The 56,640-nt window shown below is 47.9% G+C and overlaps 3 protein-coding genes across 3 annotated transcripts; 2 read left to right on the forward strand and 1 right to left on the reverse strand.

Annotated features, from left to right (window-relative positions):
• Positions 1-2,208: 2,208 nt before the first annotated feature.
• On the reverse strand, positions 2,209-3,646 carry PDE6H (phosphodiesterase 6H). Its single transcript, XM_009813803.2, has 3 exons — positions 3,507-3,646; positions 3,207-3,247; positions 2,209-2,285 (listed from the first exon to the last, which is right to left on the reverse strand). Exons 1-3 carry the CDS (start codon positions 3,644-3,646, stop codon positions 2,209-2,211), a joined length of 258 nt encoding a protein of 85 aa, XP_009812105.1.
• A 16,166-nt stretch (positions 3,647-19,812) lies between these two features.
• Positions 19,813-28,525, forward strand: ARHGDIB (Rho GDP dissociation inhibitor beta). Its single transcript, XM_059816659.1, has 6 exons — positions 19,813-19,909; positions 23,538-23,732; positions 24,315-24,398; positions 25,245-25,321; positions 26,732-26,795; positions 27,730-28,525. Exons 2-6 carry the CDS (start codon positions 23,555-23,557, stop codon positions 27,927-27,929), a joined length of 603 nt encoding a protein of 200 aa, XP_059672642.1. The 5' UTR covers positions 19,813-19,909; positions 23,538-23,554; the 3' UTR covers positions 27,930-28,525.
• A 709-nt stretch (positions 28,526-29,234) lies between these two features.
• ERP27 (endoplasmic reticulum protein 27) lies at positions 29,235-47,451 on the forward strand. Its single transcript, XM_059816692.1, has 7 exons — positions 29,235-29,355; positions 29,569-29,669; positions 32,589-32,726; positions 36,363-36,476; positions 39,459-39,584; positions 46,497-46,694; positions 47,407-47,451. Exons 1-7 carry the CDS (start codon positions 29,235-29,237, stop codon positions 47,449-47,451), a joined length of 843 nt encoding a protein of 280 aa, XP_059672675.1.
• Positions 47,452-56,640: the final 9,189 nt, after the last annotated feature.

Here is a 56,640-nt window from a genome sequence, read left to right on the forward strand (position 1 = left end):
AGGGAAATCTCAATGATAATAGAGGCAGCCAGCTTGCAGGATCCAAAACTGGATCCAATGGGTCTTTTCCCAGATAGAAGAGGACAGACTGAGAAGGTAGAATAAGGATCACATGCTACAGAATGGTATAACATGAGGGAAAGGACAAGAGCATTGACATAGGAACATTCACATTTAACCACAGAAGGAGAGGGCTAGCACATGAACTTGAAAAAAAAATGAAATCAGTCCCCTACAGTAAAAGCTAAATAAAATGCAATTTACATAAAGAACACTTAGGGAAAGAAGAAAAGCCTTAAAAGGTGAGAAAGGCAGGAGAAATTAGGAGTAAGTAGGAGGGACAGACTGCCTCTGCCCAAGGAAATAGCTGTGTGCTGCAATTAGCTAAATGGTATATGACTCCTGTGCTGTGATTGTGTTGCGGTTCTGAACTGCTCATTGGTTTACTGCTGTTTCTAATGGCAGGAGTGCTGAATAATAAAAACTGTACTCCGGACTGCCAACAGGAATTTCCTTTAGCTTTTGGTGCTGAAGAAGTATTTTAAATGAAAACTGATAGCTTTGATTTCTGGAATAACAGTAGCAAATAACTATAGCACAGCCATATTTTTACAGCAATGCTTTATGTGTGGGGATCGATCTTTTAGGCAGGATTTGCTTTCCCCTCCACAACTACTCCTTGCTCCCATGAACATGTTCAGCATAGGAAATATAAGCGGGGCGGGGGGGGGGCAGCTATTATGCAATGAGGCTCGTCAAGCTGAAGGCAATGATTAAAAATGCCATGTCCTCTTACGAATATTATGTAGCTACAGCAAAGCTTGCTTCTTGCCTCCAAACAAAACAAAAGCCCTTCCTTAATGCCAGGGCAGCAGGGAATCTCGGTGCCTTCCCTGAGCATTTAAGTGGTTATGAGTGCCTCACCACTCACCAGCACTCAGGCTGCCAGAAAGCAGGAGACACAAATTGACAAGGTTAAGTGGATTTGCTCTGTGCTTGCCTGCATATACACATCCTAACTTTCCCCTGTCTCCCCACCTGTTCTGCTGATATCTCTCCCTGGGGAACCACCATTTGCCTGCTTGTCCAGAGAAGCTCCAGAGCTTGAAGTTGCCAGGGGGTGAAGAGAAAAGCCTTCCTGCTGGTGGCCGAGAGTGTAAAGGGAGACTTGCCCCATGCTAAATACAGGGAAGAGGGAGCAACTAATGTAGTACCATCTTCTGCTAGATGAGGCAGGACTACTGGCACTGTCTGGTGACAGATTGTAATGATTATCTGTCTTCTTAACTGGCAGCAAACATGTCCTGGGGAGCGAATGCCTCATGTAAATATGTACGGGCCTGGGGACAGTGCGAGTGTCTCACAGGGACCTCCCATCAAAGGAGAGGAAACAATGTCATTTGGAGTGCTGCTTTTTTAGAATTGCAACCACTCAGGAGCACAAAATTAATGAATAGTAGGATTAATTCACTTAGCTATTGATCTCAGACACACACATTTTCATTTAACATAATTAGAACAGCCAGAGTCTCATGGCTCATAGTGGGCGGGCAGTACAGCAGAGACAACATTTGCAAGCCTTTTTCCCCCCTTGCTGATGAGGTAAATCTTACCAGCAGATTCCTTATGGTGAACCCCTGGGGAAAGGTCTCCTACATAAAAATAGCCTCATGTCTGGACTGGTGACTCTGATCCTGTCCTCTACAGATATATTCTCAGCAACTAATTGGTGGCCCAGATAACATGGTGACATACCCATGGAAATCCTATATAGAAAGCTGTCAGGGAGGGAAGGAAGAAAAAAGAATGGGCTTGATATAATTAGGTCCGGACGTACATGCATAGCCATGCACACAGTATCTCAGCTAACCCAGGGAAAAGTTAACCAGGGGAAAAGTTCAAATACAGTCTCCCCTTATCTCCATACACATGAAGATCTATGACAGTGGGAGAAGACAAGATATGGTGCAGGGAGGCATTAAGACATTTTTCAGTAGTTTCATCACATGGAGCATGAGGTCTGTTCAGGGTCCTGAATAACTTCTTTGCCAAATTAATCTGCAAAGGACTTTCTCATAACTAGCTCTTACAAAACCACCCTGCCCATCAGCAGGTGGATGTAAGGGCCAAAAATAAGTGTCAAAGGTGATGAAGACCATGCTGGGATCTGCGGAGTCAGCAGGTGACACCAGTAGAGATGCTGGCACCTTAGATGATCCCAAACTGGGCCAGCTCGTGCAGTTCCAGATGGCTGAAAGCTTCCCATGGGCAAATCACTGTGATATCTGCGAAAGAGAAAGAATGCAAAATGGGTTCTGGTCACTGCACTTCTTGGATTTGTTTTGTATTAATAGAAAGGCTGATTTACTCAGGAAGCATTAAAGATGGGAAGAGCAAGAAGAATGAGACTCCACTTGAATGTTAAATGAGCAGATGAGCTCTTCAAATCTGGTACTACCTACCAGACTAAACAAGATTGGTGTATTTTCTCCTCTGCCATCTTTCTCTGTAAGCAAAAGCAAACCAGCACCTCCTATAGTCTCGTCAGTGACTGTGTAGACTGGTGTGAAAATTCATTCTGGTTATGTCGTTTCTCCTGTTCTTATAAACTGCCGGTAGGCAAACTGATCTCCTTGAAGACATGTGCAATCTTAAATCAGATGCTGAATAATTTGGTCTACAACATTCAGGATCCGTAACTCATTGATAGGTGCAGTTGTTATTTATACCTAAGATTTTCTGACGGGCTACAGCTCATCCAGTGCATGTTTCTCAATTCCAGATGGGTGCATAAAATTATTAAAATTAGGATTTTGGTGATAACACAAATACTTAACCAGCTGGGAATTAGTTCCTGTGATATTTGTTATTAATAGCTTAGCATTTGGCATTTGAGAACCTCATTCTGCTGAAATTCTTAGCCACTGTATTAGCAGAAAACAAAGACAAACAAGCACATCTGCAGCCAAATGAAAGTATTCAGAAACTGAAGCATGCCTAAACAGCCTTTCTGTCTTGTAGTGTGTGTAAGCATAAGCATGACCATGGCAGCTTGCGGAGGGAGCACTAGCCTTCTCTGGCGACCCTGAGAGCTGCAGAGAAGCCCGGGAGACAAAGAGGCCACCCCAGGCAGTCCTCTCCCATGCTGAAGCATGACTGCACTTGTGTTAAAGCAAGGCATGACAACAACATCCTGCAGCGCTTACCTGTGCCCAGTCCCTCCATGCCTGGGATGTCATCTCCAAACCTAGGGAAGACAAGAACAGGCGAGGGCTGAGTTTGGGCCAGCAGCACCCAGGGAAGGGGAGCTGCCCCGCAGCCCAGCCAGGGAAGGAGAGGTGTGGGCGGGCAGCAGACGAAGGAGGAGCTCCAGGCGGGAGAGCAGACCGCAGCAGGGGGACGCCTCCTGGCTCCTTGCCCAAGGAGGATGGTATCGCAGGAGCCCAGCTTAGCAGTGGGGAGCCACCCAGCTAGCATGGTTTCTTTTCTTTCCAAAATGCCCTTACCCTTTTACTCCTTTTTTAGGAGGCTTGCTCTTGAACTGCCTTGTCTGTCTCTGCTTGAACTTGGGAGGCCCCTTGCGTGGTGTAGTGGGACCGGACGGAGCCTCTCCGGTGTTGAGGTTGGTGGTTGGGTTCTCACTCATAGCTGGGCTGCTGTGTGTGGCCGGCGCAGCGCTCTCTCAGGTCCCTCTCTCTGCAAGATAACAACAGGACTGACGCAACACTCTGCTTATAATTTCTCGGTATCAGTAATCAGGTGACAGAATTCCAGAAAGTATAATTGTGACAGGATTAAAGATAAAGATATTAAACATAAAGAAAGATTGTAATGCATACAAAATAAGCAGGATAGCACTGCCTTTCATCTGACATGCTTGAATTAAGATGCCAAACAAAGGACACTCGAGCTAAGGACTGGTTCAGGATATGACTACTAGGAGCCACAAAGTCGCACTTAGGTCTTAGAGAAATACCCTGTCGTTGGGAATCATCATGATATACTTCACCTGTTCTTATACTTATGCCTAAGCAGTACCTTTTGGACACTGATGGAGATGGGATGCTGTGCTAGATGGGCCCTTAGTTTGGGTGCAGCTGCAATTAGGGCCTCGTGTTTGTCAGTACCAACCTTAACGGAAATAGCACGAGATCTTTAAAAGATTGTGAAGAAGGTTAAGGCAAAGCTTTGGGGACTGTCTTTTAGACAGAAGTTAATTTCTCAGGATTCAGGAGAGCAAAGCCCGTAACTGTCCCAAGGATATGGCCATTTTGGTATTTTTGAGCATTATGTTACATGCATTGATCTCCTCTGCACCACACTGCATACGAGCCAAGCTCCACTTCACAGGGGCTAAATAGTTACCAGGGAGCAATTCTTGTGTGGGAGACATCTCTCCTGCCTTGGAGAGCAGAACTGCTGTACTCCGAGCCCTTTTCTTCCTTCACAGAGAGAACAGCAATAACTGTCACCAGTGCTCAAGGAGGAGCTTCCAGCCCTTCATAAAATTTTGTGCTAATTAGTATGCTAGAATGATCTGACCAAGTGCATTTATGGAACAAGAATAATTGCCAACTTTTTCTTCCCTCCTTGAAGTCACATTCTTCCCCATGACCATTACGTAACTCCCAAGTCCAGGTGTTCATCCCTGTTCAGCCAGGCTGATGGAATCGCTGATGGAATTAACTTCAGGATTTGGTACTAAAGGCTAATCCCATTATATCACCATAGTGCTTTGGCCTAATCCGCTACATCACCTGCAGTGACACTCTGGACTTTTAATCTCGGAACTATAAATGCCATCAAAGATGGGTATTTTTTTTCTTAGTCTGAAGACAGATCATGTCTTTGACAGTCCTGAAATAGCCAAAGTGCTGGAAAGCAAAGCCTGAGATGCAAGGAGAAAGACCATCCAAGCAATCCTCCTGTGTCACTTCCACATCAGTGCAAGGTGAAGAGCTGTGTTTCTGTATCTGTGACAGTCTGGGAATACTTCACCCCTGACATCTTTCCATCTGTGCTGGCAGTAGGATGGATCCTAGTGATAGCACCTAGAGGCATGCTAGTTCTTCTGTCGCTTGCGGTCAGGCTCCTGTCTCAGCTGTAATATCCTGAGCAGGAGACTGGATGGGTTCCAGCAGCCCCAAATGGAGCAGCAGATGGTTGTGTCTGCAGCTGAAGTATGCACAGATGCTATTCCCCCGCCTGTAACACAACGCTTCCTAAGCACACACTGTGCCCACAAACACAGGGATCAACTCAAATAATAGAAGTTACTTATTTGGCTGCCATCTCTGAAGGACCTGAACAATCACCCGGTATTTACAGCTTTATCCTCTCAGCGCGGTGGCAGGACAGGCAAACACTGTCACCTTCATCTTTTACAGAATGGGAATGGAAGTGCCATAATTGGTATGATCTGGACTGCACAGCTGCAAGGAATGACAAAATCTTTTGACCCACAGTTTTTTAGGGCCAAACTGAGAGGTGAAGGCAGTTTGGCTCCAAACCAAAGAGAGAATTTGGTGCCTCACTGTTACTCAGGACCAGTTAGGAATTCAGATGGTACTGCCCTCCAGCAAAATGCTTTGCATTGGAAAATGGCTCCATGGCATGTCTGCTAATGCTCCAAAGTATAGTATTATCCTCCTCCACCTCAGGAGCAGTTCTCATCAGCAAGGTGTCTGTCTCAGTGCTAGGTACCCCTCCTGAACTATGAGAGACACACATCTGCTTCAGTTCATCTGACAGCACCTTCAGTTCATCTGACATGCAGAGATACTCGGCACCCCTCTCAAGAGCTACTCCTGAAAGTATAACAGAAGAAACCAACCAGCTAACAGATTTCCAACCCTTTGGCCTGACGTCCAAAACTTGTAAGAGGCAGCTGAGCTCAGTCTCCATGTGACTTCCCAACATGGTACCTTAACCACAAAAACATCTTTGAGGGTCAGCTCCTCTAGTTCCTTGAGTCCATGTCTTGCCCCTGGCCTTCACTCAATAGAGAAATAGCTAATGGGAAGACTCAGGCCTTGGAGTTTCCCTTTCTCCCAATCTGAAGTAGTCATATCCACCTGCCAGCTACTTGATACCTGGGATTTGGTAGGAAAAAGAATCTTCCCAAATCAATTCATCCTCTCTCTCACCTGCATTAATTCAAGAAAGGGCACTCAGTGAAACTAAAAGGGACAATTCCAACCTCTTCCTTACCAACCTGCCTCTACCTATTCTCCCACACATCACTAAAAGAAAAGGCAGAGGATGGAAAGCAACCCTAATGCCACGGAACAGCCTCCATCTCACAGCAGGAATCAAGCTGCCCTCCCACCAGTGAGTTGGTGGGACTCACCTGCCATCACACACAAGCAAAGATGCCTCCATTCATGCTGGAGAGGGCCTTGCCCCACAGCAAGGGAGCTGCTCCAAATCCCACACCTCAGGAACCAGTTGCCCCTGCACACAGCCAGACATGGGTGGGCAGGTAGCCCCAGGATCACAGATGCAAAAGAAACACCCATGGCAGCTTCCCAGGGGAATTTCCCAGCCTTTTGCTTCTCCGTACCTGGGTACTTGGGTAGTCCTTGGTACCACACCAAACAGATGGCTTGACAAACGTTCAGTGAGACTGTGTCTCCTTCTCTAGCTCTCTGCAAGTGCTATGCTGCCTCTTTGCAGTGCTTCCCAGGCTGCCAGACCTCTTCTGCTGCCACTGGCACTGGGATGCAACTTCTGGGTAAGAGCTGATGCCTGTGGCTTCAAAGGCTGTTGAGGGACAAGATGTTCTTCCATGCACTTCCTCTGCCCGCTCCTCTGACAAGGTGTTATCTAATTGCCCCTGACAGCATTTCTGCTCAGTCCAGGTTTAATCCTCTGGGTAAGACCTTTGCTTGCGTCCGAATGCTAATTATACCTAATACATGGTAATGAGCTTAGCGCAGTTGCGTCAGATATTGCACCTCTGGGTTGCTGGCCAGGTTAATCATCCTCCTTTTAGTTTTCATTGAACTTAAAGAGGTTTGAATACTACTGACTCTTTAATCTGCTCCCTCCTTAATCTATGATTCTCTATGGAAAATTTCCCTGACAGATAATGCAGATGCCTCACTTGACCTTCTTCAGACAGATTCAATGTAGGATCTCATCTTCCCCTGTCTGAAACCTTCAAAAATTTAGACTTCTCCATGTGCCCTTGTCTTCATGGTGCCTCAGGGCTGTCAGACACAGAAGCCCCATGGGCCATGGCCCTCCATGCAGTGATATGCTGGGAGAAGACGGCATCCAGGAGGAAATACCCTCGTTTTTACATTCTTTTTGATGGGGTTCTTGCATGCTCAGCTCTTGACCTCATGAAAGTCACTAGCATCATCCTTCCAGACAGGCTTTTGTCAGGGAATATTGTATCCAGTGTAAGACACCTGTGAGGAGTGAGGAGTCTCACAGCTCCAGTCTCAGTTGCTTATGCTGGCTAATTATAGTAATGGAAAAAGTCCACACAGGTCCAGCCCTTTCTGATCCTATGTTTTATACAGGATCTCAGACCCTTCATTCTAGCAGCAGTTTTAAGACCAAGAACAAATGAAAGAGGATGCACTCTAAAAGACAGAAACTCATTTCAAGTAGAACTATATTCCCATAACAGCCTCCTGGATGGGGATCATCGGAAAGATTATCCCAGTTGAAAGAAGGGATTCAGTAACACTGGAGGTACAGCATCACATGGTATAAACTCCCCACTGATGTGCCCTGCAGGTACAGCTGGGCACTGGAGCAGGAAACACTAGCTGCCTGTCCCGACGGCTCCTCAGGAGCCCCCCCGGTGCTGCTCACACACAGGCCTAGCCAGCCGAGGACACAAGCCAAGGGGGTGCCAGGGACCCCTGACCGAGGGGTGTCCGGCATGAGAAACCGAGCGGTCCCGCGGAGGGCAGAGCAGAGCTCACACAGCCAAGGAGCTTTGAGACAAACAACTGCTGCAGCACTTGCCCTAATGTTAGAGGAAACAGAAAATAACCACCCAAGAACCACAGCTCCCTCTCTTAGCTACTGGGTCTGTTCAAGCTCTCCAGGCACAAACATCCAAATTTGTCCCCCATGATATTTTACCAGGACTTTTTTCTTCTCTGGGTTTTGCAGCCAGTTCCTCTTTCATCCCCCTGCCACCCTCATTATTGCTTTGAGCTCCTGTGAAATACTTACAGTGCCAAGGGCTCCTCTTGCAAATCATTCAACTCCCGTCCTCCAGCCTGCATAGAAAGGATCTCGAGGCGTCCTTTCTCCTCCAGATATACCCTGCCACCAGGTGACATCAGGGCGCCAATCGTGGGCGGGCCCCCACGCGGCGGGGGGGATTTGTGGGGAGTGCTGTGACCCTGGCGCTCTGCAGGCACAGCTCCAGTGAGGTCTGGGGGAGCAGCAGAGCCTCGACATGCTCCTGAGGGGTGATGTGCCCCTTTCTGCAAAAAGAGGTTGTGGCTTCTCTGGAGCTCCTGTGGGGTGATCTCTGGAGAAGCAAATAGGAATAAGGAAATTACCTGTCCTTTGAGCAATGCTGATGCTTGTGAACACATACACACACAAATGCCTGCACATGCAGGGAAGGGACGAGTTGGTGCTAATCACCCCAGGCCCCTCCCCCGTGCTGGTAAATGCATAGAGAAGCTTCCAGCAAACTTCTCAGCTGTGCCTCAGGGGTCAAGACGCACCTGACAGAGCAGTTCATGCTGCCAGCCTGGTGCCAAGAGGGCTAAGTCTGCTCAAGGGAGTCATAGGGAACGCGGCTGAGATGCTGCGCAAGGCCCCGGCAAATATTTAACTGCATCCAGCAGATGGGATGGTAGGGGAAGAAGGGGGAACCTTGGTGTTGCATGCAGGTGGCCAGCCAGCGGGGTGGCCTGTCACCTCTGAGACCCAAGGTGTTGGGCTAATGGTAACAGCTAGGTCACATCTGGGTACCGGTAGCATTGCTACTGTGAGGGGCTGTCGGAGAAAGGGAAGGGCTGGTGCCTCAGCCCAAACTCCAACCCAGCAAAACTCCATGGATGGTAATGAACACTATTTTATTAGGTGCTTTGTATCTCTGTTGCATTTTGATAGCCTGTTGTGACTGCCTGGGAGATCGGTGTCAGATGTGTGCAAAAAGTGGGAGGAGTCTCAGGATGAAAAGAGAAGTTCCAGGGGCCTGCTAGAAGGTGCTGGAAGATCATCCTCAGCTGCAGCAGCACCTCAGTCATGGACTGTAGCTGTCTGGCTTGAGGCATAGCCAAAGAGTTAACAATCCTTTTGGGTCCGTTGGCTCTGGTGAAGCACTGCTCACTTACCCTTGTTGAGCATCCAAAAATGGTACTAGAGAAAGGAGCTGCGCTAGGAGCATCAGAGCAGTGCAGGGGCAGAAGGAAACCAAGGTGTGGGTTTGTGTAGTGATGGATGGGCTTCGTCTTTGGGTGAGGCTGGAGGAGGGAATTTTGGAGCAGCCGTGCCAGCTAGGGGTGTGACTGCGTGTGACCAGAAAAGGACAGGCTCCCTCTGACATGACAGACCCCAGCAGCAGGGACCAGTCCAGCACTGCTCTGGTGCTGAGCAAGAGCCCCACAGCTGAGGCATCTGGCCTTTCAGATGGCTGAAGTTAGATGAGATAAATCCCTCAGTGAGACTCTTAGCTTACATTTAAAAAATCAGTAAGCTCCTAGCCCTTGAGTGGGCACAGAGAAGCTGGGAAATAAATCCTAGATGCAGCCGAGGGGCTTTCAATCTAGCACAGAAGCAGCAAACACACTTAGTGTTCCCACGTGTTTGAGGATGATCACACAGCTTTTGGAGGCTTGTGCAATAATTTCTGGACACAGGAAAGAGGACGGGGGCAGCATCGTGTTGGCATCGTCTCTTCCCTGTCACGACTACAACTTGTACACAAATGCGTGGAGATTGATTGCGCTCAGCAGATCCTGACAGCAGAAGTGATTACTGTGGGCAGGGACCTGCTTGTGTAGATATAAAGAGGTGCAGCCTGCTGGCAGCAGACTCCACTCCCATCCCTGCTGCTCATTCCCATGCCTCCATCTGCTGCAGACAGGTTTCCGGGGGCTCCCCCTCTCCTTCTGCCTTCTTCTATGTAGGTAGAGCTGCTGAGGAAATTGGCTCTACAGCCCCGTACTTCTCTTTTCTGAACCTTAAAAATTTCCATTTTTTCAGGCTGTTTGTTTTCAAAACACCCCCTTTGTTTTCCTATTTTCCCAATGAAATATGGCTCATTTCTCTTTAACAAAAGTGGACGTGTGGGAAAAAAATTTCTGTGGTGTCACATGAAGCTTTTTTTTGGCCACTGAGAACCTGTGGCAGAAACTCTCTAAACGGCCCTGCTTATCAGGTTCTTTCTTATCTCCCATGATTATGAGGCTATTTCCCCTCTCCTCCTCTCTCTCTGTCCAGCCTCTCTCTCTCCCTTCCTCTCACAAAGAGGGTGGTGTTTGCTGTGAGGGGATGCAGGTGTGTGGCTCCTTTGCAGAGCAACAGGCACCAGCCTTGTGTTGGTGCCCAGCTGCCACCCCGGATGGATGACATATTCTGCCCAGGGACCGAGTACCTGATCCCTGTCCAGGCTTTTCCTCCCCTGGCACCAGGAAAACCTTTCGGGCCGCATCAGTTGCCACCCGATCCACACCAGAGCTGCACCAGAAGCCATGGGGTCCAAGTGGTAGCAGAAGTGCAGTTCCTGTGGCCCCAAAGGAAAACCCACGAGCTTTGTTACCTCTGGCCGGATTATACCCTATTCCAAGGAATCACTTAAAAAACATCTCCAAGGTTTCTTGACCCTATTTATGAGCTGGTGTAGCCATGGTAACTGTCGTTATACCAGAAATAGCAGCTCACTTGAATGACAAAGAAAACACAAGTTTACAAGACAGTGACTTTTCCAGGGGCTGGCTGAGCTCATGGGACTGTGGGATGAAATCCCAGCCGAGTCACAGACTCAGGGATGCAGCGGATGAGAGTTGTGGCTGTCATGGGCCACAATAACTCTTTTGAAACATATGTCTACAAGCTCGTGCCAGGTGCTTGGGAGACTTTGTGCCTCATTGATAGAGCTTTATCACTTGCCACACAGGTATACCTGACTGGAAATGAGCAGGGAATTTCCCAGGCATCTGCAGTTAAACCTCAGTTTCCCTCCTGCAGCCAGGCAGCCTACTGAGTGCCTCTGAATTCCTGGTGAAAGAAGGACAGTGGTAGGACCTGAATTTGGAATGAGATTCTCTACTTGTCTTGTAGAAGTTCAGTGAGGTTGTCATGTCAACAGCATTTTGGTGTGAAACTCAGTGTACCAAGAAGATTTGCATGCTGTAACCCTCCTTCTCCAATGCCCATCATGTTTCTAAGCTGTCTGTTGTTTGTGCTAGTGAAAAAAGAGAAACAGATATAGAGGATTGGGCTTTGCCTGGTGCAGATATTTAGCTGTTTGAATACATGCAAATCAGCCCATCAAAGATGCAGAGAAGAAGGCATCGTTGTGGAGAGTTTTATCACTCTTCCTTCAGGAAATCAAGCACCACTATTCTGGTGTCAGGATTAAGCATCTATAACGGCCTGCAATAAACCAGGTGTGCTGGCTTTGGGAATCTGTGCCTGCTGCCAGATACAACAGTTATGTTGAGTGTCTCCGAGCTCAGCTTGCAAAAGAACCTGGTCTCGATTCTCATTTCCACTCATGCCCTGGAGGCTGCTTTGGCAATGGGGCAGAGATTAAAGAGGCTGAGGTCTGTTTTTCCACTGCCAGGGATCTAGAGAGAGATTTCCTTGGTCAGTCTGGAGAAAAGGGTCCTTTAAGGAAACATAATTCAAGCCGTAAGGTTTCGCTGAACTATCAGCAATGGCCCCGTCTGTGTTAGAAACTAGGTGGCAGTGGGGACATGACTAAGTCCACAATGCAAATGGCCATTGCCAAGGCTTCTTCAGGAAAAATGAAGTCCCTGCTTTTCTCATTCAGTCAAGGGTGCTCAATTTGTGCATGTCAGAACATCATTATAGGCCCCAGGCTTCCAGGCACCAATGCTTTAGGACGTGCTGGGGCTTTTTATAGCAGATGATATAAAACCCATGTAGCCTGTCATACACTTCATTAGTTACCAGAGAGCTACGTTTTCTTCTGAGCAGTGAGTCTGGCCTTTCTTGGAACAGATAACCAAGTCTTACCATCTAATACCACAAGACTGCTACATTGGTATGATTTTATTAACTTACACAAACTTTTCCCTGATTGGCATAAATAAAAGGAAAACCAGAATGAATCCTCTCTTTTTTAGATAGCACTTTTCATCCACAGATCTCAAAAGCTCAGAGCTAAATTTTCATCATCCCTATTTGTAAATATGAAAACTGATGTACAGAAAGTTCATAGGCCTGCAGATGAGACCCAACCATCCAGAAATTTGCTGTGGGGACCGATGTGCTTGGCCATGCAGCACGAAAAGCTCAGTACTTTATAACTGCTTTGTGATTCATTGCTTAAGAGCATCCCCCTGCTCATTGCAGAGTTGTCCCATGAGAAAGCAGTAACATTAGTGAGCATCCTTTCCCTGCACTAACTTTGCTTAATGTCTGCATCCTGGCTGTTGGTAGTGCTGCAATGGGATTGAGTTTGTTAGATCATTTTAAAAAGCTACCTCTCTTTCCTGTTTTCATACTGCCCACAATTAAAATACCTGTTTTTTCTTTCATAAGATTATTTTTCTCCTGAATGCCATTTACAGAACTTGCTCAACATTAATACAGTGAACCATGACCTAACACTTTTTCCCTTGTTTTGATCAAACCCAGGTAGTTAATCTTGTAATCTATGTGACTGCCAGAAAGCAGAGCATGTGGTTGCTTTTAAAAATGTACCTGAATAACACAGTTTTCACAGTATTGTCTCAAGGGTCTTCCTTAAATTTTTCTACTTCCATAATTGATTCCTTCTCTATGAATTACATGCCATATACCTGTGAACAGTGATTAAATGATCCACTAGCACTCACTAAAATGATCACACATTGAACTCAATAGAGAAGTAATACTGCCTTGTTTAAAAAAAAAGAGACTGCAAGAGGGTGTTTTTATTTAAATGGAAATCAGATAATTCCAGAGCTTTATTCGGTTTAAAACAGGGAAGCAAATGATTCAGTGTCACTGGGCTAAGAAGAAACCGTATACAAGTCAGCTGCAGATGTCTTCTTTCCTGACAGCTCCTTTTCTCATCTTTTTTCTGAACGATCAATTCTTTCTCCTTGGCAACCAGCAGCCCAGTAAAGAAAGGCTCTTCTAAAACATTTTGGTAAAATGTTTCGTCTTCTTAAGGGGACACACCTCTTCCCATGGCTTTTACACCATGCTATAGACATACTCTTCTTTCCTCCTCCTAGCACATAAAAGCACCTCTGTACAATCTCATTCAGTTCAGCTCTTTGCCACCATTATTATGATTTTTTTCATGTAACAGCTGAGGCTTTCAAACAGAAATGATTGCTTCTGGGGAGCATCTTGCACTCTCCTTGGGAACATTCAACTAATAGGCAGAGGGGGTAGCTCTTCCTGCTCCATTATCTTGTCTCTTGGGTGGCTGCTTACCTCCCAGACACATGGATGCTAAATGCTCTAACTGCCATGTGATAGCAGATCCCTGGTGGAAATAAATGTGGAAGAGGAAAAGCCAGGGGGTGAAAATGTGAACCAAATATTTTTTTTTTAATTTTCTCCTTTTATTGCTCAGGTATATTGCCAGGTACTAAGCTTTCTGTTCTTCCCTCAGGATCTTGCAAATGCGTAGGGTTTAATGGTTTAATGAGGTTTTTTTATGGCCTTTCACTGGCAGATTCCAACCTTTCTTTTAATTTAGAGCCTCTACACTCCTGCTTTTCAGTGGAGGTACACACGTTTATAAAGTGAATTAGAGCTTCTTACTGGGAGGCCCCTAAGGATATTTCTGTGCTAAGAATCTGAAACTGCAGCCCACTTCTGGGGTCCAGTCAAGCATCATAAACGCATCATAGACTAAGTGAACTGTTTAGGAGCCATTGTTGCATGCTGGGTGAATGCATGTTGCACAAAGGATGTTCTGACGGTTTCATATACCCAAAGATTTATTTGTGGAGTCTACAGCTGTAGACATACTTTGACTGTAATGGTGAAAGTTATTTCTAGAGAAAAATGAAAATAAAGGAAGAGGGGAGAGAGACAGAAAAAGGGGAGATTTTCCCCAGCGGCCAGCTGGGAAGGACAATGATGGGTTCCCATAGGAGCATCCTCCTCTGAGGGCTGTCTCCGGTGCAGCAGGTGATGACAATGAAAATGACAAGGAGGATTATTTTTTGTCGTGCTTTACCTTAGCATTATATACTTTCCATCAGGACTCACTTAAACTCCCCGTTGGTTATTCCTGGTTGTGATTCCATTAGCTCTGGGAGGAGAATGCTCATCACATGCAAATGTTGCACCTTCATTTCTTGTTAAGCTTCTGTGAGTATATATTATTGTACAATATTTATTGAGAATTTAAATAGCTGTTACCTGCTTTGTTGAGCACCACATTTATTTTTCTCTTCTATATACTAAAGTCTACAAAACAAGAGCTAAAGAAAGAGAGGGAGAAGGGACAATTCTCACATTGGTGCTTTCCACAAGAACCTGCCACAATAACGCTGTGGGGGTTTGCAGAGGCAGGGCCGTGAGAGTGATAATATGGGAACAGCACAAGTTCAATAAAGGAAAAATGTTGCCACAGAGACACTGGTAAGTACTGCCTCATAGCTTCAGAGAGAAGCAGCATGCCCTGAGCACTGCTAAGGCTAAAGCACCAAGGCACATAAGGCACTTAAGAGCTAGTGGGAGCCTGGACACAGCCTGACATGAATTCCAGTATGAAATCAAGCTCTCTGTTGAGAGGAGTGTTTAGCACAGGCAAGGCAGGGTGCAGCTGGCAAGGGAGATTTTCTAAGGCCAGCAGAGGAGGAGAGGATGCCACAGCGCTCCTCCTAATTTAGTCCCAGCTTCAGCTCTGGCTGTTTTGAAGGAAAGTCACAATGCAAGGATGAGCGCTTGGATAAATACCTCCTAACGCCCTGCCTGGTGATCAGCTTAGGGCTGAGATTTGATTACACTTGCTGAGATTTGACCTTACATAACCACCTGTTTTCTGAGAGGTCCTAAAATAATCCAGTCCTCTTTCAAATCCAGCTCCAGTGGGTAACTTCTCTAGGACACCACCCCCTGCAAGACACTGGCTCCTGCCACAGCATCCTGAGGGATGGAGAGCAAAAGCTGCTTTCCTCCATGCTGGGCTCTGGGGTGCAGGGGGTGCAGAGAAGACACCACTGCTCCCCGGTGGCAGAGACCTTCTTCCCCTCACCCAGCCCTGTCCTCTCACTCTCCCCCTTCCACCCGTGTGGCTCTCCCTCTTCTTTACTGGGCTGCTCTGCCCATCCTCAGCCTTTCTCAGGCTAGCCTCTGGAAGAAACTGGCTCTGTTTTGCCCCTACTCTCTCATCCCCAACCAAATCCTTTTCCTTTCTCTGTTTTGCTGTTCCCCTGGCTCCCCCAGGGGAGTTGAGTCATCCAGAAGTGACATGTGAAGTCTTTGCGCACCTTCAGGCTGGAGATGGGGGTTATGGGATTAGCACTTTAACAGGCCTGAAAGCTCCTTAGGCAAGCATTAAATCTGCAATCTTCCCTCCATCTTTCAAAGAAATCTCTTTTGGAGGAGCTGGAGCGACGGAGCACCCAGTCACGTTTTCTGAGGGTCAGCTCCTCGCCCAGCTGAAAGACCTCAACTCCTGTGGCCAGGTGGTTTGAAGGGATTGCCACGGGATCAGGGTGTGGGAAACCCAGCTAAACCCTTACCAGGGGCTCTGTGGCTGCACCCCAAAGTGCCTTCTTCCTCCTTGCTCTGCATGTTGAATATTGACTCCCTTGCTCAGCACCGTGTCTAGCCCCCATCCCTTTCCTCCCTTCCCACCCTGTCGGCTTGCACACTCCCTTGCAGCACTTTAGGAGGGGTGAGTGGCACCGAGTAGGAAGAAGACGGGCACCATGTGTGCTAGGCACAACAGGATCAACCTTAGGATGCTGCCTTTTAAAGCAAATCCTGGGACACCTTGTGCCTGCATTTTATTCACGCGCAATCAATTCGTGCTTCGCAGGCTGCATCCCCCTGTTTATCCTGCTTAATTGGGAGGTGGAGGAGGCAGCACTGGTTTACCAAGGAGCTGGGTGGCACCTTGTGATGCAGTGAATACCCCCTCATATGGCAGGGAAAGGCCTCGTGTCTGAGCTTTCTGACCTGTCACCTTCTCCCATGCTCATCACCTTGTGACTGCCTCAGGCCCGGATTACCTCCTCTCATCTCTGCAGGAGAAAGGATCTCTGTACATAGTGAGGGACACCATCTGGGGACATCCACCTGGGGGGCACCCACGGCCAAAACTGACACTTACCTTGCAGCAGCTGTTGCAATGAATTTGCTGCATCACGAAGGTGTCTTCCCAGTGATACACTGCAGTCTTCCCAGAGACTGCAAAAAGCTTGAGGGGGAGGCAAAGCTCATGACAGTGACAGGATTCGGCACCATTATTCATTAGAGAGTACTGTGAGTTAGTAACACTATGTACTAAACTCAGTGCAACTGCAAATGAGAAGCTCCAAAACAAACCACTTTACAAGGGCAGTAGAAAAAAATATTACCGTATTGGACCTCTTACAATTACAAAAATGGATTCCCTGCCCACACTAAAATCTCTATTTATTTTTCCCCCCAGAGCTTCCAGCCTGGGAAATTTCAGCTCCAAATTAGAAAGTTTTGGACTTAAAGAATAGGTGAAAGTAAAGGATTCTAACAGGTGATGGTTTCCTGAATTAGTTGCTTCTAAAGGCCGTAAAATAGTTCCTTTCCTCAAATGCAGCCTCTTTCTTCTTCTGCAGAACATGGAGATGACATTTACCAGCACGCAGCAGCAATGTACCACCTATCTAGAAAATTCAAACCCAGAAATGCTGGAGAGCTTATGGCAGCAATCCAAATATAAATAGAAAAAAAAAAAAATGCCATGCCTAATTTTTTTTAATCTTACAATTTTTAAAAAATCTCAAGATTTGTTGGGGCCAATAAAGTGCTACAGAAGACATATAACTGTTGAGAGTAAAGGTTGTGTAGTTGAAGGGTATGCATTTCAAAATTTGCGTAAGCTTTTGGCTATTTACTTGAAGTAAGTTTAGACACTAGTGGTTGATTGCACGTATTAATGTGGTCAACTAATTGTACAACTAATTGTGATCGTTGGGGACAAAGTAAATAAGACCTAATAATAATAATATTTTAAGTAGAAAATATTGTTTTCCAACTAATGACACATTTGAAATACTACCATTTCCTTTGCAATGTAGCAGGTACACTCTAGCTGCTGTCCTTGCCTCCTTCTGTCACAGACACAAGGATTGGCTGGGGTTGGACAATGTCTGCCAAAAGATCTTCATTGCATGGCATCAGTTCGTCAGAGATGAAATACTCATTGGTAGGGATTTGCCTTCTGTGATGTTCCGCTCCAATGCAGTTCAAAACCTGCCTTTCTTTCAAAACTTGCCTTTCTTCCAGCAGATCAGTGACATGGTTCCCCAGAGGGATGTTGGATATGCTGACCCAAAGGATGATGCCTGGCTTCTAAGCTCCCATCTGCTCGGCATGGTGCATATCCAACGTCTGCAGCTCCTTCTCACCCCTCTTACCAATAGGAAGATGAAGCACAGAGCAATGACATGATTCGCCCATGATTACATACTGGCTAATTTTTAATCCAGGAGTAAAATCTGTTTCTCTTGCATGCTAGGCAGATGTGCCAATATAGGCTGAGTGTACATACCTATTGTGGCACACAGCTATACATCCCTACACTTCTATGCACATCTATGGATATACTGGTCTTGATGTATGCTCACACACATTTAGAAATAGTGTGCAAATAGCTACACAAAGACACAGGCAGTCTGGTATTTATCTCCAACTAAAAAAAAAATGAGAGAACGCTAAACCATACTATCCTCCAGCAAAAATGATCATAGTAACGCTAGAGTTATGATTGCACTGATGTCTCTGTACACAGCCGTTAAAACCAAGGAACTCTCAAGCCAAGCCATGAGCGAACGGTAACCTCGACCCACACACCTCCCAGCCAAAAGGGTGTTCTGGTCTCCCAGTACAAATTAGGAAGTCTACTGAAATCAGAGAGTAAGTCCAGACAGCACGGAAACCAAGAAGTTGATGTACAAGACGCAGGGGCTGCTTAACAAGACCATTTCCTCAAAGCTCCCCATAATTAACACATCCAACTCTTCACACCTTTCCCAGGCCAGGACTGTTCACATGAACAATTTAAGCCACCATAACTGTCACTGAAAGAATTTGCTCTGTCCTTTCCCCATCCTTATCTCACACAGCTCCTTCCCTTGTGCTGGCACAGGGTTTAGCCACATTTGGCCATTGGGAAGCCTATCAGGGTTTAAAACTCACTGGTATATACTTATGCATTTGCTTACATTTTTTTGCCAGGTATGTTTTAAACTCGGCTCAGTGCTGTATTCAACTCAGTTCTCTTGTGCTGGCCCACAGGGAGGGTTAGTGGTAGGAGTGAAAAAGAGCAGCAGAGAATAACGTAATTTCTTTCGGTGGTGAAGCTAATTCATGGAGGCTTAAAATGTTTCTGAGGCTACAGCCCCTGCTAAATGGAAATCCACTGCCAGCCAGACATATGCTTTGTTTGTCCCTTGAAATGCATGAGGTCAGAAACAAAGTGCCACCCATAGCCTAAATGAAAGCAATGAAAGGCTGGGAAAATCAGTCCCCCTCTTCTGAGATCTGTTCATCCCTGAAGGAGAGCCCTCTTACTCAGTTGTTTGCAACCTTTAAAAATTTGTGTACGATAAAGGTTTTCTAATGGACATGAGGATCTGTGAATTTAAGCCCATTGACAATAAATTTGCTTTGCTTATTTTGCTTCTGCAAATGCATTAAGAGCAGTCTATCAGTCATTGCAGATCCGGATTTGTTGGTTGCACACCAATGATCTGATTTGTTCTTAAATTCTGCACTAAGGATTGTGTGTGTGAAGGCTTTATGTGACTGAAGAACTAAGTGGGCACTCCGTGAGAGGAAAAGAAAGAGAAAATCTGCTGATATTTCAGAGAGGAAGTGGTGTAAAATCTTTCTGATCATTTAAGCATCCCTGGGAAATGAGAACTTGTTTTTCCTGAGATAGCTGATCCTTGAAACTGCTTGTGTGAAAATGGCTGGGAGTTGGGAACAATTAGCTGATTAAGTGCAGCAGGTAGAATGTGGTAACCAGGAAAAAAGAGGCTCATCTGCAATCACCCCCGTTTGCACATCCCCCCCCATGTATGCAGGAATGCACTCAACCTGATTCTCCACTTATTTTAATCTGTATAAATCAGGGCCAGCTTTTGAAATCGACCTAAATTACACCAGGAAAATAAACAAAATAAAAGCTAGGGCTGAAAAACAAAGACCCCCGCTCGCAGCGGCGGCACCGAGAGCCCGGAGCCGCGCACGGGGAACACTCCTGCGTCCCTGGCCGGGCTCTCCTCCGCAGACAAAGCCCTGCGCACCGCTGCGCAAAGAGAGCGCAGCGCCGGGCGGGCGGGCGCGCAGACAAAGCGGGGCAGGCAGCCGACGGAGCGCTGCAGCATGCGGGGCCGCGCAAGGCGTCCTCTGCGAGTGGGCTGGTGGTGGCGGAGGCTGCCTTTTTTTTTTTTTTTTGCGTGTAAGTGTTATTTTTTTTTTCCTCTCTTCACCAACTTCCTTCCTGCTCCAACTGCCTAAGCTGAAAGCTGAGCGCTGAGAGCAGAGGAGGACCCCGGCCGCAGGCGCCGCTCAGCCGGTGAGTACGAGCCCAGGCGAGGGGAGGACGGGGGGAGCCGGGCAGGGGGAGAGGAGCGGGCGCACCCCGATCGCTCTCCCCTGGCGCCGCGCAACTTTGCGCCTTTGTTGCCGGTGGCTGGCTCCGTTGCCCAGCCTTGCCCGGGGAGACGAGCAGGGCCCTGCCTGCGTCGGAGGGGTAAGTCGGGCTCCGCACTGTGATGGGGTGGAGGGGCAGAGGAAGGGGAGGCAGCCCCCGCGCCCCCGGAGTGGCGGGAAGGTCCCCGGGGGGTGACGGCGGGTGTGTCCCTGCGGAGTGGTACCCGGCGGTCCCCGGGGGTGGCTGGGCAACGGACTCCCTTTCTGCTCTGGCACCCCAGGGAGGTGGGATGGGGAGGCCAGGGCCGGGGGTGCTCGTGGGGCCGGTGTGTTTCTCCCCCATCGCGGAAGATTGCTTCCTCCCTGCCAAACCAGCTTCCTCGAGATAAGCCTTCGATCAGGGGGTGGTTTGGGGGAGTGAATTTGATGCACAGGGGGAGGGCAAATAAAATGATGACCCTGTGACATCGCTCTTTGTGCCCCGTGGCGGCATGGAGGGGGCAAGGAGGTGTCCACCATCCACCACGTCTCCTGCCCCCTCCTGCTGCAGGTGCGAGGGCAACCACCCACCCCCGGCACAGGCAGAGCCTAGCCGAGAGACCCTGGCATCCCTTGGCAGGGCATGATTACTCCTTTGCCTCCTGCAGCCATCTCTCTCTCTGGCAGGGGTCCCTAGTGCTGCCCCTGCCCCTCTCCCTGCTGCTTTGTGGGTGCTGCCAGGCCTCAGAGGTGCAGGTGATGCACAACTGCGGGTTGGGGCTGCAGGAAAGGAAGAAAAATGTGGTGGGGCAGGGCAAAAATCACCCAAATTTCTCCTTGCGTAGAGCATTTATAGGGTTAATTTTCTCATATTTAATGAGGCTCATGGCCTGAGGCCATGGCGGTCTCCATCTTAGCCCAGCCCTTGGCCTGGGCAGTGATACAGGAGCCCAGGGACCCCCACAGTTGGGTACCAACATGCTCACTCTGGGGAGGTGCCGGTGCCTGAGCCCAGTAGCATATCTCAGCTTGCAGAGGGGACCAGTCCCAGAGCTGGAGTGAGTAGAAGTAGGGACAGCTGAGATGTGAACTTTCCTCTTGGTCACCTCCTGCCTGGGAATTTGGCAGGAAAGCAGGGCCAGGTCCACAACTTGGGGAGAAATGCCAGAACTGGGTCTGATAGGTGCCATCCTGAGACACGTGTGAGCCAGGGGTTGTTCAGCCCAGACAGCCTGGCTGGTGCTGTTCCCCAGCAGGCTCTGGCTGTTGGCACAGCAGGCTGCCTGTCTACCTCTCCGGGAGGTTTTCAGAACCTAAAAGCACCCCCCCTCAAGTAAGCCGCCCCCACGGGCTGGCAGGGAAATTCTCTGTGGCATGTGTGAAGCAAAGGGAAGGTCTGAGGGATGGGGAACAACCAGCTGATCCAGCCCTGACTCTCTGCCTTTTCTCTGCCTGTGGCCAGAGATCTTTCTCTCCATCACCTGGGTCTCTTCCTCTGCTGTGATAAACCACAAAACCCCCTGTGGAGGATGGGGGCAGGCAGGCAGCTCTGCTCTGTGGTTGAGGTGGGGGCAGATGCAGCCTAGTATCGCGAGAGAGCTCAGGAGAGTGGAAATGACTCAGATCTGCAGCTGGAGCCCAAGTGGAAGGCAAGACCTGACGGTGGCTGCCATGGCTCATCATGTCCTCTTCCTGTGCCGAGTGTGGGATGGCACTGAGGGGATCGTGAGGCTTTGTAAGATGATTGTGCTGGGTCTGCAGAGCAGTGGGGCATGAGCAACCGTTGCTTTCATGAGGGAGCTTCTGGTGTCCTTCCTCATGAGGACAATCTCAAGGGCCTTTCCCATGGTACGTAGGTCCTTCACACTCCTAGGGCTGGGCATGAACTCAGCCAAGGTCACTCAGCCGCTAGGACGTGCTTTCTTTCCTGTCCATTTGAGTTGGGCTTCCCTTTTATTCCCCAGCTGCTTGCTCTGCACTAGTTCCTGACTCACCACAAAATGCCATTGCAAAGTAGTCTTGCATCAGGGCTGTTGCCCATTAACATGCTGGACTGAGTCTTCTTGTTCCTGTGCTGCTCTCTCCTTCTCTGTCCCTTTGTAACATGCCAATATACCCCTCCTTGATTTTCTTTTTTCCCCACTGGAATTGCACTTGGAGGCCTGCATATTACTCATTGCTGCCTGATTCCGCTTGCTGATTCACCCTGAACTGTTGCATATATTTTTTTTTTTTGTATTTCCTTTTTGTTTTAATGAATGAGAAAAGTATCCCGCTAGCCCCCAATTTAACTTTTGGGAGCAGGGGCAAATGTTAAGGCCACAGCTGCAGAGAGGGATAAAGGGCTTACTGGGGAAATTGCAAATAAGCAGGGAAAAGGGGAATTTTTAGCAGGAACAGACTCCGAGAAGGAGTTAATATAAGGATAACCTGAAGTGAACTGAATGATCCGTGTAGCTCGACCAAATCCTCTTGCTGCCAAATGGCAAGGAATGCCTTGGCCTTTTGTGACAGCCACCACTGCAGTAGGGCACTGCTCTGTTTTTCAGCCTTTCTCTGAAGAGTGGGAAGGTGTCTAGGACCATGTGGCTGGCTCTGTGAGGCAGGCAGCTGACTAAGGGGGACCTGGCACGCCACTGCTCACCTCTCCTGCCTTTGTCTCCTGTTCCCCATTCCCTGCCCTCTGCCTGGCTGCCCATCAGTTGATCTCTCCCCACTCTGGCTCCCATTTGGGATGCCACCCAAGCAGCTTTGCTGTCCTCCTGTGTTCAGTGGCGCATGTCCCAGCCATGCTGGCCACCTGGCTGCGGGCTCTAGCCGTCCTGCCTCTCCTTTCCAATAAGCCCCGCTGATGCAGCACAGGTATGCAGGGCTGCCCTGCAACCGGGCTGGATGCGGTCACCGTTGCACTTTCTTCCTCAATGGGAAGGAGACCTGATCGACGCGTGAAGTGAGCTGTTCCTGGGAGCAAGCACTGGGAAGGCTAGCAGATAGGCTGTAGCGAATGCGTTTCCTTGAGGGCTTCAGCTAGCTTGCTAATATAAGGGAGCTGCTGTCAGGTATTTCATCTTTGTATGAAATGCTGCCTGACCGTGGCTTTTAACCTGTTACGAGACGGTGAATGAAACCTCTGGCCTTGGCTTTTTTCATGTCTGTGTGTGGCAGCGGCTCTTTGTGCAAGGTAGCTGGCGAGCACTGAAACCTTGTACGGTGGCTTGATTACAAGCTGGCCAGCAACCATGCTGCAGAGCGGCTGTAAATCACTCTGGTTTCAGCCTCTGCTCCCGCACCTCCTCCCTGGGAGGGAAGAATAGTGTAGGTCTGTGTGTGCATGTGGTGCCTGCAGGGAGGGCAGGGGGGGATTGTGTTTAAGCCAGAATATCAGCATGACAGTGTGCGGATTGCAGACGATCGCCGTCGCCATTTGCCTGTAATTTGCGCGGCTTTCGGTGCTGGGTGGGTGCCTGCCTTGCCCGTGGGACTGAACCACGCTGTGCCCAGATTGAGTGCCCCCAGGGATGCTACCCTCCTGCAGAGCAATCCCATTGACTGCCTCTTCCTCTGTTACCCAGACCAAGTCCAAGTGACCATGACTGAGAAGACCCAAGAACCTCATGTGGAGGAAGATGATGATGAGCTGGATGGGAAACTCAACTACAAACCTCCTCCCCAGAAAACCCTGCAGGAGCTTCAAGAGTTGGACAAAGATGATGAAAGCCTCGCTAAGTACAAGAAGTCCCTGCTGGGAGATGGACCTGTGGTAGTAGGTAGGCTGGGGCACATGGATGGGAAGGGACTGGAGACATGCTTAGCAGCAGTGTGCTGTGGGGATGGGGCAAGGTGCCCTCAAAGAAGAGGGAGCTTGTTTGACCAGGCACATGCACTGCTTCTGCTGGAGGACTGGGGATGGGCAGGTGGAGGGATGCATGTAAATGAAGCAGGGAGGATGCTCTGAGCATTAAGTGTAAGGTTACTAGAGAGTGCTGGCATTGGAAAGGGACTTGTGGTGGGAGGTGTGTGGGCCTTAGAGGACTCCTGAGGGGTTAGAAACGTGAGGAGACCAGCCTATGATGAAAGGGGGCCTTGCTGCTCAGAATGATCTGAAGAGGGGAGTCTTCTGTAGTGGAAAGACCTCCTCCAGGTATTGGGATGGAGGCTGGAGGGATCCATGCTGAAGGACTGGGGTAGATGTGTGGTCCTATTGTGCTAAGAGAAGCCTGGCGTTACTGGGTGTTTCATGAAGTGCAGTTTCTGTGTGGGAAAGCAACCCTGTTTCTTCAGTGTTGTTCCCCTCTCACTGCATTTAATTTTGCAAGCTGACAGCTTCCCCCTGACTTTCCTACCTGCAGACCCAACAGCTCCCAACGTGGTGGTCACCCGACTCACCCTGGTATGTGACTCTGCTCCAGGACCGATCACTATGGACCTTACAGGTAGGCACAGACTGTCCTTGGTACAGAGGGGAACAAGCAAAAGCCCTGGCATGCTTAAAATTCAAAGGGGGTTTGTCCTTGGGATGCTACAGTGAGTTTTAGAGAAACTCCGAGGGCATCTTAGCCTTGTTTCTTATTTTAAGGTATACACGTATGAAAAAGAAAAGGAGATGTAATTGAAGAGAGTGTCAAGGGTCTAGGAGCTCCTGGGTTTCTCCTGCCTTCTCTTCTTACTTCCTTTCAATGACACCTCATGAGCACAAGGGATGTGTATGTTTTTGGGTAACGAGCTGTTTTGAAACTTCAGAATCGAGCAATACTGCAGTTCCGGCTCCTGGGGACATGGGGAGAGAACCAGGCTTCACCTTATACGGGCATTTCTGCAGAGAGAGGAAGCTGGGCCCGGAGGAGCAGAGAGGCTTCCTGTTCAACTGAAACCACGCAGAGCCCTGCAGAGCCTGGGCAGCCTCACAAGCTGGGCAGGAGCTGTGAAACATGCTCTGCTCACACCAGCCTGGGGCTGGGCATGGATGAAGCACGCACACGCTCCTGCAGATGCCCAATGAGTCTGCGCATAAATATCTTTGTGTATATGTGCCCAGACCTGTGTTTGTTTAGTCATTATCTTCATAGATGTGAATGCAGACACGTATGTACGCCCAGGCATTTCTGTGTACGTGCTCTCACAGTGCAATTGCTTATACAGACCTCCGTATACTCATTTTGCAGGTGTGCCATCTTTTAAAGGGATTCTCACCTCTGACACCAACCCCAGCCCCATCCCACCGTGTGTGGTTTCTTCTTGCTGTGACACCTCTAGCTAACAGCTTGATCCTCTCCTTACAGGTGACCTTGAAGCACTCAAGAAAGAGACCTTCGTATTAAAGGAAGGAGTGGAATATAGAGTTAAGATCCACTTCAGAGTGAGTTGTTTTCCTTCCTGTTGCTTCTCATCAGTTGCTGAGGCCAGTCACTTGCTCAACAAGGGACTGGGTCTTTTCCAGGAAATTGCTTCTGCTTGCTCACCCCTTGGAAGAAGTTGCTTTCTGTCCACCCACAATGGTGAACAACAGGTGATTTGGAAGCCAGATGGGTAGTTTTGGCTGAGTTTGGCTTGGCTTTTTAGCCACCAGAAAATCTTTAATTCACACGAAGTGGAAATGGACAAGGAGCAGAAGAGATAATGGCTTTCCATAAAATATTGTTTCAGTCTGCATTGCTGGGCTTCATGTATGCATAAAAAAGATTTAATACTGTAGCATTTGGCTGAAGATACCAGAGTTGTTCTGGATCACGATATACCAAATGGGCTCATTTCTCCCCTCTCCCATTAACCAGTGTGTCAGGAACTTCTTCTCTTTCCAGCTGAAAATGAAACTTGGCCACACTACACTGTGGCATCCAGCACTGAAGTGATCATCTCCACACATTTGCTGCAGACAAAGCTGGCTTTGGCAGAAAAGGCAAAAAGGGAAGGAGGATAGTTTTCCTGAAACAGAGGAGGGAAAGTGTTAATGTTGTGGGTTCTGTTGGAAAGATTTCCCTTCTTCTCTGAGGCTTGCTTGCTGTCTCAGAGATGACTTTGTCCCCAGAGACAACTCCAGCTCTCATTTGTGCTATGAAATATTTCCATCTGTATCTGAGCCCTGTTGACAGGAGACACCTGGAGCCAGACAAGTTATTCTAACTCCTTCCCTCAGTCCCAAGGCTGGTAAGAGTTGGCACCATGTGATTTCTCCCCTGGGATGTAAAAAGATCTACCCTTCTTGTTTCCAGATTAAGTAGTGCTGCAGGGAGGCAGTGTATGCTGCAGGGGGACAGCAAGGGATACATCCAAGCTATCCATAGGAGATGTGAGGAAAGATTATGAACAAAACTGTGTCCCTCTGTCTCTTGAGGAGAAACTTGCCAGCTCCCCATGTAGCTTAGAGGGCAGCTGGGAGTGCTCAGCTAATCTTGCTCACCCGTTGGTGCTGGATGGATGACTCTAGTCACCCATGTCTGGTTTTCAGTGAGGAAATTATTAACTGGGAACTCCCTGCTTCACTTTTCTTTGTCCTCATCAGCCTGTCTTGCGAAGCTGACTGATGTGCTCCAGTCAGCTTCAAAGTCAGGGAAAGGATGAGGAAGTGCAGGAGATGCACAAAGGATGCTGTAGGTCTCCAGGTGCCTGTGGAGAAATCATGTTAGGACCCTACAGTGGGTCCTGTGCTGCGCCTTTGAGAGCAGTGGTGTAGGCAGCCAAGATGGGTATGTCTCTAAGGAGAGAGAAAACCAGCAGATACAGAACCAAACCCCTTCCCTTGACGCTTACTTCTGGACACTTCTTGCAGGTAAACAGGGACATTGTTTCGGGACTGAAATATGTGCAGCACACCTACCGGACAGGGGTGAAGGGTGAGTAAGACACCTTTGTGCCCTGCACACCAGTGGTCCTACCACCATGTTCTCTCTGCTCAAAGAAGTGTTCCTGCAGCTCTGGGCTGGGACAGAGCCTCCCTTGGCCCCGAGGGCCACCCCACCCCACAGGAGGCGAGACTTTTCAGCAGAGTGCATTAGCCTCCACTCTGCATCACCCAGGCCAACTGTTTCCTGTTCCTGTGCGAACTCAATACGAGCCATCTCTGGTATCTGTATGCTACACCACTGTCTGCAGTGGCAAAGTCCCCAGAGACACTGTTTAGACAGTGCTTCCTACAGATTTCCTCTCCATACAGAGCTCTTCGCTTTCCCCTGCCCCCTGTAGAGTAGCTCAGCCCATGTGGAGCTTCCCACCCACTGAAAGCTCTTCCAGATGCACTTGGTAAAATTCAGAGCTGCTCTACAAAGCTTGCTGCTGTCAGTGGAGCCCTGTGTTTGCCCATGATGTCTCCACTTTGTGCAATGCCTGGACAAGGCAGAGGAAAGTCCCATTTTGCATACACATCCCACGTGCATTTTTGCATGCAACCACCTCTAAGGCTCCAGCATCCTGTTCAGCACATGTTAAGTGGTGTCTTCTCACCAGAAGACAGAAGTGGCGGGGAATCAAGAGAGATCTCAAGCCATATGCGGGGTGTACCCACTCCCTTCCAGCAGCACATATATGTGAGAGGGTACAGATTGAGTTGCCTGTCTATCTGCCCGTCCATCCATTTATCATTCCAGCTGTCCTTCTGCTTCACTAACCCACTTTTCCCAGTGATTCTCTTCCCCTTGCTGACATGGACTGTCCCTTTCTCTCCCTACCATCTCCTTTTTGTCTGTGATCTGTGCTCATGCTTGTGGCTTCTTCTCTCCTTTATCATTCCCCACCTGAGGGGCTCATCCCTTGTGGATTGTTTTCTCCTAGTGGACAAAGCCACATTCATGGTTGGCAGCTACGGGCCACGGCCAGAGGAGTACGAGTTCCTGACGCCTATTGAGGAGGCTCCTAAGGGTATGCTGGCTCGAGGTACCTATCACAACAAGTCCTTCTTCACGGATGACGACAAGCATGACCATCTCACCTGGGAGTGGAACCTGTCCATCAAGAAGGAATGGACAGAATGAGTTTACCCAGTTTGCCTTCCCCCTTCCCATCCCCTTGCCTCCTGCACCAGTCTCCAGGTGGGCCATGCCCACCACACTGCTCCTTCCTGCCACCACAGCTGGCCACAGCCCTGGCAGCCCTTCCCATGGGCGTTGGGGCTCTGTGCCAGCCTCGGTTGATGCACAGGCCTGCAGGCGGCCTTTGCTGCTGCTTCTGATACACTGAAAATAACTGTCCATTCTCACCACTGCCCCGTCATGACACATAATGGGTTAAATTGGGAAGCATCTCCCTCCCTCTCTCCCAGCACTTCCTCCTGCTGCCTCTCTCTCTCCAGTACCAACTCCGGTCCCAGAAGTGCCTTTTCTAGGAAACAAGATCACCTGGCAGGGCAGACTGGTCCCTGGAAAATCCCTACCTGAGTAACACTTGCCATGTGCTCTGACTCATTGTAAATGGTTACTTACCTCCCGTGATGGTCTCCTGGTCTGTATCTGGTGCCCTACCCCATTAAAATCCATCCTTGTGCAGGCAAAACCAGTCCGGGGGAATGCAGCTAGATGCTGTAACAAGACTTCAGTGTCCCAAGAATAAAACCAGTTTGTTTCTTCTTTTCTGCATGAGTGTCACATTCTTTTCTGGAGTATGTTTTTCAGTGAGGTGGATGTAGAGAACCTAGGAAGGCTGAAGAGCATGTTTCAGAAGGGAAATAGCCTTCCTCCTTCAAAACATCAGCCTAACTCTATAGGCAAATTATTTCAGAGCTGCTTCCTTCAGGGGTTTCATAAATCCTTCTTTGAAGCCCAAAGTCTGGCCCATGATGGGGGTAGGCAGCCCCCACCTCTCATCCTGGGTAGCAACTGGATGAGCTCAGGGGGCTATAACGTGGCCTTCTCATGTTTAATGCTTAATATGGCAGCTGTTCACCGGAGCCAATGGAAGAGCTGCATGTTCCAGTGGCTGCCCCGCTGGCCAAGCACAAGGGAACATCAGCCTCTCTGGGACCCAGCACTTGGAGAAGTGCAGTGGCTCCTTCTGCATGGAAGGATATTCTTACCCAGCTGGGGCACCTGGTCACACCGGTGCAGAGTAGCTGAGATGTCCAGCACTGTGAGTGAGGATGCACTGGCAGCAGTGTTGGTGAGGTTCTCCCAGGCTGGTGCCTGCACAGCAGGTAGGGGCTCTCTCCCTGCCAGGTGGTTATCTCAGGAGCTGAAGGCTTCGCCCTGGGCCAGCTGCTCCCTTCCCACCAACCCAGAAGTGGCTGTGGGCCCCCACAGCAGCTGACGTGTCTCTTGCCAAGGAGAGGACCAGAGCAGGGTGGCATGGCAAGGAGAAGGCAAGCTGGCACCATGGGCACCTCCATCTTCCTGTGCCTCTTTGTTATCCTGCTCAGCGGGGGCTCCCCAGCAGGATGTGCTGGAGACAGCGGCTCTGCATCCCACGGTAAGTGGGCTTTTCTCCCAGCTCTGGGAAAGGCTGGGTCTGCCGTGGGGAGTCCTCCTTACCCAGGGTGTGCTGCACAAGTGTTGTGTTGAGCTTGCAGGAGAGGTGTGTGAGTGAGCTTGTAAGGGGTGGGATATTTGTGTGCATGTTGGGGGAGCCTCTTTGAGGTGCTTTTTGTGTACCCTCTGTCCAACCCTGACCTCTCCTCTCCAGGCACGGCTGGCACTGCAGGGAAACCTGTCCTGCTGAACAACATCACAGCTGCCGAAGCCTTTATCAGTGGTGTGGAAGTGGTGGTCGTTGGATTCTTCCAGGTGTGTTCATAGCACCTCCTCTCCATCAGCCATGAACCCTATCCTGCCTTGATGGGAACATGGGGCTGGATGTGATATAAACACCTTTCAAAGGCAGCTCCTGTCCTGATAGGTGCTGGGACTGTGACAGGCCACAAGGAGAACACTGGGAATTCGGTCTGTCTGTGGAAAGGGAGATGGAGCAAGGGAGGAAGATGAAGGAGGTTGTAGGAACCTTGTAGTGGGAGAAAGGCAAGTGCTGCAGGGGAAGCAAAATGGGAATGTGGGTGGCAGAGAAACAGTGTTGGCAAGGGGTGAGTGGGAACATCAATTGTTTGCTTTAATCAGCAAAGACAGAGCAAGGCACTGCCTGTGTGATGGGGACAAGGAAGCCGGGTCTCAGGGAGCCGCGCTAGTGCGGATCCTCTGAAGTCCGACAGAATTTGGGTTCAAGCTGCAGCCTCCTCCCAGGGAGGGTGTAGGCATGGTCTCTCTGTCTCACTGCTTCGTTTCCCAGAATTGATACCCTTGGGATCTCCGCTCCCTGTGTCTAAATTCAACTGAAATCAGCCAAAGGTATTAGAGTGACTGATGGGTATGTGCCTTTTGTCCTCAAAACAGCATGAATATTTTTCCTTAGGAAACAAGACAAAAATATTTATTGAGTTAGAGCACCATAAAACAGAGGCCCCTTTGACAGGATCCTCATTACTTTTAAGGTCCCCAAGTTGTACCTTTTTCCGTCTTTCCCTCGAGCTCTGCCCTGGGCTTCTGCTGCCCACGCACTGCCTCATGGCTTCTGTCAGAAAAGACTTCATCCTTTCAAAAACAACTCCTTTCCACAAGCTTCTTCCTTCTCTTGCCTGGTGCCTGGGGCAGGAGCGCAGCCTAGGGAAGGTGTCGTGCCCTTGGTATAGGACAGTGGCATCTCGCAGCCAGCACAGAGCGAGGACCGATATTGCTGCCTATGCAGCGCGGGCAGCAATAAGTGTGCGAGTGCTGGAGGCTTATGCCCCAGGGGCCTGGCTAAGCACTGATCACAGAGCACCAGCCACCTCGAGTTCAGTGCCTGCATGCATTCAGACCTCCTCAGGGGTTGCTCTTGCAGTGCTACAGTCCTGCAAACCAGCGAGGCAACCTGCACACAGAGAATGCAAGTGCTCAGATGCCTCCTTCCCCCAGGGTAGCTGGCTGGGCTTGAAGCAGGGCTGTACCCGGGGCGCAGAGCCTCGTGCTGAGCTGCAGCAAGGGACCGTGTCTTCTTGCTGGGCGAAGCAACGTGGGAGCATAGCTGCTGCTGTCTTGTGCTACGGTGGCCTCCCTCCTGCTGCAGGATTTCATTCACCAGAGTCAACAGGAGGCTGCTCCCATGCAGCACGCGGGGTTCCGGGGCAGGGAGGGATGGCTGTGCTGTCCTGCGGCACTGGGACAGCCCCAGCTGCCAGGATCGCGGGGCAGCAGCCAAGATGTGTCGGGCATTCAGTGCCTGAAGCACGACAGGGCTGCATTTAAACAGTAGATAAAGATGTATGTGTGCCATGAGAGCTTGTCTTGGCCCTCTGCCTGAGAGTATATTCATCCAAATAATGCCCATGTTCTCTGTTCGCCATAAATTATTTCTCTGCTGCAGCCTTTCAATTCACTGCAGAATGCGGCTCGGCAGGCTCCCTGTATAATGAGCACGGCCTCCCTGGCTGGGAACAGCATGCCATGATGGAAAAATAGCACACTGCTCCAGAAACCCCATGTGTCTGTGAGAAAGGGCCATGCTTGGCTTGATTAAAACCCAGCTTTCCCAGGAACGCTCCAAAACTCAGTGAGGTTATTCCCACCCCAAGCTTTAGCCCTCTCACCAGAGCCATGTCGATGTGCTGGCATTTCCAAAACAGGTCACAAGAGTTGTTTTTCTTTTCAACGAAGAAAGAATTTTGTTTTACGTTCTCTCTGGGCTTGCAAACAGCTGAGCTGATGGTTCAAACTCAAAAGAAAAACAAACCAATTTCCAAGCAGAGACTGTGTCTCGAGAATTTAAATCCAGTAAGTACCAAAAATATATCACTCAAAAGAAAAGTTGGGAATGGGAATAGCAAGGGAGGCTTTAATACAGGCTAAGGCTGTAGCTCTCTGCAAGAAAATAGACCTCAAATTACTGAGAAATGGCACATTTCTATCCTTCAATGTATCTGCATTAGCTACTTTTTCAAGGATATGTCTAAGACACTTTTTTAAAAGGAACCAGGATACTGCTAATGCAAGGTGTTCAAAAACTGTAAACCCCTGACTCTAGAATCAAAGTTATCTTAAAAATTGTATTTTTCTATATTTATTTTATACACACAGATATATGTGTATGTGTGTGTATATATATGTGTGTGTGTCTATATGTCTATATATAAAAGCGTGCTACATCCAGATTCTGGGTTTCTCCCCTCCCTTTTGAGAGCTCTAGGGCTTTGCATCATCACGGCGTTACCTGTGAGTGTGGGGGTAAGAAGTGAGGTTTCGGAGATTCCCACACTGCCATAGCTACCTGCTAGCTGTGGCTTCGACACCGACAGCGCGCTCGGCATCGCCGCCTGGTGACTTCCCCGGTTGTGGGAGGAGAGGGGGTTGGCGGGGCCAGGCGGGGATCTCTGCAGCATCCCGACCACGCCGGCAAGGTGACAACGGGAGAGAAAGACGCTTTCCCCGGCGCCCCCCGGCACCCCGCGGCCTCCCCCGCCCTTTGGCTGCCCCCACCTCCGGCCCTCTGCCCCCTCCCCGGCGGGGCTGCGGGGCGGGGGGCCGCCGCAGGGGCGGGCGGCTCTGCCGGGCGGGCGGTAGGTGTCGCCCTCGCGCCACCTCCGGCCGGGCGGTGGCGGGGTGGGCGCTCGCCGGGGGAGGCTCCGCTCCTCTTCCCCCGTCACCCCCCTCCCTCTCCCTCTCCCTCTCTCTCCGCAGGAACCGGAGAGCCCTGAAGCGTCCCAGTTTCGTCTGGCGGCCGGCCGGATCCCAGAGGTGCCCTTCGGCCTCAGCACCAGCCCCGCGGTCCTGTCCCACTACGGCGTCGCGGTGAACACGGTCACGCTCTTCCGCAGAGTGCGTGGGCCCGCGGGGGGGGCGCGGGGGGGGGGGGAGGCGCCACCCACGGCGCCGCCGCTGCCGTGGCCGGGGGACTCGGGGAGCTACGCGGGGCGAGCCGCGGCTGCCCCCGAGCACCTTCCTCCCGGGGAAACACGCTGCCATGCAAAAAGCTGTAGCTACAAAATTAACCTTCTGGTTTAGGAGTTCCCCTGCCCGCTGGTTTTGGTGAGAGAGGCTCTCGGACAAGCGCTTAAAAACTTTCCATAGTCACGCTACAGAAGCAATGAAATCTCTGGTAGTAGTGATAAAGAAAATTAAAGCTGCTCACCTCTCCTTAGGTGAGGAGGCCAAAAAAAGGCTTGTCGTTGACAGTCACTCTGCCTGCCCACCTAAAAGCACATCTGTAGAGCTTCCTGCCCCACAGAGGTCTTTTGCTTTTCACTTGCAGAGTGCCCATCACTGAGACATGCAACATTTATTACACCTGATGAGATTCTCCATTTTAAGATCTCCTGTGTATCTGGTCCAGTACCCAGTTCTTTGCAAAGAACAATGTCTGTGTTTCTAAGTGACCTGCCTGGAGTTCAGTGTTACTTGAATGGGGTTTCCGTGGTTTTGGAAAGGCTCCTGAGACACATGAAAAGCATCTAGAGGCCGTGTTACAATGGATCAACACAGCAGGCTTGATATCAAATCTTGCCAAGTGTCACTTCAGCAGGCAAAGCTGTCTCCCTGGGTGCACAACTTTTCCGTCGTGACTAAAACCAGATCCAGACTGGATCTCTGCAGTTTCAGATGCTCTGCCAACAAAGAAATCCCAAACACTCTCATCAGTTTCCTAGACTATGGTTTGCAGAGTTATTTTCTAAATAACATTTGGTCATGGACCCATTAAAAATGTTACTTTGCAGTTTCTTAGGGATGGATGCTGTGGAAGTTCAAATCTTTGTTGACTCCAGCTGTAAGTGCTGGTGCCCCACTGAATTTGAAGTTATGCTTGCTGAAATTAAAGAGACGATATTGGGAAGGGCCGTGTACTTGCTTCAAGACTACCAGCAAAAGCTAAGAACAAGTATTCTACCGGTTATATCAATTTCCTCATGTTGCCTCTTCATGCACAAGTATGGCACTTGAAAACTGGAGAGAGAGATGTATCTGAGGAGGAGAGGGGCCCTAGCTAGCACAAGATGTCCTAAAAGCCTGTCAAGTGCTGTGTCACCAGAGCTCTAAGTGCATGGGGTGGGGGGCAGGGAATGGGGACACACTATGCATACTAGGGAAACTAAATGTGGCAGCTTGTCCAAGTTCTAGATCCAGGTTGACAAAGACTGGACAAAGCCAGTTTGTTCCCCTTTCTTTCTCATCATTTCCTGCACCATGTTTACCACTGGCATTATCCAAATAATTCAAAGAGAATGATCTAAGAGTGAGCAATAGGTAGGCAGGTCCTTTTATTTAACCTGGTATTTGACATGTGCAGATGTTGCAATGTGAAGCAACACCCATCTCCGTTTTGGTTCTTAGTCATGGTGGTTTTCTTCCAAAAATATTGAAAAGATCCTTTGTTTTTGCACTGTGGCAGATAGTGAGGATGACTGCATTGGGAGGGTGTTTGATAAACGAAAGTGTCTGGATTGTTGGAATTTGGATTATATTGAATATTCTTTGTTCACAGTCCAGTTTTTGCAGCTGAACTCTTGTTTAATAGGAAAAAAAAACAGCCAAGAAACTAGTACACTAGTCAGGTTTAAATGTGGCTGACAATTCACTTGTCTGTTAGTTTTTCTTAAATTTTTTCTTAAATTTCATTTTATTCTTAAAGTTATTCAGACGCATTATTTTTCCTTTTATTCAGTTCTGAATACTGTGTAGGAGTAAGGGGTCAGAGATAAAAACAAAAAGAAAAAAGAACTGAGACAGGAACTTGGAATCAAATACTCATTTGAAGAATACAAAGATGCGTGACCAGCATAGCAGTGAATCAGAGGCATAAACTCATTTTTTCTTTGCTTTTGCAGAGTATGAAACACTTATAATGCTTAAAAGTTTAAACAATAATTACAGTAGTGGGAGGGGCTGCTGTCAACTGATGAGACTTCTTTGCATACAGTGGAGGGAAACTGATTTATTCTAGTGCGGAATATGGCCTGATAGACTTAAAAATAACATAATTAACAGATGCTAACAAGCTAATTATATGGAGTGATAAAGACATTTTGACTAGAGCTTCAACTATTAGATACAGGCTATTTTCCAGCTGTATTTTCTTAAAATCATAAATGTTGCGTGCAGATTTAAGATGTTGTTATCCCAAAATCTAAATCAGGTATTTCCAGAAGCCCATGAAAATCAAAAGAAGACTTTCTGTGGAGTCCGGGGTGCTTTAGATTGTTTCCCAAGACCTGTCTGATCTCACCTGCCCAGGTGGTACACTGGCCTGATCTCATTTACTTGAGTAGAGCTGCTCTTTCATTTTATGCAGGAGGAAAGTCTGTGAGAGGAATCAGGCCACACAGTCTGAAAAGCACCAGTTGGGTTGCCAGGCTGTGGCCCCCTACCAGATCAAAGACCTTGCCGATGACCACAGAACAGCAAAAAGAGCTTTAGATGTCTGCACACCACTGGAAAAACTAACACAAGCACTTTCAGAGGTCGTACAGACGCAGAGAATAAAATCTGGGGTGTGCACGTGGACCTTCCCTCAGCCCCAAGAACCTCATTCATGTGTATCAAAGGCCTTCAAATCCCAAACTTTGATCCTATTGCATGTCACAGCCCAGCATTCCCATGGCTTAACTCAGTCACGTCCTGCAGTGGTACTGCACAGCAACTCTGCCCCTTTGTGTGGTTTAGCTATCATTTAATGGTTGCCTGTTTTTTTCCTGTTTATCAGGTCACGAAAACCTCAATAAAATGACGTCCTTTGGGTGGGGGGTTGGAGTGTGGGAGATGTGTGGCAGGATGGATTCTCCTCTAAAGCTAAAACGTGCTGGGCTTGATTTTTTTTCTTTTTTTTCTGCTGTACTGGAAAAAAAATCCTCTTTTTATTGGAGAGATTTCCTGCTTACACAATGTTTCCAGGAAATCCATACAGGCCCATGCCAATGTTTATTACTTGTAAAAGAAATAGAATACGCAGATGAAGATTTTAAAAAGGTATGTAAAGCCAAAATCTATGCAAGGAGTTAGGCTATGTAACGATCTCTCCCCACAACACCTAGAATAGTTTATCGGCTAATCCTCCCTGTCTCCAGTGCATCGGGAGTGGATACTGTAGGGATTTCTGGAGTCCGCAGTGATTTCTGTTATGCCATGAGTTTGCCTTGTCCTTTGGAGACTGAAGGAGGGTGGACGATCCTTATCTTGAAGTGCAGGCTGGTGTCTGTAGGTTCTGGACCTCCAGAAGTGGGGATTATGTTGTGGGAGATGGTTTAGTGGGCATGGTGGTGTTAGTTGATGGTTGGACTCGATGATCTTACAGGTCTTTTCCAATCTTAGTGATTCTGTGATTCTGTTATGTGTGTGTGGGGGGAGAGGATGGTGGTGTCCCAGGGGGTGGGTGTCTCTGTGGGTGAGTGCCATCAGTGCGGCTGGAGGGGGTGCTGATAGGAGAAGACAGCTGTGACTGTAGGTGTCTTTGCATGTCTTCAGGCAGACAATGACCAGAGGGATCTGGATATGAACAGCAAAGATGTTGATGCTGAGAAGATGACTCGTTTCATACGGATGAACGAGCTCCGCCTGGTGACAGAATACAACCCTGTGGTAATTACCAGCTCCCTGCAGCCCTCACCCTGGCACTTGGCCTCCTCCTCATGGGTGTGCTCTGGCCCAAGAGTTTGCACACCCAGATGTGTGCGAGGGTTGCGGCAACGGTGTGGATGGGATTGGGGAAGACACGCAGGTCTTCAGCGCTACTCCATACTGGGACTGGAAGCAGACCCTGTGCTGGGGCGTGCAAGTGGGGTGGGGAGAGGAAGAGAGGCATGGCAGTTCCTTTAGTTTTCCAGTAAATTTGGGGTGTTGGTGAGCAGAGAGCTCCATTTCTTACCACTTCTGCTGGCAGTGCTACTTCCTCCCATGGGCATTTGCATGTGCATTTGCCATGCCTGCAGACCCTGCTCAGCCAGGATTCCCTCTGTTTGGCTGAGAAGCCTTGAGGAACATGGAAACTTGAGTGACCTACTCCCAGAAGGCAGGTTTTTCTTCATCACCCAACACATAGGGCTTGACATAAGCCCAGCCATTTGAAGGCATATTCAAGAGCTGCTTGGAAACTTCCCAAGCAAAATTTTTCCCATCCCCTCCATCCCTTACCCCAAAATTCATCTGTTCAACAAAAAAAAAATCAGACATAGGATGCTTCCATGTTGGCAGTCTTCATTAGTTCACCCATCTGACTGGCAGCGGCAGGGTCCCAGTGCTTTGTCCTGCTATAGAGGGTGACCAAGGTTTTAGGCTCCTCTGAAATCTCAGCAGTTCACTGGGCTCATTGCTGTGGAGTCAATAGGTCTTAGAAGCCCCGATGGCCGCAAGGCTGAGATTTTATCTTTGCTGATGGGGTCTTTTGTGGACTTCTGGATAGCTACAGCAGTGCTGAGGAGGCCCAATTTAATCAAAGGAGAACAGCCCAACCTCTTTCAAAGTGATACCTTTTCTAGCCAATGCCAAGGATCAGCTAAAAGGGCTGACACAGTTCAGGTGCAGCCCACCAGTAGAGAGAGCATTTTGTTTTGGAAATGCAACATCTCGTTTTCAGGATTAAATACTGTAGAAGTTCTGTTTTTTTCTTAAAAAAAAAAAAAAAAAGTTGATTTGTTTTTTCATCTTGATAAGGGATGTGAAAAATGCATTTCAAAATCACAGAGTATTTCTGGAGACAGAAAAGTTATATCCTGCCCCACTGTCCTCACAGCCCTTTGAGAACACCCAAGTCACGTCAGCGGGGATGTTCTTGTTACGTTTATAATCGCCCAGGCCTTCTGAACCCTTGGAGCCTCCACTGCATCTTTTGGAAATTCATTGGATCATGGTTCTTTCTTCATGTATTTCTGCTGATGCTTTGGGCTCCCACTCCATGGCGTCCTGCTCAGCACCCAGGCTGTCTCTCTGAACGAGAAGTCCTGAGCTGTTCAGCTGGTCCTCTCCACCCTGACTGGCAGTACACATGTTGTTCCAGTTTTTCTTCCAGACACTCTGGAGTCCTATCAAGGTGCAGCAATTAACAGTGCCTCTTGCAGTCTCCCATCCAAAGGCCTCCCAGCTCTGATAACGTAGCTTGTTTTTTCGTAAATATTTATTCCCAGTGCATATGCTGTTTACATCTAAGAATGCTGCCGGTCAGCAGAGGCTGGGGTCACGTGGATCACACTGAATGCTGCCAAGAGTTTCTGTCCCCATCCTGGGGCCCTTACTGTTTTTCCCACATACTTTAGGCATTTTTAGGCAATACTTACCCTGTGTGCTTTCCAGGAGAGTCAGATGTGACCCGGGCATGTTGATGAGCTCTGCTCATCACTCTTGCACAAGGTTGCGTGGACAGGCACACCTTTGTGTGGAGCTGCTGGAGGAACTGTGGCTCCAGCCCTGCCCCCTCTCAACCCAGCCCTGCAGCGGCCCTTGGTGCTAGCGGGCCTCACCCTCACCTTCAGCCCTGTCCTCTTCCATGAGGTCTTCTAACGCTCTACAGCCTTGGTCTGCACCCCCTCTACTCTCCCGTGCCCCATCTGCACACCACCAGAGAAGTGAAGGGATACAAAACATCTGATAATTTATATTAGGCTAACGGCAGAGTCCTGGCTGCCAAAAACTAGATGCTTTGGGGTGCACAGCCTTGCCGGCATGCACTCCCTGACCCCTTCCTTATTACTCCTGGAGTGTGTGGAAACTTTCTTCTCCCTCTGGCAGGGAGCTGCCCAGTCTGCACCTCCGTGGTTTCAGTGGCATGGGGGAGGCAGCAGGTCTGGCCGGGCTGCTGTTTAGTTTGAGGGAGAGGCTGCAGGGCTGTGGGAAGTGGGCAGGAGGAGAAGTGAGATGACGAGTGAGTGAGTGAGTGAGTGAGTGCTTGGAGATAGTGCGGTGGCTTCTTGGGCAGTGCCAGGCCCGTCTCCTCACAGAGGGCCAGTGTGTGCTGCCCGCTTGGCCCTTGCCCAGGGGACGAGGACAGCTGGCTCCAGGTCTTCTCCTACTGCGGGACTGCAGAGGCAATTTTAACCCTCAGCACTCGGAATGCCCAGGCCCTGGGGTTGCTGAAACTCTGGGCTCATCCCCATCCTACACATAGCTTAACGCTAAAGAAAGGAAATAAGGGGAGACACCAACCCTGACAATACAAATCCCTCCCACTTTCTTGCTCCCATTTTGGCTGGGTGCTGGACCTCAGTGATTCAGTGTTTGTTGGCTTTCCCTCTCCATTTCCTTGCCCCTCTAGACTTCAGCTTGCTGTATCCAGACAGTCCCCCTGCCTAGTCACCAACTATCCTGAGGCCAGTGATGAACCCTTGTGGTCTTCAGACTCTCATCTCGGGAATAAGCAAAGCCAGGAGCTTAAGTGCTTCCACAAAGAACCCAGATTGGACACCTCCTGCTTTAAAGAAAGCTGTCCTGCTTGTGAGGCTGATTTTCAAAGAAATCTCAGCTGAGATACAAGGACTGATGTCCCTCTGGAACTGCATCCAGTGTGGATTGAATGTTCCTAATCTCCTTGTCTGTGTGTGTTTCTCTGTCTGTGGTGGCTGTTTTTGGCAGACAGCAATAGGTGTGATGCAGAGTTCGCTCCAGCTTCACCTCCTTCTGATCACAGATAAGATGTCCCCAAAGTACCCCGAACGAATGCGCAGATATCGGGCGGCAGCGGAGCTCTTCAAGGGGAAGGTAAGTCCAAAGAGACGGGAAGGAGAGTCATTAGCGAGAAAAAAGGGAAAACAATGATTTCTTCCGTGGATGGGGAGGGCATAATCTCCTTCTCTGTGCATTAGGGGAGCAAAGGCCAAGTGGCAGGAAAAGAGGATTAGCTGGATAATTAAGTGGAGGGGTTGGATCTGTTCACCTTTTGCCAGTTTGCCTCCTTGTGGGGAAAATATCCTCTGTATGCTGCTCCTCAGTGGGACATTATGTACTTCCTTGCTTCTGGTCCAGTTTTGTTGCCTTGTACAGGGAGATGACAAACAGCTGCTGCACTTCAGTCTGGCAATGGTTGCATTACACTGGTGTGAGAGGTGATTTATATATACAGCCTGCAAGATGCCAAGGAGCATTATATAAGTGACCAGACAGAAATTAATGTTGCGGTGCTTCTTAACCCTTAGACTTCTGGTTGGATCCTGGGGAAATAGCTATTTTAAATGAGTTGCAAATGAGTTTGTCAGATTTCTCACACTAAGGTGATAGGATAGATGGGGTCTTTCAGAGAAGTTTCGCCTGGTTCCCACCCCTCTGTGGGCAGAGCTCCCCAGACAGTAAATCTTCTCATGGCTGATTCTCTGCCAGCAGCTTGATTACAGTGGAATTTCTGTCCAGGGAACAAAGGAAGGAACTGGCAAGCAAAGGAGGATTGGGAGCAACACGAAGGCATTTGAGGCAAGGGAGAAGAGCAGATGGGAGGGGGCAGAGGATCACAGCAGCGGAGAAGGCTAAGCTGAGAGGCAGTGGAAGAGATCTTCCTGGGAGAAGAGTGGAGCTGGAAAGAGTTGGGGTTTAAGAACAAGAATATCTGCATGCATCTCTTTGTGGCACTGAAGGGTCAGATTAAAATAATCAAGCATATCCTCATCTTCAAATGGAGGGGCCACCTCAGAACTGTGCACCCTCAGAAGTCTTGAGATTCGTTTATGGCAGGACTACTTTGGACCTTGCCATGTGTCCCACCCATTGGCAAGAGACCAGGTAGAAACCAGGCATCAAAGTCAAAAGGTCTCTTCAAAAGTGTGTTGCTTTGATGAATACATAGTGTTAAAAGAAAACTCATTTATCTGAAAAACTCCCACTGTCTCATGTGAGATGTGTGTTATAGTGCCACCATTATCCCTTTCCTTCATAAGCAGCAGAATCTGATACAGGTCTCCTCCCCGGCAGCTAATTCTTCTAACACAGTGCATTGCTGTTTAGCATCACTATCCTTTGCTGATGTGGCTGCAGCCAGTTTTCTCTTCCTGTGACATGTCCAGATCTGAGCAAATGTGAATAATTTTCCTAGAAATACTTCACAAAATATTGTATAAAATGTTGTACTGAAGTCCAGATAATTTATGAACTGCCAGCAAGCCAAATCTAACTCTTTTTTATTCATAAAGGCAACTTTCCCACCAAATCAGAAGTTTGCCAGAGTAAAGTATAGAGATTAAAGATGTGGGGATTTGACTATTTCCACTTTACTGCAGTGGTACTGCAGGACGCATAGATGAAGGGGACTTAAGAGTCTAGTAAGTTGTTTTTCCCAAAGAAAATTTACTCTGAGGAGTAAATTGTGATTTGGACTGCCCTCTTCCAAAGCAGTAAGAGAGAGCTAGGATCCCACTGTTTGCGTCTTACATCTGGATACTAAGGAGTAAGCAGAGCGATATGCCCACTTAGGTTTGTCTCTGTTGCTCTGTCATGTAGAAAGACATGAATTAGTTTGAGTATCAGAAGGAGACACTGCACAATACCATGGAAACTTCCGCTGGCTAATTTTCCTAAGTGGAATTATCTGTTGTCAGGACTACCAAATTAACTCAGGTTTACTTCAAAACAAGTAAAGTATTGAGTAAATTTTGCCTTTTTGCGGCTTGCAGATTGTCTGTGAATAAATGCAAGATTCTTGACTTGAATTTTAGTCAGGATTACCTGTGAATGATTCATAGCCTGTAGGCTGGTGGTGAAAGCTTTGTTTGTGCTGCAGGGTTAGTGCTGTCAGTGGTTCAAGCAAGGAATCTTTGCTGTGCAGTGGAGAGGTGTTCAGGCTCCCTGTGAGTGTGTACCACTGCATCCAGCAGTGCTTTACAATGATTGCAGAGTGCCAGAACAGAGTGGGGAGACTTGGTGTGTGTTGCAACTTCTCTACAAGCCAGTGCAGAACACAAACAGAGCCTCCAGAGAGTTCCCAAGCAGGAGAAGGGGTACTGATCCTTTCACACATCTCTGCTGTGCTCTGAAGGAAAAGGAGTCCTTGTCGTTGTCGTCACCAGCTGGAGGGAGAAGAGAAACTCGTTGCTTGGATTGATGGAGAGATGAAGAGGAACTGCTGCTGCTGAGTGGCTGAACCGAGACTGAAGAAAATCACAGAATCATCTAAGTTGGGAAAGACCCTTAAGATCATTGAGTCCAACCATTAATGGATCATGAGGAAGTGATTCACGTGCCAGTTCCTGCATTATGGTCCCTTCATCTCTGGTTTATGATCTTTTCATTTTTGCCTGAGAGGAAGCTGAGATTTTCAGCTGGAGGATCCATGAAGCTGTATGGTGAAGACTGTTATTTGAAAATAGCCTGAATTGCACCCTGAGCAGCAGTGAGTGTCTGAAGGCAGTCTAGATTCCTCTAGATTTTATCCTGGAACCTGGGAGCTATAAAATGCTGGAGAGGAAAGTGCAAATGTTAGGTGAAGCTAAGCCAGCAAGAGCTGACAAGAATAAGAAGAAATATGGTACTTTTCTAGCAGACTTTGCGAAACAATTGTGGGTGGCTAACAGTGAACAGACAGAGCTCAGAGCGCTGCAGCTGCAGGAGTGAATCCACCAGCCTTCTTGGAAGGATCCCACTGCAATCAAATATGTGCTTATTTGAGAAAGTACTGTCAAGAGTCCAGGCTTTCTACTGGAAAGGAGATGTCAGGGTTTGTGTTGCTGAGCCAAACTAGCATAAGCATCTTCAGTTTTCTTTCCACAGTATTATAGTATAACATGACAATTACAGCTGGTGTACCTCATGGGTGTTTGCAGAAGTTTCAATATGGTGATGTTGGGAATAAAAAAAGCAGCTTTTGCTGCAACTGATATAACTGGTTTACAATGTCAAAATGATTCGGGTAGAGATGTTTGCAAACTCCCTTTTAATTTATATGTAGGCCCATTTAGAAATGGGTTCTGAGAATCTTCTGAGAGTCTTTCAGGAGTTCTTCCATGGAAATGAAAGGATGGTGCCCTTTCTCTTGCAGACAGTAATTCATACACTTTTTATTTTTCTTGTCAGACATCGATGGCTCCAGAACTGAGAGAGATAATATTTAGAGATGCCTCTTTTAGCCATAAAGAGGGGAACCTATAAATATGGATTGTTTATATCACTTACAGATATCTGCAGTAAAGTTGCTTTCATAGCTTGCTTTTTTTTTTAAATCATGACTGATGTTTTCATTTTGCTTTGATGTACTATGTAAGAAATTACTCAAACTTCAGAATTTGATCTTTTTGCTTATACAGTCTCCTCAAAGAATGAACGTTGCAGCTCCATGATTTTCAAAGTCAGACACTGGATATGAGGCTGGATCATCCTTCCTGTTTGTCTTCGTTAGAGGAAAAACTAAGCAACACCAAATTGGTTTCTACCATTGCAGTACTATTTTTGATTAACTTCAATTCCTTGGGCAATAACATCATTCCATATCTTAGTATTTACTAGGAATTCAATGTTCTAAAAACACTGGGCTAGGAATCAAGTTGTAAAGACACCAAGACAGCACCAGTGTACAAAATTTTCTGAAAGAGAGCTTATGGCAGGTGACAGTGCACGTATAATATCATGTGTAGAGGGGAGAATTTGTGTCAGTTCCTCATCCATGCAGGATATCTTTCACTGCCTGTAGCAGCAGACCTCTGAACACAGGCAAGAAGATTGCTACAAAGTGAAACAATTTCATGCAAATTGTTTCAGAATGAAAAAACAGTTATTGTACAGGGTAGTATGAAATAGAAAATAAACTTTCTGTTTGGGATGGAACTACTGGTTCCTAGCAGTGATGTGAGAGTTGGCATCATAAGTGGGATTTCTTTTGGTGAATTATAGCTTTGGTAAGTTGTCTGAGCAAAGGCTTTAGGCTCTTTTCAGCACTGGTAGAGAAGGACAGGAATGTCCTTCCTTCCCTCCTAAAATAGGTGGAATAAAGTGCCTGTCACTGTTTATTGTTGAGGTTACCTAGATAACTGGCCGAGAAAAGACGAAGGTCTAGATGGCAGAAGTTGGGCAGGGCGAATCTTGCCTCATGGTCAGTATATTTTTCCATGGTCACTGCATTCATTCCTTACGCTTAGAGCTGGCTGGGAATCTCTGAACAAAATAAATTCCTTATGAGAAAATGCCAGTTCCACTAGGTGGCATCTGTTGTGGAAATGTCCCCATTGAGAAACCTGCTTGGTTTCCAGCTGCTGAGCAGACAGGGCTTCCAGTGCTTGTGGCCTCAGTACCAACGCACCTTACAGACTGCCTCACAGGTGTGTGACTTTGAGGGCGCACAGGCCTTGGCAGGACCCCTGGAGCACATCCAGCACAGGATGCATGGCCTGTCTTTTTGCTGAAGGAGGGTTCATCCCACGTCACAGCACCTACCAGGAATGTATAATTCTAAAATGGATGTGATAGGCATTAATGTGTCTTCTTTTGAGAGACTGTGGACAAATGCAATTGCCATCTTTCCTGTATTTTTGGAATATAAGACGGGAAGGAAACTTTTGCTCACATTTGTGAGCCAAATGTGAGTCATTAGAGAGATCCAAGTCAGGAACTGTGAATGATGATATCTCAGCCTTTCTAGCTGAGGGGCCAATTGTTTATGCATTTTCATTTTCTTTTGTAAGGCAGAAGGTGTTTGGCACTCTAAACCCCAACCTTTTTATTCTTTTATTCTTACTCTATTCTTTGTATTCATGGATAAAACATGTACAGGTTTTTAGTTTTAGGACTTTTAACAAAGTTTGGAATCTTGATAAAGTGAAGAATGTTGACTAACATTTATTTATATTACCATTTTAAAACGCTATTTGTCTGTTTTAAAGGTGGAGGAGATTTTGTATAAAAAGTGATAACATTTAACAGCCTAGGTATTCTAAATGCTTTTTTTGATTAACTTCTTGTTTAACATTTGATTTAAAAAATGTTGTTGTCTAGTGAATCTTTCATAGAGAAAACCACAAGCTGGTGAATGAACTGGTGAAAATGGGATACCATTTCCTACACCAACACTCTGAAAGTGCTTCCCTCCAACACTGGCCTCTGCTTCCAGCTTGCTAGTTGGAAAGAGAGCCCTAAAACATTAGTATTGCTGCTCCAGCTGAAAGCCTCTGTGATCAGGTCCTTAGACCTGTGACCCTTAGATTTGTGACCCTTCTCTAGCTTGGTGCTCTATCCTGCAGAATAATGAATATAGCACTCTGGGAGAAGTTCCCCACAACCTGTCTGCTCACTAGCTTGTTGCCCTTGGGGCATGGTTGACATTTGGAAGAGAAATTGCAAGTGGTAAATATCACATATCCACTGAAAGTGTAGTTCCTGTTTCTCTATCACAGTCATTAACTGCAGTTAAACCTTACACCAGCCTAACTATCCCTCCTTCCCATAGGCTGTTTCCTAGGAAAGTTTCCAGATATTTTTGGTTTCTTATAGAACATAAATTTAATAAAGAATTTGCGATTTACCAAGTTTATTTTTAGAGAAGAAAAAAGTTTTGAACTAACTCGAGTGTTCTTAGTTGAAAAGAAAGAAAAACATGAGTCACAGCCTGAGAACTGGGCACATCATCTTCACATTCCATTACTTTTCTTTTTTAAAATTCTTTTTTCTTGTATAAGTTAAATCATACCCATGTCTATAGGTACATTGAATATTCTAGGCGCAGTACACTGCATAGGACAAAGAGAAAATAAAATAACGCATGTCAGCTGGATGTTTGTTTCATTCACTTGGATGTCACCTGCCAAGGGAGTCTATTTAATCAGGTCACTGATTAAATTGTTCAACTACTGTATTTATTTTCTTTTATAAAATTTATACACCATGTTTGTATGTAGTATTAACAGATAATTTAACAAATATTTTTGAGATAGCTGTATATTTTATTGATAATCTTTCAGATTCCAAAATTTTAAATTTGTACCAATTCCTACTGCACCTGTAAGATCTCAGTTGAAATTTACTCTTTGTAGGTCATTCTCATCCTGGCTAATTCATTGTTGGGCTTCTCTCCCCAGGCCTGAACAACCCTCTGCTGAGCTGGGCTGTATGGACATTGCTGTCTTGCCAACAACTCCTGTTCCGCAAATGATTGCATCTTCATTTCTATTCACTGCAGCTCACTTAATTATGTCCTTTGTGTTTGGTAGTCTGATGTTCTTATCCTTGCAGGCTTCTGCTGCCCTGTACTTCACTTCCACATTCTTGCAATCGAGTTTGATTCTCCACACATCAAAACACCTTTTTACTCTGCCGCTCTGGGTCTTGCATGGATGTGAGCATCTTATCCAAATAACATATAAGTAGATGAGTCAGCTTCTTTTACATGTGCCATTAAGATAAAACACATCTTGTTTCCTCATCTATTAAGAGAATGGAAGTGGAGACTGGCTTCCTGCCATCTGTACATATATTTTTAAAGAAGGTGAAAGAAGATATTTTGTTTGGTGGTGTAAGCCTGGGCTTGATAAAATACAGAAAAATGCACTGTTAGATAGTAGCAGAGGACAGTGCTGTCCTAACAGTGTGGTAGGTTTTCTCTAACTCTTTATAAAAATATCACTGTTAATATGATCACTGTCTGGGGCTCTGTTCTCTCCCTCAGACTCTGTTTTGCTTACATTCCTTCTCCTATTTCCATCACAGATTCTCTTTATCCTGGTAGACAGCAATTTGAAGAGCAATGAACGAATAGTGTCATTCTTCAAACTGAAGAAGTCCCAGCTGCCAGCTTTGGCTATATTCTACGCACCAAATGAGGAGCAAGATGTGTTGACTCTCGTGGAAGTCTCTGTTGAGCGTGTACAGGACTTCTGTAATCGTTTCTTACAAAGAATGCAAAAGGTAAAGGGGGACTCCTGTACTGTCTACAGGAAGCTGGGATCTTGTAGGACTATGCTGTTGCTCACAAGGCTCTTGAAGATTACTTCAGTTCCTTGAACTCCTCCCCACTCCTGCCACCTCCTCTTTCATTTTCATTTGCACCTGAATATCAGAAAAGCATTAGATCTAGAGCAGAGCAGAGATGGATGCCATTGCAGAGCCTCTTTCTTCATTGACCTCTACCTCTAGTCTACAGCAAGAAGACTTTACTGACCTCTGCAACTGCATGAAGGTCTCAGTGAAGCATCTATTTTCTGGGAGCAGCAGCTGGGGAGACAGTGTGAAGGGTGCTTTTGGACACTAAGAATGGGGATGGTGACTGGCAGCCCATAGGAGAGGATCAGAGAGACAGTGGCACGGATAGGAAGGAAATCTATCAAGAAGACCACAGAACAGAGTATACAGACAAGGGCTCAGGACTCCACCAGAGGCCTCTGCTGGGAGAGAGACAATTTAATCTCCAGGTTCATTCAGTGTTAACAGTAATCTCTTTGCCACAGCTCATCTTTCTATAGCACAGGAACTTTGTGTGTCAGGACCCTATGTTGTGCAATTGAAATAGGATTGACATAGACAACAGAGGAAGGCATTTAAGTTGGTTTGTTTCCTTTTATCACTATGCTGAGAAACCGAGCAACATCAAAACTGATTTCCTGCCTCTAATGTGTTTTAGAAAGAAGATGAACCTGAAGAGAAGGGTCTCAATGAAGAACTCTGACTCTTTCTCAGCCAACAGTATGACTGTGCCCAGAGTCATCTGTTTCTGGGTTATGAAGAGTTCACTGAACCCCACAACTTGTGAATTCCTGGAATAGTAGGATTAAGGGACCAAATCAATCATGGATTCCCATCTCCAGGCCATGTACATAAATGCTGTCTGTCCTCTCCAGGAATCTCTTCTCCCTTCTCATTTGCTGGCTCCAGCTCTCTTTTTCTCAGTACTCAAGGAGTTGCCCTACACTGTGTCCTTCCATGTCATCTCTGTTGGAGCAAAGGGTGATATAGCAAAATGGCAATATCAGAGATAAAGGTTGTAGTTCCCAGAGAGATCTGTTTCCCTCTTCCTCTTTGCTTTTGATGCCATGCTGGGATCCACTGTCAGCCTCTCCTGACACTAGGAACAGATTGGTTGCTTGACATCACATGAACTTTTCCATTTATTTTACTAAATAAAGCAGAAAGTGAACAGCTTGAATTTTTTTGCAAATATGTGATTTCCCACTCCCCATGCCTTTCACTTAGGGACAAAGCCTTTGTATTTCTGAGTAAGCGCAAAAATCTCCTTTCTCTGAATTTAACCAGGCTTGCAATGCCTAACCAGTCAGATTGGTTGCTAAGAATCATTCCCTATGGAATTGGACCCATCATCAACAGATATTTCCATGAGGATGAGAGATTTTTGTTAAGGTCTGGGATAAGAACAGCACTGGGTACAGCAGATCTGAGCTGGTGCAGCATAAATGAATGAGCCTAAGATGCAGATTGAGGCTAAGAGGAATGGGAGCTGCGGCAGGAGGGCAGTAGAAAGTTGCATTGGAAGATACAGGGTATCTCCACACTGCATGAGAGGGAAAGGCTGTGTATTGACCTCAGACCTGTGTATTGACCTCAGACATCCCTCAGAGGTCCCAGTGTGGGTGTGCAGGGTATGGGGACTTTGCAGGCGAGGTGTATGAGCCATCTATGGTCTGCTGTACTAGATGCATGTGGTAGGCATGCCTCATGCTTGGCTCAGAATCCTTTGGCATGGAGTGGGGATGCTCTTGTCAAAGAGTGACTGCATTGTCTCTCAGGGCTTGAGATACTTGGCTTGGGACAGGGAGCCTAAGAGGCGCAGCACTGAGAAACCTCAGCCCTTTCTCAGAGATTAGCCCAAGGTGAAGAACTGGGAATAGAAGAAGTTGATCTTGCCGGTGAGGAAAACACAGCTCCCCACCACAGAGGGAGAAGTCAGAAGCTGGAAGGGATGCAATGTAACTACCAGCCACCATGATGAGGGCCACAGCAGGGAGGCTCTCGGTACAATAGAGAGGCAAGTGCCAGCCTGCATTAGCTCTTGCCTCTTCCATGTGGATCAAGCTGATGTCTTTCATCTCCCTAAGGCTGTGTGTCCCATGCAGCTGGACTTAACTCCTTTAGTGCTCTACTTTCCCTTCTCCTCTGCTTAGCTAAAGCAAGCCCAATGCTGTAATGGTTGTCGTGGGGATTCAAAATTGCAGCACATTTCCAAGGAAGAGTGATATGACCAAAACAGTATTCAGGATTGTGCCTTATGTTGGCAAGGCTGCAAACTGTCTCCCTGCACAGGGACCTCTCTCCTAAGAGGCAGGGCAGTGGGCAATATGGGGTCTCAGAAACAACATGGTCAGTGCAATAGCCAAGAATTGTTTCCTAAATGAGGCAGTTCAGAAAAGAGGAGGAAAAGAGGGAGGAGAGGAAGGAGAGGCAAACCACCTCTGTCTGTTCAGTTCTCCCCTTGTCACAGCTGAGTGCTCCCTAACCTCTAGTTTGCATGTGGCCTATGAGAACCTGTGGTATTGCTTCTAGACACAGCTAGATAATAACACTGAAGATGTCAAGGGAGAGGTGAGTTTGGGGCATTACATGCTGCAGGTCTTTTCCAACCTTAGTGATTCTGTGATTCTGTGATATTTCTTTCTTTAGGCTGGTAAAAGTGGAGGCACCTGCCCATAAAACTGTTTTACTCAGGTGTCCTCTCTTCTGAGCAACCATTTCACAGTGACCTTCTGCCACTAGCATGTGGTCCCAGAACTGGAGATGTCACCGTCATCGACTGGAGCCTATAAGACCATAAGTTTTGGCCCATGGGTGTAGTGTTCATATAACAGCTGGAGTCAGTCATCTCTGCAGACCTCTTAAGTGTCTTTTTCTCTGAAGTATGAGATTGTTCAGGGTGGGTCACATACCTGCCACTGTGTTTGGTGCATTGGTTTTACGTGCTAGTCCTGGAACTGCAAGTGAAAACTGTGCTTCTTGGTGGCACTCCTTGGCATGGGGGCCTTGCTTGGTAGCATCGTGTGGCTGTGCTGCAGCCTCTCCCCTGCTCAGTGAGCTTACCCAGCAGATGCTGTTGGTAAGCAGAGCAAAGCATGCCCTCACCATCGGTAGGGCCAGGGAAAACAACTGTCTGCACCAGATGACTTCTTGAATGAGCATGTGTCTAGTGGCAATATATATACCTGTTTCCTACTGGATGCTCTTGTGGCTTTTGCGCATTGAAGAAGGGCTGCAGAAGTACAAGAAAGATGCTGAGAGCAGGAGGTTGAGCCCCAAAGAGAGCGGAAGGGTCTAGGATGTCAGAATGTCTTGCTGCTTTTGGCTGGTGGCTCAGCCCCTGGGTGTGGGCAGAGGTTGCAGTGCTGGACTAGAAGAGCGTGAATGAAGCCTTGAGTTCAGTGTTGGAGTTTCCTATACAATGCACGAGGCTTGCCAGGCCTGTGTGTGCCCTGTGTGAGGGGCACGGTAGAGGAAGGATCAGTTGTCTCTGACCCTAGGGCTGTGTGAAGGTGTGAGCACAGGGCTTAGCCCCTCCAAAGCACTGCGGAGCCAGAGGGTCTCATCCCAGACTCTGTCACACACTACAGCTTTGGGGATAGGAGATGGCTCACCTCACACTGGCCCAGAACCCAGACAGAGCAAATTCACATCTGCCTTCCAAAATCCCCATGTCAGTGGTATGTGACAGTTTTCAACTCCAGGTTTTATACCAGTCCTAGAACATGCAGGGCTGTATCTCCTAGCAAGAGCCCTGCTTGCTTTCCCTCTGTCATGGTTTAGCCCCAGCCAACAACTAAGCACCACACAGCTGCTCATTCACTCCTCCCCAGTGGGATGGGGGAGAGAATTGCACGACTAAAAGTGAAAAAACTCATGGGTTGAGATAAAGACAGTTTAATAGGTAAAGCAAAAGCTGTGCACACAAGCAAAGCAAAACAAGGAATTCATTCACTGCTTCCCATTGGCAGGCAGGTGTTCAGCCATCTCCAGGAAAGCGGGGCTCCATCACACACAACGGTTACTTGGGAGGACGAATGCCATCACTCTGAACATCCCCCACTTCCTTCTTCTTCCCCCAGCTTTATATGCTGAGCATGACATCATATGGTATGGAATATCCCTTTGGTCAGTTGGGGTCAGATGTCCCAGCTGTGTTCTCTCCCAACTTCTTGTGCACCCCCAGCCTACTCGCTGATGGGGTTGTGTGAGAAGCAGAAAAGGCCTTGACTCTGTGTAAGCACTGCTCAGCAACAATGAAAACATCCCTGTATTATCAACACTGTTTTCAGCACAAGTCCAAAACACAGCCCCATACTAGCTACTACGAAGAAAATTAACTACATCCCAGCCAAAACCAGCGCACCCTCAATGGGAAATTTGCTCCTTTTTATGGCTACAGCTCACTCCTCCCTAGGAAGGGTTGTACTGCTTTCTCTGCAGTAAGGTAAAGCGGGAAGGTCTTCTGCAGAGACATCTGCGAGGAGCCTTGGTGTTGTAGATGTTTCCAGTGTCACGCACCTCTGTGGTCCAGACCAAACAGTGTGAGAGGAACTGGCCTGCTGCATGGGTGTCTGAGGTTCGTGTCTTGGCCCTGTGTGAACACAACAGCTGCAGGAATTGGGCACAGCGACGTGACTCTTCCTCAGTGCTGGAGAGAAAAAAACAGGACATGAATGAAGCTCTGGTTCTGCAAACAAGCCTGGGAGCAAAAGCAATGCCCCCACTGACTATGTTCGCTGTATATTCAGCTAATTATAGGGACAGCTTTACAGGAGCTTCATTATGTACACTGGGGAGTTTAATTCCCTCTGCACCTTCCAGAGCTCTGCACCTAAGCAACAACCTTGGGAGCCACAAGGCAGCCACAGGAAAAGCCTCCTCCTCCAGCTGCTCTGCAGTACTCTCTGGGACTTGCACAGCACGAAGAGTCCCAGAGTGCTGCACTCAGGATGCCCTGGGCACAGATGGCCGTGGCAGTGGAACCAAGGGGTCTGCCTTAATCCCCGTGCTCAAAGGCTTCTGCAATGCAGCTTTGGTGGGCTTAGCCACTGTGATGGAGCACCCAAGGTAGAAACCAGAGGCAGAATCTTGTGGAGGGGCAATCTCTTGTTTGTTGGATTATTTTGGGTTTTGTTCCCCATTGTATTATCTCTGACTTGAATTTGTGACGTACTTGGCTGGGCTTGTTTTCAAGGGGAGGAAGTGCTGGATGCAAACTGGCAGAGGGCAGGATGAGGAGGTTCCCTTTCCCCTCAGTATTGTGGAGATACTGTGATGTGAAAGCGCCTGAACTCAAGGGATGTTCGGGATAGCTAAGACAGTAGCTGAGCCTGCCTGACAGCAAAGCAAGGCTGCAGAGGCATGCGAGAGGTGCCGTCTTTACCCCAGGGAACAGGGAACTGGGTTGCACTGTGTAAGATGCAATCTTGCATTCATCCTTGGTGAGAAAGGATTTGAACACCTCCAGAAGCAGAATATTACAAAGACCTGGAGGTTCAGCAAGGGGACTAACATTTTTGTGTTTTCTCCCCCTGAACTGCTGTGGCATAAAATAACTAAATGTTCCTTAGAGATGAGGACTGGGTCCCAGGAATGCTCCCCACATACCCTACCCTGCCAGGTCCTAGTGGCACTGTTCAGCTCTCTTGGGCACTTTCCTTTGATAGTTGCAAGTACCCTAGGGATGCAGAGGTTTACGTTACAGCCCTTTCCTCTGCATTTCCTATTGGTTGGTGGGGTGTTTCCCCATGCAATGTTCAGCTTTCTTCAGCACCTCCTGGGTACACACATCCCTCAGGAGTCTGACTCTGGGTTTTAGGGATGCCACTGGGCAGCAAGAGACCTGAGGGATGAGTTGGTGCTGAGAGTTGCTGCTCTTCTGTCTTGAGGTCCACAGGGCAAGGCTCGGCTCTCTGTTGCTTTTACTCCCCTCTTTTCCAGCAGCTGATACAGTGCCATCTTTACGTAAATTATACTGAATATCAACGTGGGGAAGGCTGTTTGGGGAAGGGAGAGTTCAACATGATACGTGTGTTATATCAACTGTTGGGGTTGCCATCTCTGCTTACTTCTGTCCTGGAGCACAGAATTGTTAGCTCCCTTTTGTGTAGTGTGGACCCAAACCAAAGTCTGAATGCAAGGATGTAATGAAGGCAAGGGAGTCAGACATCTGAACTAGCCCCCATCTGCTGCAGGTTGAACCAAGACTTTCAATAAGAACATCTCTGCACCTCAGCTTTGTTGCTGCAGTCCCCCTGCACATGGACTATGGGGACTGGCCAAGACACAGGGAGTCTGGCTGGCAGTAGAACCATCCCTGGAGGTATTTACAAGATGTGTGGATGAGGCGCTTAGGAACATGGTTTAGTGGTGGACTTAGCAGCATTAGGTTTACAGTTGGACTTGATGATCTTAAAGGTCTTTTCCAAGCTGAATGATTCTATGATTCTATGATTCTATGACCTTTGCACCTACCCTGAAGAAGAGAGGCAGGCCCTGGCCTCTGCGTGTAAGTCTGTCTGGTCAGGATGGATCCTGCTCTCCACGGTGCCTGGGAGATGCCTTTGACTGCCAGCACGAAGGGAAGCAACATCTCCCTCGGCTTGTGGCCCCGGTGCCTTATGTGTGCAGAGGAGCAGGAAGTCACCAGTGCAGTGAGGCTGCCTGGCTTGCTCCCGAGGCAGGACTGAACCTCCTGCCTTTCTTCTAGGGACCGTGCTAGGCACCAGGGCCCTGCCGACTTTGAGTAAAATTTTTTAAAATCTCTCTGTTATATACCAGAATAGCTGTCACAGGATGAACTTTATGGTGCTCAAGTCAGATCCCATCTCATGCACAGAAGTCCAGCACTGAGCTGGGCCTGAGTTCCTGGGAGGGGGAGGAGATAGTGAAGATTTAGTGTAAGATATGTTAGGAACTGTTGTCTTCCTTATAATAAAAGGAGGAAGGGCATGGCTGTCTGACACCTCAGTTCGTCTGGAAGGAAGCTGAATCAATAAATCCGGGCAGCAACAGTAGAAGCAAACCCTCTCTTGCAGGTGGACAGACCACAGGGCATATTCACTCTGCAACTCCGCACAGTATGGCTTCCCCTCAGTACCACTAACAGCAGCCCACAGGCTGGCAAAGAGGTGGGGGCAGTTGACACAGGAGGGAGAAAGATTGTCTGAAGGATGAGACTGGGGAAGTGGTTTGCAGGACCGTGAAAGAGGAGGGCACGGAAGAGCCAGAGTCTGGTCTGGGAGGAGGAAAGGTCTTGCCCAGGGGGTGATGTGGCCAGGGACAGACAAGGGTCAGTGAAGGAAGGTGCTCAGTGGGTAGCACAGGGAACTGATAATGATGGAGAGGAGAACATAGCAGTGTTTTTTCTGGGGCTGTGAATCAAGTACCTCTTTGACCCCTTTTGGCTCAGTCACTAAGGAAACTTCAGAGGAATATTCTCAGTGGAAAAACCTGGAAAGCCACAAGATGCACAGTGAAGAAGAAAGTACTTGTTCTCCCCTTTGAATTTCTCCCTTCTCTGCTAATATACCTACAAATCCAGGCAGGCAGGCTAGTCCCATGAGCTGCAAAGCAGCACATTTCTCCAGCTTAGAGGAAAGGCCCATAGATAACCATCTCCCTGCCTGCACCAGGCCTCCCCGTATGGCAGCTGCGCAGAGTTGCCTTCTGTATCACGGCTACAACCAGCACTGTGTCCTCCTCCCCGCACACTCACCAGGGCTCAAGCCTTTGAATCCTCCATGCACCACAGCAGCCTGTGGAGCCCCCCACATCCTGTGCATGTACAGGGTGAAAAACCAGACCCATCCCCCTTCCAGCCTAAACTCATAGGCTGTGTGTGCACTCCAGGTTTCTCCCTATCCCTGTGTTATGAGTATTATATACCCTTCATGTCTCCCACCTCCCTCTCTTCCTAGGACAGAGTCCATATTTCATCATCTTGTTAGGGGCTTTGTGCAACTCTATGCCGCCCATGTCATGTGGTTTGTATAATGCCTACATCACCGGCATTATTTCTTGCCTTTTATCTAGTAGCTGAGGCATTGGTAGTATTGCTATCTGTAACTTTCTCAGACAGGACTGAGATAGCGTGTTGTTGCTTCCATAGGTACCAGCAGACATAGAATTAGTGCAGTCCACTTCTGGTTCCTTGATCTGTGGGCAACTACAAAGAAATGTCAAGTCCTTGGGTCTGCTAATCAGCTATCAGGGGAGTAGGATAGGGTCTTGCAGTTTTCCTGGTTTTTGTTTTGTTGCTGTTAATCACCGGAATCAATAGAATAATCACCCCAAGAAAAACTGTTCATCTGTTTTCTTATCCACTGAGTAATACAGGTATGTCCAAAAGATTGTGTTTTAAAATATAGATGTGATAGTTTCAGTATAAATCTGTTGTGCTCTGAGTATTCTTTGGCATTTTGGAATTCAGTGTGGTGTTGAACCTAGGCTATTTCATGACTTCCCATTGTAATCAAGACTTACCCCCGTTACTTACCCCAGGTTGTTGAGGAAGCCTGTGGGCAGAGCTGGAGAGAGAACCCGGATCTCCTGCATCCAGATCTCCTGAGCCTTAGCACATGGCCACACTTTCTCTTCACTCTCCATCTCCCTGTGACTCCCAACGGCTATTTTTTAAGTTGAAATGGCAGTTTTTTGCCATGAATCAAAGTCTGCCTTGTTTGGTTGCTCTAGTTTGGCACAGCTGAAGCTGAACAGTTCTGGATCACTGCTTTCTCACTCCATCTCTCCTTCCTTGCCAGTGAGAGCTTTCCTCCTGGAGCGAATGCCTTATCCTTGTGGAGGCCAATGGGGAATGTGCTCCCTTGCCATGTCGCTTTCCCAATGTAGTTGCGGTGCTCTCTCAGATCCCTGGGCACCTTGGATTTCAGACCACATCTTGTAGCAATGTTTTGAGGCTTTCTCCCCTGTTGAGATTCTGGTAGTAAAGAAAGTATTTTATTAAGAAGATATATTTGCATATCAAAAACTTTAATATTATTTTAAATAATTAATAATTATTTAAATGTTATTTTATTTAAAATATTTTATTAAGAAGATAGCTTTGCATATTAAAAAAAAATCTATGGCAGGTTAGAGGAAAATGTGAATGAGCCCCTGCTTGGTACATTTTAGTTTTGGCAAGACAATAGCATTGCAGAAAGGAAGGGGTTGTTAAAGTGAAAGGTAAATAGCTTATGGCTATTTCTGATGCTCTAACTGAGATAGTGATGCTTGTATCAAAGGATTAACCATCTTTAAACGGTTGTCAGTCTTCTTTTCACATATCTGTTTTGTCATCCAGGAGTCTGGAAGCTGAAGAAATTAACGGGTCTTCCAACTGCTTCCATCTTGCAGTTCCCTAGCATGGAAGCAGCATGTCTTTAGTGTCTCTCCTGTGACCTGATAACTCACTGTCATTGCACAGAGATGCGAAGCACTCTGGAAAGGTGCAATCCTTCCACAGAGAAGCAGGTAGGGGTAGGGTGACCTAAGAATCATCCCATTAGTGTTGTCCTCAGTTTCCCAAGCCAGGGTCTCTTCTTTCTGCCTTGCTCTCTGTTCAGCAGCATGGAGACTTTCAAGGGTATAAAATACTCCACATCACCCCTCTCAGACTCCAGGCTAGGGCTGGCTCTAACCACACCCTCCTCCTCTCCTCTGGCTCCCTGTCTCTGTGTGAGTGACAGGCTCTCTGATCCTTGCTCTGATTTAATTTCTCTTTTTGCTCACCCCATGCTCTGGAGTCAGCTCTGTCCCAAGCATTTGGGCCCCTCACTACAAGAAGGACAGTGAGGTGCTGGAGTGTGTCCAGAGAAGGGCGACGAAGCTGGTGAGGGGTCTGGAGCACAAGTCTTATGAGGAGTGGCTGAGGGAACTGGGGTTGTTT

Source organism: Gavia stellata, chromosome 4, assembly GCF_030936135.1.
Source record: "Gavia stellata isolate bGavSte3 chromosome 4, bGavSte3.hap2, whole genome shotgun sequence".
Lineage (NCBI taxonomy): Eukaryota > Metazoa > Chordata > Aves > Gaviiformes > Gaviidae > Gavia > Gavia stellata.

What these genes read in the sequence shown, in the direction of transcription:
- ERP27 (XM_059816692.1), top strand. Translation starts at nt 29,235, where the DNA reads ATGGCAAGGAGAAGGCAAGCTGGCACCATGGGCACCTCCATCTTCCTG. An exon ending in CAGCGGCTCTGCATCCCACG is followed by an intron (nt 29,356 to 29,568) that starts GTAAGTGGGCTT and finishes TCTCCTCTCCAG; the next exon opens with GCACGGCTGGCACTGCAGGG. An exon ending in CGGTCACGCTCTTCCGCAGA is followed by an intron (nt 32,727 to 36,362) that starts GTGCGTGGGCCC and finishes GCATGTCTTCAG; the next exon opens with GCAGACAATGACCAGAGGGA.
- PDE6H (XM_009813803.2), bottom strand. Translation starts at nt 3,646, where the DNA reads ATGAGTGAGAACCCAACCACCAACCTCAACACCGGAGAGGCTCCGTCC. An exon ending in CCTAAAAAAGGAGTAAAAGG is followed by an intron (nt 3,248 to 3,506) that starts GTAAGGGCATTT and finishes TGTCTTCCCTAG; the next exon opens with GTTTGGAGATGACATCCCAG. An exon ending in CATGGAGGGACTGGGCACAG is followed by an intron (nt 2,286 to 3,206) that starts GTAAGCGCTGCA and finishes TCTCTTTCGCAG; the next exon opens with ATATCACAGTGATTTGCCCA.
- ARHGDIB (XM_059816659.1), top strand. Translation starts at nt 23,555, where the DNA reads ATGACTGAGAAGACCCAAGAACCTCATGTGGAGGAAGATGATGATGAG. An exon ending in GATCACTATGGACCTTACAG is followed by an intron (nt 24,399 to 25,244) that starts GTAGGCACAGAC and finishes CTCTCCTTACAG; the next exon opens with GTGACCTTGAAGCACTCAAG. An exon ending in CTACCGGACAGGGGTGAAGG is followed by an intron (nt 26,796 to 27,729) that starts GTGAGTAAGACA and finishes GTTTTCTCCTAG; the next exon opens with TGGACAAAGCCACATTCATG.